The sequence below is a fragment of the Stylophora pistillata genome, chromosome 9 (assembly GCF_964205215.1).
Source record: "Stylophora pistillata chromosome 9, jaStyPist1.2, whole genome shotgun sequence".
NCBI classification, from domain to species: domain Eukaryota; kingdom Metazoa; phylum Cnidaria; class Anthozoa; order Scleractinia; family Pocilloporidae; genus Stylophora; species Stylophora pistillata.
Window position 1 is genome coordinate 5,619,011 of NC_142527.1, and position 72,089 is coordinate 5,691,099.

The 72,089-nt window shown below is 39.5% G+C and overlaps 3 protein-coding genes across 4 annotated transcripts in view; 1 reads left to right on the forward strand and 2 right to left on the reverse strand.

Annotated features, from left to right (window-relative positions):
- The first annotated feature begins 9,340 nt into the window (after positions 1–9,340).
- Positions 9,341–16,475, forward strand: LOC111336487 (zinc metalloproteinase nas-13). Its single transcript, XM_022942590.2, has 8 exons — positions 9,341–9,498; positions 9,826–9,975; positions 10,411–10,534; positions 11,771–11,862; positions 12,893–12,976; positions 13,051–13,187; positions 14,126–14,247; positions 16,390–16,475. Exons 1-7 carry the CDS (start codon positions 9,369–9,371, stop codon positions 14,213–14,215), a joined length of 807 nt encoding a protein of 268 aa, XP_022798325.2. The 5' UTR covers positions 9,341–9,368; the 3' UTR covers positions 14,216–14,247; positions 16,390–16,475.
- A 4,525-nt stretch (positions 16,476–21,000) lies between these two features.
- Positions 21,001–59,942, reverse strand: LOC111336472 (protein furry homolog-like). Of its 2 annotated transcripts, none has more exons than XM_088732966.1 (61): positions 59,593–59,942; positions 59,058–59,239; positions 56,304–56,357; positions 55,730–55,810; positions 55,127–55,194; positions 54,931–55,000; positions 54,447–54,497; positions 53,018–53,287; positions 51,183–51,227; positions 50,733–50,924; positions 50,007–50,108; positions 49,707–49,762; positions 49,401–49,448; positions 49,090–49,198; positions 48,361–48,441; positions 48,193–48,249; positions 47,377–47,516; positions 47,082–47,192; positions 46,898–46,966; positions 45,822–45,905; positions 44,666–44,733; positions 44,446–44,576; positions 43,641–43,756; positions 43,042–43,126; positions 42,847–42,939; positions 42,328–42,569; positions 41,905–42,075; positions 41,588–41,627; positions 41,112–41,236; positions 40,964–41,021; positions 40,433–40,524; positions 39,909–39,974; positions 39,372–39,472; positions 38,999–39,104; positions 38,818–38,872; positions 38,560–38,670; positions 37,844–37,998; positions 37,480–37,590; positions 37,209–37,336; positions 36,355–36,611; positions 35,762–35,899; positions 35,236–35,310; positions 34,417–34,720; positions 33,915–34,137; positions 33,625–33,725; positions 32,885–33,188; positions 32,214–32,321; positions 31,545–31,854; positions 30,692–31,008; positions 29,923–30,073; positions 29,354–29,464; positions 28,937–29,036; positions 28,710–28,807; positions 28,171–28,335; positions 27,716–27,856; positions 27,242–27,556; positions 26,829–27,035; positions 25,330–25,542; positions 24,598–24,761; positions 23,118–23,772; positions 21,001–22,483 (listed from the first exon to the last, which is right to left on the reverse strand). In XM_088732966.1, exons 1-61 carry the CDS (start codon positions 59,612–59,614, stop codon positions 22,076–22,078), a joined length of 8,811 nt encoding a protein of 2,936 aa, XP_088589092.1. In that variant the 5' UTR covers positions 59,615–59,942; the 3' UTR covers positions 21,001–22,075. The 2 variants fall into 2 exon arrangements, with proteins under 2 accessions (XP_088589092.1, XP_022798309.2); XM_022942574.2 differs by having other exon boundaries at positions 59,058–59,242.
- Positions 59,943–70,940: 10,998 nt separating this feature from the next.
- LOC111336478 (uncharacterized) overlaps positions 70,941–72,089 on the reverse strand; it is a 5,297-nt gene continuing 4,148 nt past the window's right edge. Inside the window, exon 3 of the mRNA XM_088733787.1 lies at positions 70,941–72,089. This exon is cut by the window's right edge and continues 2,534 nt beyond it. The gene's annotated coding sequence lies outside the window, so the exon portion shown is untranslated.

A 72,089-nucleotide genomic window follows, 5' to 3' on the forward strand; every position in this document is an offset into this window, starting at 1 on the left:
GTGGTCAAATTTTTCACCTAACGGCAAAATGTTTTGCCTGTTTTACGACTTAAGGTTAACCTCATTGGAATCCTCTTTTAACTCAGTACTAGTCATATTTACACTCTAATCCAATTGATTATTTTATGATAATCATTACAATCACTGAAACACTCGTAAAATACTATTTAAAAAGGAAATTCATTCGTGTTTAGTGCTCGTTAAGGATAGACAATCTAGTTTTCTTTATCAGCAAAGAAAACGAACAATGATTTATTGCCTAAAGAAAGGTGCAGCGGTGGAAAAACACAGCTTTGAGAGTGAGTGCGGCTTACATAATCATCCAACGGTCCTCTGTTAATTTGTTTTTTTCTTTATAGAACGAGCTATTTGAATATTGTAATTACAACCAATACCATGTCAACTCATCCATAGCCAGAAAATACCTATTGATCGATGATACAGAGACAATCTAAGCATACATACCACGGCCGAAGATGGGACGCGCCTGGCAACAAATTCAGTAAGGCTACAGTCAAAGAACTTCATGGTTAAAAAATTATTGGTAATTGCCCTTTCTTCCTTCTAAGTTCATCGGTTTCTACAAAATGTTCATTGAGAGAGAGAGCCATCCGTGTTTTATGTTACTTTCCAATTGATCTTTCAAAGAGTGATTTTATTAGCAGAGCACATTCTTATTATATAATTGACATAATAGACATTGAAATGTTCATTAGTGATAATCTAAATAGAATATTAAATCTCTCGAGATTCATGGTCATGACACTGAAACGAAGCAAGATAATTAAATCACCCAAAGACCGCCTAATCGCAAAAGATTCCATTTTATTCGCATCTATTTATTCAATCATTCCAGTGGAAATACTATATTGTAATATTTATCAATTGAGTGAAATCCCCACATCAGCTGTACAGCAAATATTTTGAATAGCTCCTAATTAGATAATACAAATGACACACACGGACCATTGAAAACACTGGCCATCATGGCATTGGAATTGCTTCTAATTGTCTCATAGAAGCGAATTTTAGTGATCAAGAATAATTTGGATGCGTTCAGGGTTTCATTTCCTTGCTTCTTTAGAGAACGTTAAGTAGGCTCTACCCAGGAGCAAGGAAGCACACTTAACCGCCTCCAGGTTAGCTCAAGAGCGCTGGATTATTGTGCGGAAGGTCGAGGGTTCGAGACCCGGCCAGATTAACACTCAAGGTCTTAAAATAGTTGGGAAGAATATGCTACCTTTCTATAACATCAAGAAATGGTTGGATATTCCAGTCATCTCTGATAGGGACGAATAAATGGAAGTCCTGTCACCTGCAAGGTTAGGGGTAGGAGACGTTAATTTCCCACGCACGAGATTACTGTGTGATGGATGTCCTCCCCTGGGGTGGCATGGGCGGGTTTGGTGGGTTGGGGTTGCGGTTGGTTTAGGTGGGTGAACCTAGTAGGGGACTACGTGTTCTATTGTTCTCTCGCCTGTACACTGTACGAATCTATAAATACAAATACAATACAAGTGTCATCAATAGTGTTTATCTTACCAAAATTTCCCTAAAGAACTAGTTTAGGCTCGTTTTAAGAAAAAGTTATTTTTAGAAACTCCTACAGGTTTTTTTTTTTTTTAATTTTCAAAGCAAGAGTTTTTGCCCGGCAGGATGTGACATCAAGACTTAAAGTAAAGGCTCTCCACATTTCTTAAGTTTTAAGATTTCTCCGCCTCACTTATCGCGCACTTTGTTTATGGTTCCTAAAGTAACACTCGTCTACTTCCAATACTTGGCAGACTAGAGACTCATTCTAAAACTCATAAAAGATGAAGTTCCTCTACATTCTGTTCCTGTGTGGGGGGGGCTAGTCGAACCACCTGATGGTGAGCTTTTTCCCAAGTAGCATCCACCTCAAATTTCCCAGATGGCTTAGGGTTTAATCAGGGCTTTTAAATGAAGTATTCAACACCTCATAGTGATCTCCCCTTACTCCGATAATCTATTAAGATGGGTAATACTGGACAGAGCTTTTCTAACCACTAGAATCTGATAGTTTTGAAATCAAGGGTTTTTTATAAACCAAGAGAAGTTCATATGCGGAGTGTTTTAGGGCTATGGATTTCTCTATTAAAATATGAATCGTGTTTGCGACGTTTTTGGCACAAGCGTAATTGTCCAACGAGTTTATCTTACAGATATACGACTATCAAAAGTTCTCGTTCACTTCTTTTTTTTTTGTTGACGATTGAAAATGTACTGGTTCAGCAAAAAAATGCATGCTTAAGTTTTGACTCATCATCTTTTGTTCACAAAGCATGGAGGCGGGGGAAACCCCGATAGTTTTGAGGGAGACATGTTGCTCTCTAAAGGACAAATCATGGTCGCTAGACTTGGAGTTGGTGTAGATGGACAAATGGCGACAGCTGGAGCCATGAAAAACAAACGTTGACCGGGAAGTGTTCTGGTTTGCACTATTAAAGAAAGTCTTGGTAAGTATTTAGCCTCAAAGAAGAGTATCAATTTTAATTATAAATTGTAATTGTTGTTTTAAGCCCAATGTTTAAAAAATAGTGAAGAGCCCAGGAAACAAATATTATTATTTGTCTTTGAAGATGTGAGCCACGCCTATTTTATGCCGTCTTGTGCTCTGTAATCAGGCAAATAGAGAGAGCATCGGCAGGCCATGCCTTATATTTGGCTCAAATATACCGATTTTGCACGCTCGATCGTAACGAAGGAACATATTACTTGAGTGCTGTTTGTTTGTTTCAAAGTAATTCTAGTTTTTCGCAAATTAAGCCCATATTGGGGAACCAAGAAACAGAAGAGCTTTCATGTCTTTGCGACACGAGTTAGTTTAGCCTATTCAAAATTAGTTTTTTTTTAGCAGTTAGCTTAGTATTTTGCTCAAGTTATGCTCACGAGGACTAGTAATTAGAACGCCATTGATTTATGTCAGTTGCCAGTCGGTCGATTTGCTGCTATGTCCAGCCTCTGTCCATCAATTCCCTTTAATACCATTCCGTTGTCCAAAGGTAACCTGTATATTTGAGCACAAAACCCCAAGATGAGCTTAACTGTCTGCATCCGCACATTTTACATTAGGGACTTTAAGCAGTCAGGACGGCAGCGGCACGGAAGACGTCGATTAAAAGATGAGTTTCTATTTTTAGTTAGAATTTCGAAAGTGGCTGCATGTGTTTGCCGTCTCATAGGGCGCCAGACCTCAAACTCAACATAACGCACAAAAGTAGCGTTAAGTTCCAAATGTAAATTAAAATAATTTGCCGCCGGGTTTCGGTTCGCAGACGACGCAAATTTGGGTGATTTCACGTTGTTGTTTTGCAAAGGACGGCTTAGAAATGTACAAAGTTTTAAACGCAAATGTTGGGCTATTGTTCTGTCAATTAGATGTATTGTTTTTCCACGTTCTCGTTGCCGTAGCCGTCGTGGTTTGCGTAAAGTCCCCATTAACCAGCTCTGAATGGAATTTCATTCCCTTTTAGAAGTTTCATCTTTTATGTCAGAAAGTTTTTTTATTCTTCAATCGGCGTTTAATATGCCAGAAGTAAGAGTGTAGCTAATGAATCCTGCCTCGTCTAGGTAGAATTTTAAGCCATCCATTCCGGCTGAAAGCGGTACTCTCAGAATGCATTGAGCTTGAGTAGTTGCTATAAGCTCAATCATTGGTTATATATTTCCCCTAAACAGGCGTCGAGGTACTTTGAAAACCTTAATTAGTAAGCGTATTTAGGTACGATCCTCGCTGTAAAGAGCACTATTTTAAGCAATAGTGAAAATCAGACCTGAAAAATTCAGGCTTGTACGGAATTCGAACCACTGACCTCGGCGATACTAGTGTAGCGCTCTACCTATTGAGCTAACAAGCCAACTGGGAGCTTGTCACCAAATTAATTTGATATAAACCCGTAAGATTATAAATCAAACACAACGAATATATGAGATCCATTTGTCTGAACTGCGGTTATAGAAGCGTATTTGTGCACGATCCTCACAGAGTAGAGTAGTATTTAAGCAATAGTGAAAATCAGACCTGAAAAAATTCAGGCCTGTACGGGTTCGAACCTCTGACCCGTCTGAGATACTAGTGCAGCGCTCTACCAATTGAGCTACAAGCCAACTGGGAGCAAGTAAGTATGACCTAGAGCAATCTGTGTTTACTGCTTGACAGAAAGGTATACGCTTCTCTTTTGTTTTGAAATTTTTAATTATTTTTTTTGAACTGATCCATACAAATATCTAACAATTATTAGATTCGGTTTTCGCGAGATAGCGATAGTCATCAAGGCCAAAATTTGTGTTACCTGGCGACGCCGAAGGCTAAGGCGGATAACACAAACTGAGGCCTTGATAATTATCGCTATCATGCCAAAACCGAATCCAATAACTGTTTTATTATGCATAATCCTGAGCTGCACTTGTAAAGACAAGAGCGCTCACAACTATTTTCTGAGGGTATGACGTAAGAGAATTTATAATAATACTACTTCAGTGTCATCAGTAGTGACTTACCGTCAAGGCCACGAGTACTACTTTCCCTCCATTCCGGACTACAAAACGGCAGAAAATTCAAAGAGGGAGAGTTTTATTCAGCCTGAGAATTACATTGGTATATTGCTGAAAATCTATGTCGATCGAATCGCTGTAATGTTTCATAGAAACCCTAACTTTACACAAACCTGTGGTCTATTGACCCAGTGCATTTCAGCTTAATTTACTCAAATTTCAGTTCAGGCGTATTCCCACTTATCACTTCGGATGTTCTGCCAATATGTAATGACTTAGGCATCCCTATCAGGACGAAATTGTTCATGCCATAAACTTAAATCGTGCGGCCTAAAGGATTGAAGGATTAGTGGAAGTTTCACGCAATTTCTTATTGTTTACAGCTACGACTAGTGTTTAGCTATGAGGACCCTGTTAGGTAGTGCCACAATCTTTATCTTGTGATTTATTTCCGAATAAAAAGACAAGAAAAGTCAATAATTGTCACTCTGCTCTCTTTACGTCCTTTTGGTGACAAGAAAAGTCCCTAAAAATGTAACTTTGAAGCACGTGGGCGAATAAATCTAATGGATGTTTTGTTTCTTTCCATCACTCTATCCTTTTTATTTTTTTTTGCAGTTGATTATGAATATATTTGCTGATTCTTTGCAGAAATACTACAACAGAAGAATTGCAACAGACAATCTGAGCTCAATCGCAGTTTAAATGAATCAAGCTATGGACTCCTTCAAAACACAACGATATTCACTGCTCTTTAAGAACCACCATCGCTAAGAGCGGTCCTCTCGACTTCCCGTCCAAAAAGAATTTTCCTTAATTTTTTTGCTATGAAAAGGGTTTAGGACACATATTTAAAAAATAGTTTGGTTGTTTTCCAGTTCTATTTTTGCCTCGCCACAAGCGAAAATTGACTTTTGGCTAGACCAACCGTTAGGACAACGATCGAAAGTGTAAATTCTTGCATAACTTGTCTTGTAAATAAAACCGTAACGTACATGTATTTTAACTTGTTTGTGTGTCCTTTAAAGCCACACAGTATGTCTGCAATGACCATAATGCTAAATTGGTTTCTTTAATTTTGATATTCTCCACTCTGTACATGGCTCTTGATCTGATTTAAGGAAAATTATCGAGGAAGCGCCTTCGATCGCCTTTGTTTACTTTGTAAGTCATGCAAGCGTTACGACTGATCATGTTCATGCAACGTTTTAGGACAACTAACAATTTATTTTCTATCCAATTGTCATGAAAATCTAAAATACTTTACGAAGAATATAAACAAACGAAGTTTGAACGGTTAAAGACATATCTTAGTCATTTTTTAGAATTATGCAAATGAGCTTTGACACATGCATGATTAAGAGATGATGGTGGATGAAAGCTAGAGAGATACCCGCACTTTTGAGGCAATCGGTGACCTCACTGGTGTATAAACTATCCTCCGATATGTCGTTTTTTAGCCTGATTTACGCCTGCATTTTGAGAATTATTTCTTTTAAATTGGTTAATTTTTGATTTGCAAACTATGGTCGAAGGGAAGGATGTCTGATCACGCTGATATGAATAGGATTTCAAGTGAAGTTTCCATATTTTGTCTGTGAACTGACTGAATATAGTTTGTAACTGAAATTTTCTTCTAGAGCCACAAAATACCGAACAATTTCATGAGTCAAGTTCCCCTGCTCCAGCAGCCATGATGAAGGATGATGTCTTGACGTCGGCCGGTCCTTCTAAAATTAGATAAACATCAGAAAAAAAAAATAACAACAACAGCATTAACAGAAACAAGGCTCATGTTATGTGTAGCTACTTGAAATTTAGTTCTGGTGTATTAAGTCACATCACAAGACGTTGGCAATGATCAATTTGTTTTCTTAGAACAGCAAAGCTTAGCCGAATAATATAGAGATAGAAAACACTCCAAAGCTTCACCCGTTTAGAAATTCAAGTTCCCATTGGTCTACCTCCTCCCACCGGCTCAAAAAGCGTTTGGGATCCTGCTGTGACTTCGTTTAATGTACATACCACCTATCTCCATAACAAACGCTAGGGAAACCAGTGACCCACTGTAGCTATATAGGAGAGATTACGGTATTGAATTCGCAAATGAAGCATTTCAGAACGTTTGCACCTGGTAAAGACTAAGATAACTGTTCTTACTCTCCACCATGTCGAAAGTATACGTAAGCCCTTTCATTCCACCTTCGAGGCTGAAACGGACGGAAGTTCTGCTATTCTACTGATGCATTCCATCATATGTGACATTTCTTGCACGAGAATTATAATCGTTAACCCCAACAAAGATAAAAAGATTATTTTTTATTGATAGCTAAGAATCCGAAAAAGTCCAGTTGGAGAAAAAAACATCACTTTTGATCGGATGTTTAACGATTTACCCCGCGCGCACAGCTTCAAGCTAATATAAGCATAATTATTTTCTCACAAATTCCTGTAACTCAACTACAGATATTGCTTATTGCTATCATGTACTCGATATGTTACATATGTGCACTTACAGAGAACCAGAACGATCAATGGGGCATATACCACAGTAACTCCCATCCATCTTCCGAATACACTCGCAGCTCTTCTCAGAAGGATTGTTTAGATCACGACCCATCTTGACTACTTTCAGCTGATTTTGTAAAAAGAATGTCTCCGAAAATTTTCAGGTCGTCAAGAATCCGAGCTTTCCCTAATTGAAAACGACATTTGAATTTTTTTCCAACTTTATTATAATCGACAATTTCTTGATATCCTAGCTGAGCATGAATTATGATAAAATTGTATTCCCATATCTCAATTGCAAGTCTTCCTGGTGTACGTGAGTTGTTTCAATGACAATTTTTTACCTGGAAAGTAGTATCGCTTCTCAATCATGACTCAAACTTTGAGTTTCTTAGGCTTATTTGAGGTGAAAAGAATCGAGTAAATCACCTTTTTCAAATTGAAGTTCTCGAGTCTCTTTTTATGAGTACATTTAAGCATAGCCCTTACTCTTTAAATTTCCACATCTTCTTTAACTGGAAAAACCTTTCTGGAATATGACGAATAAGTTCCGATTATCTTTTCTTCGAAGGCAGTGGTAACTCTATCAATCGATGCCAATGCAATTTTGCATCAAAGTGAACAATTCGGGAACGCAAATTACCTTGACCTGTAATTTCATAATTTGAGAGAAATCGGAGAACTCTACGAATATCTCACCAGTAACTTTCACACTACCCGGCTTTGGACTCTTGCCAAGCACGATTCCGAAAAAAAGCAAGAACGTATAATAACTTCATAATTCTTAGCTTTGGTGCATCAGGCGAGTCGACGAAGTACAGCCAAAGCAGCTAACATTTATTGAAATTTGTGTCATTTTATCTGTTGGGAGCACTCTCTCTTCAATAAAAGTAGAACTTCTTTTTCCTTTTTTTTCTCTTTATTCCCGTGGTAACGCATTCGATAAGATAAGCCCTTGCTTTGACTACCTTGACTTCAATGAACAATTATGGCAAGAAGAAAGCCCGTTTCACAGACGCCAATCTCTTTCTAGGCTGGCGATGCACGCCCACTTTTTGCTTGTTATTAGTTACACGTCCCTGCTCAAGTCAAGATTGATAAACATTAAAAAATCAAAAATACCCAACTGAACAGCTTTTTCTACAAACTTTGTTTAATAAAAGGTGTATTTCCGAAAATGCATCGGGTGGGAGTTTGGGAAGAAAATTTTCTAAAGAATATTTAGACATTTTCTTGCCAAAGCTTTCGCTAATAGACATAAAGGGTGGAAAGAATTAATTTCCTATGATTTAAGTTTTTGATTTGAAAAACTCCAGACCACCATAAGAACAGTTTATAGAGCATAAACAAGCAAACTGACTGGACGCCTCTCCTCTTCATCTGCAGCATTTGTGTTTGGTCAAATTTTAAAATAACCTCACGCTAACCAAACTCTAATCAACTGTGCTCAAAATACGTCAAAGAAATGGAGCATTGGCCTACCAGGTGATCTTGTAAACTGACTAGACGCCTCTCCTCTCTATTTGCAGCATTTTTGTTTGGTCAAATTTTCAAATAACCCCACGCTAACCAAACTCAAATCAACTGCATTCAAAATAGTCAAACAAATGGAGTATTGGCTAAGCAGGTGATCTTGAAAACTAATTGCACGCCTCTCTTCTCCGTCTGCAGCATTTGTGTTTTGTCAGATTTTTAAATAACCCCACGCTAACCAAACACTGACTAACTGCACTCAAAATACGTCAAAAAAATGGAGTATTGGCTGAGCAGGTGATCTTGCAAACTGACTGGACGCCTCTCCTCTCTGTCTGCGGCATTTGTGTTTGGTCAAATTTTTAAATAGCCCCAATCTAACCAAACTCTAATTAACTGCACTCAAAATACGTCAAACAAATGGAGTTTTAGCTGAGCAGGTGATCTTGCAAACTGACTGGACGCCTCTCCTCTCTGTCTGCGGCATTTGTGTTTGGTTAATTTTTTTTAAATAACTCCATGCTAACCAAACTATTATAAACAGCACTCAAAATACGTCAAACAAATGGAGTATTGGCTGGGCAGGTGATCTTGCAAACTGACTGGATGCCTCTCCTCTCCGTCTACAGTATTTGTGTTCGGTCAAATCTTTTAAATAACCCCATGCTAACCAAACTCTATTAAATAGCGCTCAAAATACGTCAAACAAATGGAGTATTGGCTGAGAAAGTTTATCTTGCAAAGTGACAGGACTCTCCATCTGTAGCATTTGTGTTAGGTCAATTTTTTAAATAACCCGACGAAAACCAAACTCTAATAAACAGCACCCAAAATACGTCAAACAAATGGAGTATCGACTGAGCAGGTGATCCATGTTAGAGATCAATAAATTCCAACCTGTTTCTACTCCTTCACCAGACTGTTGTAGTCTACAAGGAAGCGTAATGATCTGCCTCTACGTTCTTATTCTGTGCGGAGCAGCGTTGGCTAAAAGTCCCGAAGGTAAAATTTCTCGAGAATCAAGTGAAGTTTCTTAAAGTGAGGTTGATTCATATTTTAATCAGGATCTTTTGACGAGCTTGTTTTTTTTTTTTTTTTCTTTTTACTGTCTCCATATAGAATGTTGATCATTTTGATAGCGTGTAAGAGGCTTTTCTCGTATTGAGTTCTCAGTAAATTACTCTGGCAAGGAACTAAAATTAGAACAAATCCGGGTTCGAAAACATTAAGGGAATCCAAGGTTTTTGTGTTCCACTCTCCTGACATATGTTTGAAATATTTATTTATCTAATAGTTAATGTTTTATTGATTGTTTTTTTTTTTGGACAGAGAATAAAGGTCTAAACCTGTTTCAAGGAGACTTGAAACTATCACCTGGTCAAGTAGTGGCCTTGAGATCAGGACCTAACTCAAGGGGTGCAGGAACTGAAAGAAAATGGATAAAAGGCATCATTCCGTTTACCATTGATAAGAGCCTTAGTAAGTCCTTAAAAACAAATCAAGCATTTTCATTTATTCTTTGTTGGTACACGAACGGTAGTTAGCGTTGAAGAGTAGCTTCTGGGATTAACCTCTGAGCAGCATTTACTTGTTATTTGATGTTGTTTTCCGAATGCCACTAACACTACCACACTCCGAACATCCTTTGCTATTCACTTCCATGCAATTCGCCCAGAATTTTCGCCCAAAAATTTTGTCATCGTTGTAGGAATGAATGAGTTAAAATCATGTTTTTGTGCTATATTATCTCACTGTTATAGAATATAATGTTTGGCGCAAAGTCTTTACTTTCTATAGTTCAAAAGTTATCACACAGTGTTTCCTTGGACTCATTTTGACCGATTGAGGAAACTCGTACGCTTTCAAGGTAAAGAAGAAAAACTCATAAGCCTCTATGGCATTAATTTGTAATAGGAAAAAGTGGAGGCATGCGAGCGTTTTGGCAAGGAAAAAAAGACTGGGAGGACAGAACCTGTATCAGGCTCAGAAGAAAAGGGAAAAAAGATAAAGACTATGTGAACTTTATAAAAGGTGATGGGTAAGTATGGAGCTTTTTAGAAGCTTTGATGTCGCCTTGCTATGCAACATAAAATGAACTGTTTTCGATATTGCCTTTTATTATCCAACTACACCTAGACGAGTACAAATAACGCCATAGACGAGTACAAATATCACGCGGTATTTGTACTCATCTATCGTAGAGTACCGGTTAAACAGGTTTTCTCGCATCGCGCAAGCGAAGAATTGGATTGTAGTTGAAAAAAAAAAAACAAATGGCCAACAATTTGAATCATATTTCCGACGACGAAGAGTCAGAATGGCTGGCAAATATAGATCTAAGCTCATTAGATGAATCGAACGAAGAAAAACAGCTTGACGACCAGAAAATTTCTTCATTTAATGAAGAGATTAGAAACAGCAACACAACAACGTGCCAATTCCGTTCCGCTTCGCATACTTCTGTCACGCACTCTCCGTAAATAAAAATCCGCGAAATTCCGCACTGAAATAACAGTTTGGCGTGTTGGATAATAAAAAACGTATTAGACGTTTTGTTGTGTAGTATTGCTGAGTATGTTAACTCGTTGTTTGTATTTTGACTCGCCCTACGGGCTCGTCAAATTCCGGCACAACTCGTAAAAATACTCAGCGATACTACACAACAAAACGTCTAATAAGATATATATATCCTGAAATACACTCCAATATATTAAACATACAAAATAGACTACTACGTGTCGCAGAGGAAAAGGAACAAGGGTTTAATCAAGGAATTTTCTCTCCTTTAGCCGCATGATTTCAAGGAAATTAAGGTGTCAATTTTTGAAACTACAGCACTAGAAGGCGCGTGTAAGCAAAGCCAAATTGAAGGACGATCTCCCGAGTAAAGCTGTTTGCTTCGAGAAGATCGCTAGGGAGCACACGGGCCACCTTGATAATTGATAAACTTTGCTACAAAAATAAATTTCTCTCTAATTTCTTAGAGATTAAAACATTGAGGAATTACCCTTATATCATTTTTTGCTTTCATTTTTTGTTTTCATTTTTTCTAATGTATTTTTCGCATAAGCCTTTGTCAATTTCTAGTCAGCTTCATTTTTTATTTACATTTTCATCGATCTACGACAAAATCGTTACAAATACGAGTAGTTAATATCTGTAATTCTAAATATCCTAAAAACCTTTTCTAATTACTGTTTAAGGATTGAAAAAAGGCTTTCTTTAACATCGATCCTCAGTTGTTGTTTTGTTTGTTTTCTTCTAACCTTTAAAGTTGTTGGTCGTATGTTGGGAGAAGGGGAGGCAAGCAAGACCTCAGCCTTGGTCAAGGATGTTGGATAAAGGGAATAGTTTCTCATGAGATTGGTCAGTTATGTTGAGTTTATTATACTTTACCAGATATAAGCCAACATTAAAGAAATGAGGTCACTTTATTCCAATAAAAATTTCCCCCTGGAAATTTTAGCCTTAAGACCGCACGCAGAGTGTAGCTGTTTTCTTTTACCTTCTGTTATTCCTGGTATATATTTGAATCTTTTCAATTGTTTGAAAATCGAAATTTTTAGATAGTCCATTTCAAACCGATCTTCACATTCGTGTAATAATGTCGGCTTCTGATGCTGCTGCCAATGAATCTACTTGAAACTACGCATGATATTTTCGTCAAACTTCAAAACAAGGATTGCGAAATGAGGACATTCGTACCTGCTGTGAGCGAGAGATTAACTCAGTGAATTCGATCCTTGCTGCCTCTAATTTAGGATTGTAGATTAAGTTAGCAAATCAAGTTAATTTTTTTCCCGTATTTTGTTTCCGCGAACTTGATGTTTATCCAAAGATAGATGAACTCTCCCTTTTAAAACGCCGTCCAAAGGTTTTTTCTTTTTTTAATTTACCGCTCACCAAATTTTGCGTTTCTAAAGAGCAACCTTAAAGTTCGAAAAATGTGTTCAGCTTTTTTCAACAATCCCAATATGGGCACCATTATTTTACAAAATAACTGAGTGATCTGGCTGCTCAATCAAAACCTTAAAGCGTGGTTCGATAAGCAGTTACTGCATCTGTAATCAAAGAAAAAAAACATAATTTGAGTGAAAATGCCTTTTTACGAAGCTTCTAGGGGTTAAAAGAGATCAACTGAGAGTTAAGTCGAAAGAGGCTGGGATGACTTAATTTCGTCACGGGTATGCAGCTGGGTTGCAAAGGAACATTTAAAATGGCGTCAAACGTGGACTACATTTTGTGCACATTTGATGAAAACTTTTTAAGGGGTTTGGTCATTCACTTCAATCTTAGAACGCCGTCAGAGTCGAAACTTCATGTCATGTTCATGAGAGCAAAATTATAGGATTTTTGGCGCGTCTAAAACATTTATGTTGGCTTAATTATCTTCCAGGTCACGCTGTGGGCTTCTGGCATGAGCAGTCTCGACCAAACAGAGATAAATTTGTTCAAATTTTGTGGAAAAATATCGAAAAAGGTAAGTAAAGCCAACGAAACTCTCTATAGAGTAAATTTCAGAGAGCAACACAAAACGTTTGATTGTATTTTCAGGTAAGGCGAGCAACTTCAAGATAATCAAAAGCATTAAGTCCCTCAACGTTCCCTATGACTATGGAAGCGTGATGCATTATGGAGAAAAGTTTTTCTCCAAGAACGGAAAACCTACCATCAAACCTAAGAAGAAAGGGGTATGTTTCCATGTTTGCAAAACATAGTTTTAAGAAAATGTTTGCAAATTTTAGATATGATAGCATAAAGAATTTCAATTTATAAAAGGGAACAAAGAGGAGTCGTGGCTATTGCCTCTGTGACTATGATACAAAAAAGACGCCAGATATCAAAACAAAGGTATTTCTATGAAATTCGAGATGCCATGCGCGCACTTTTAAGCTATAGGCACTATAACCAATACATCAGCAATAATTTTGGGACGTAAAGAAGTTTAATTCTGGACGAATCTTAATTATAAATGTCATTGCTAGTAGTTTCTAAAAGGTATGTTACAAACATTGTTCATTAAGAACCGAACAACTAATTACTACTTTGAAAACAACATGAGAAATGCGAATAACATAGGAAATACGAGACAAAATATGAATGTGGACCTTTACCGGACAATTTGGGAATACGAAGGAACAGCATTAAGAACGTAACGTCACGTGTGATAATTTGTGAACTCGAGCGAACGCTTTGTCATCTGCGGCGTAATCCGCGTTACGGTGAAGGTCACGGTAATTAAGGATTGCCGCGCGGGGCCGGGACAAGGCGGGGGATTCGTTTCTACGGGCACTAGGTCCGTAAATCTGCTGATCAAAAACCAATTTGAATAGTACCGAAACATATTGCGTTGAATTAACCAGGCGTTGATATCGGGATATTTATTTTCTGCGTTTGAAGTCCACAGCCAAGTTTCTCGAAGCTCTTCCCAGTTTCTCCCTGATTTTGAAGTTGGGGGCGAGACTTATCACACGATGGGTCTAAGAGTTTTATTTCTTTAACACGCAACAAAGTGATGATTTTTTTTCTTTTAAAAGAGACTATAGAATTGTACAGTTACAATTTCCCGATATCGTCCTACTTACTTTATTTTCTGCAACAATCTTGCATCTTTCCAAACTTTTGAAAGTCGAAAATTGGCCAAAGGAGAGGTCTTAGCAAACTTGATGTGAAGCAAGCCAATAAGCTCTACAGCGGAGAGTGTAAAAAAAGTGGATAATACAAGATGAATGAACAAAAAAGGAAACAGAGGTAGGAATAAATAATTACGTCTGATATGAGGGATATATATATATATATATATCATATATAGAAAGTTTAAAAAATTGCGAGGATGGACAACTTCTGACGTAAAATATACAAAAAATTTTAATAAAAAACGTTTCGGTCAGAGACCTTCTTCAGTTATTTACAACTTTTGAAATAAAAAAAGAGCATTAAATAGGATCGAAGTGCTAATGATTACGTAATTACAGATAACGACTGATGAACTGGTGCTAATAAACAAAAAACCTAATTACAAAGAAAGAAATGGGCAAAATACAAGAGAAAAACCCTAAAAACTAAGAGATAAGAATACTAAATATGTTAATATGAGTGGCGTAATCAATTGCAAAGAAGCAATGCGGCGAGCATTAAAAAAGGGAAGGCCCACTTTTTATTACAACTGTAAACCGTAACAAAATCCCAAAACAAGGCCTTTGGAGCCCGAGAGGGCAAATTAGCAACAAAATCCCTGGAGGGGCCCTTAAATGATACTAATCATAACAAGATCCCTTGGCAGGGCCTCTGAGTCCAATCCACACCTAAAGGGTCGACAAAATCCAAGAAAAGGGCCTTTGAACGATCAATTAGTAGCGCCTAATATAAGATGGAAAATTAATTATAGCAAATTCTATTTTTCGAATGAAATTCCTTTCTTTTATTCAAACCAAGGGGTGCCAAAGAGAACAACTGAGCACTCCAATAAGCCTCTTTTGTGATTAAAAGCCTATCGATATCTGCAGAGCCACTAGGGGCCTGTACCTGATCAATGCATTGGAACGAAAAATCGTCCAGGGTGTATGGGGTTTTGTTGAAGTGTATCGCTACTTCACAAGTTGTTTTGTTTGTGAGCATAGTAGATCTGTGACTTCGGAATCTCACTTTAAAGTCGGTGGTGGTAGATCCCACGTATTGCAGGCGACATTTCTTACAGGAAGCCAAGTAAATCACATTTTTAGAGTTACAGGAAAGTCTAGAGTGAATGGTGTAATTTATATGTATACATATATATGATACCAGAAATGTGGAATCACGTGGGATGGCTTTATAACTTCACCTCCATCCTAGAGTCGGCACGGCACTGATAAAGCTCAGAATACCGAAGCAGTACTGTCTGCAGTTAGTTATGTGTGTGTCCGTGTGTGTCTGTATGTCTGTGTGTGTGTGTGTGTGTGTGTGTCTGTGTGTGTGTGTTGAGTTAGAAAAATATAAAGACTATACTTTTATCCCTACAAGCACGAAACATGCTTGTAGGGATGAAAGTGTAGTCTTTGTAAAACTGAAGTTGTTGACAGAAAAAAAAATAGATGACAAAATGAAAGCACTATACCTGGTGTCAAAATGTCCAAAGTCTGTTTCAACCTTTGCGCCAAAACAAAAGAGGTATTGCTCTTGCGATGTGAAATTTACATGCGTCGTTCATAAATAAATAGCCATTGAAGTTGAATAAATATTGTTGTTGAATGAAAATAATTTTGGTTGGATATGAAAAGAAAATGCGTGTCGTTGAACATAAATATATAATGTTGAATATAACTGTAAACTGTTGAATAAAAATATATTTTGTTGAGCATAAATATAAGTTATTGAATATAAATATGAAAGTTGTTGAATTTCGCAACATTTGGCTAACCATAGTTCATCACCTTTTTTATCAGGAAATAAAGGTGGATATATTCCACGTCATGACATCAACCAACCTCCAGCGTGCATCCATAACTCAATAGTGTACGCTGTGGTGTTTACCATTTTCATGTCTTTACCGAATTATTTTTCGGTGGGAAGCCCTTAAGATGTACTTGTTTTCAGGACTTCATCTCCGAATCGTTAGGAAGAAAAGCTCGCCTTGTCATAGGAAGTATATCAGAGCCTAATACAATCATTTCTCAGTTAAATACGAACTCTGTCGTGAACGGTCTCGCGACAAATAATCTCAGTCGAACAGTCGATAGTACGATCACAGGTTTTATTCTTACTTATTCCTCTCTGTCTCCGGATAGATATCTAAAACTAAAAGATTGATTGCGTAATTTAGGGTTAACCTTGGTCTCTGATGTCGAGGGATGTGGGTGGTGTCAGTTTGCAGTTTTTGTTCTTCGTAAACTAACTAAGTTTTTTTTTTCCCCGCAGGATCTCCTACCTGGAAGTAAACCGCTTGACTTTTGTAGAATAGAGTGAAACAAATGGATGGGAGAATAAAGATTGTAAAAGCATAACCGTTGTTTCATCTCTTGCAATGTACGTGTATGCAATTACAAGTAAAGCAATGAAAGATTACACCCAAAAGAAATTTTAATCGATTTTACGGGACGTAAAGACGTTTCATATTTGAGTGTCTGGTTATGAGTGACGCTGTATATATTTTAGGATTAAAGCTACAGTTTTCTTTATGACCTGGTGCTTCACTAACCGGCTTATTTCTGTTTAGGGTCCGATAAAATTGTTAGGTAGGTTAATTCATTTTCGGCAACTTAAATATCAACTGATATTCTTTAGTTTTAGCCGAGGCATGGCACGTCTCTTGACGCTTCAAAAACAAACGCGTGTAAGTGAACATTTCTGATGGAATGAGCTGGGAGAAATCAGATCATGTGGGGCGTTCAAACCAATAGCGTGCTGTGGAAAATATATTGACGGATGACGAAAGAAGTTATTTACCTCGCTCTGGTAATGCATTACACTCATTATAATATGAAGCTGCGCTGAACGAGTTTCATAGAAAAGAAGGTTGGGTGATGGCGGCTAGAGACAAAAAATTCCTGAATTTCCCCAGAGATCAGCCATTTTAAAGACCTCTTACAGACAAAGTTCGTGGTCTGTTTTTTCCGCTCGGATCTATGGCCCAAGGGAGAAGCGGGCGAACCATTAATATGAGAGGGTATTCTATGCCAGCACCCTCTATCCAGAGTTATATCCTGACGACCCTCTGTTCTTCCAACGTATGATAAGCCCTTAATAAAAGATTTGATGACGGAAAAATTTTTCAGAACTTTTCAGATGAAGGTGTTTCAAGTAAATATTATATTTAAATTTGGTACATATTGAAACTCTCATTGTGAATTAAGGATAGACCATTGAAAACGTGACTGCAGGGTGCGGCCAAAAAAAATTGAAAAAAAGGATAAATAAGTTCAAAGCTCACTGTAAATTATTCTGAAAATGTATGCCGACAAATTAATGCGAAATAGCTTCCCATAGAAAATGAAATGTTCCCATTTCAGTTTCCAAAAATAATTTGAATCTCCTGCAATCCTTATCACCTACCCCTCCCCCCTTATAACTTTTAATCGGTGCTTTCATAAAATTGGGTTCAGACCAAATCAACTGAATATGAAGTCACACTGAATTACAATACCGCTTCTATGGCAGCCTTAATGCTGCACATAAATCACTTGGCAATCCCGTGCGCGGCCGCCCGTTAAAACTAATGCAAGGACGTTGCAGCGAATTGGTTCGCCTTTAATAGCCAGTTTCTTTCTCTTAATTAAGCTGCGCGATGGCAAAGCTATTTTTTCTTGTTTGTGAGTCTAACACGACACAGCTTAAGCAAAAATGGCTCATAGGTCAACAAAATTCCGTACCCTCTGCCCTTTGTGAAACATTCATAATATAATACTGTTCTTCTCTTGAACCGGATACATGGTAGCCATGATGGCCGCCATAGCTTGAGAATCTCCAGCTTCGAAAAAAGGAAAGAAAAACATACACACATTGGACGAATAAAAAAACTGCGAACATTTGAAATGCGGAGTCAGTATTTTCTTTTTCTAAGGGGAGGTGTCTAATCCTGCCATTTTCTTTTCAACTATGCGGAAGCAGTCTCTGTCATAAACCTCTGCTCATCTTTTATTAACAAAGATTCAAGATTTTGCCATTATTTGATATATGAATGAGATTTCAGGAAGGCGGAGGAAGAAGCAATTTCGTGCCTCTAAATATTAATACCTTGTTTAGTTCTTACTCGTGCCCTAAGCACTCGATGGAATTGTTCTTGAATACGCAATCTATGGAAATGCATGTTTCCCCCCACCCCCTCCCCCCATGCTCCTTCACAGCAAAGTATATCTCGCTTCTTGCACAATGGTAATATTTAAAACCGAAGTGGAAGTGGCAAGTAGTGGATATCAAAGCGTGCCTTTAACGCTCTCCAATGTTTTAGTGCATAGTATTGTTATCAATTTGAAAACAAGGTCAGATCCAAATACTTACAGAGACTGGGGTCGATCTCATAAAACATTACGCCATTGGGCCACAGTCTAGTTTAGATCGAACCTCTATCAGAAGGATTGTCTACATACAGCAGTTTCTCAGCTACCATACGCCGCTCTGACGTGAGTATCATGTCTCCCCCCAAAAAAGGTGCGTTTCGTCGACATCAACATTTTCTAAATATAAGTGAAGAGATAAAAATTGATAAAACATGGGTACTGCAGGCTGGCAGTTTTTTTTTTTTTTTCTTCAAATAGAACTGGGCGACAAAGACCAGTAATATTACCTTGAAATGACTCTAATATTCAAAATCCATTTTAGAAATGTCTTGTCTTTTTTCCAGTTGTATTACACATGAACTTTCGACCGCCTTTCTTGAGTGATAAAATTGATTTTTGAAGGAAGATGCCCAGACCTATATGTCACAATCTTTCCGATTTGTTAATTATTTCTATGAAATTGTTCGAATAGGACGGTATTTTTTATTCTTATTTAACAAAAAATCCCTCACGGTGGAAATAGTTTAAATTGTTGAAACAAACGGAAAAAAAATATACACGGGTTCTTTTTTTTGTTGGCTGTTTAGGCAATAGTAGGAGTATCGAATGGTCTTTGCGAGCACTTGTGAGCATGCGAGCAGTGTGTTTATTTTTGCGAGCACGAGCACTGTGTTTATTTTTGCGAGCACGAGCAGTTCTCAAATTTTTCTTGCGAGCATCGAGCGCTTTAGAAGATACAGATGGCGAGCAGCGAGCACTCTAGTAAAATACAGATGGCAAGCAGCGAGCACTTCGAATACTTCGTAAATTTTCTGCAAGCCAGAATCTCTCTTTTATTAAGCGTTGTTTAGCGCCAAGTAATAGCTAATAATTTGGCTGATACCTCCAAAACAGAACAAAAGGTGCAAAGCTAGGGCCGTTCAACCATTCCCAGCATCTTACAGCCAACTGTACCCTGCTTGATGCCAAATTACGTCACGTAGCTTCGCGTGAGTCAGCCAGGGTGGATGCTCAAGGAACTTCAAGAGCTCTCTAGGAGGTGTACTAGATCCAAAGCCCGCGATCTAAAGTTTTCCATCTCTTTCTAACCCGACGCTAAAATGGAAGGTATGTTTTTCTTTTTGGTCATATAGTTCTTATGAAATGTAAATAACGTGACATTCGGTCTAACATGCATTTTGCGCTTCGGTCACGGTTTCGATGATCGGCAAACTGGGTTTCCCGCTGATTGACTGAAAAAAACTTCAACGAAATGAAGCTTTATTTATTTGGAGGCTTCTAGAATCTAACCAATTACGGCCTTACAGATCTAACAAGCTCTAGTAGTAGCTCTGAATGTCAAACAGTACTGATAATAGTATTTCTCTAGATCACTTTCTACCTTCGGGCATGCCTTTCGAGAATTCTTACATTTTGTGTTTCCGCGCGACATGGAGACAGTTTCTAAACATGTCTCCTCTTTTGGCCAGGCATTTATTTTTTTAATCAAAATAATTAAAGCAACATTCCATTTAAGATTTTCCCTGAGCCGATGAAGCCCAAATGACCAAGGGTTTTTAATGTTGTTTTGTTTAATCGGGTTTCATATGCTACCGTTTAGCATCAGATTATAATAGTTATTATTATTAGTGGCCAGGAAGCTTCCAAGGTTGAAAAAAACCGCTACAAAATGTGATCTGAGCACACTGTTTCAAAATATTTTGACTCCTTCCATTTTATTTTCCCATCGCCCACTGGAGAAACCATCATATCTACAAACCCTGATAATTTGCTCAAATAAATGGGACTTTAGATCATAAAAGGTTCGCAAGTAAAGTAGTCTCCGTAGGAGATGATTAAGTCACTTCCCGTCATGTCAAGCTTCCTCTTAACTATATCAGAATTTCCGGAAAATAGATCGTGTTACAGTCATGTTTTCTTGTTCAAGCGAAGGAAGGTTTAAATCATTGGGTAAAATACCCGGGAAACTGGTAAAAAAAGCAACAATTGTAAGGCTAGCTTCAAGCAAGTAAAGCGAATCTACTGAGGGAAAAGGCAAAACCAGTATTAGCTAGTCACAGAAATTAAATCCCTCCGTCAATTTTCTTGTATTTCCTCGTTTAGAATTTTTTTTGCATTTGAATTTTCCCGTAGAACTTCTAACCGCTGCGACGCCATCTTGTAAAATGTTCGGTATGTTAAAACTCCCAACGGATGCGCTGGGCACTGCGCGTGCGTGGGCTCAACATGTTCAGCGTTGCTGTACAAATGCACTCGACTTTGTTGAGCCACGCATGGATGACCGCGAAACAAAGGAAATGTTGAGCCGTGTTGAGCGAAAAGTTTGACCAGTTTCAAATTTGATTCAACAAGACTCAACACCTCTCAACAGGGTGTTCAAATGCGCTCAACTTGTTGAGCTCAACATGTTGAGAGCGTGTACATTGGACAAATCCAGTGCATTTGCACGGGGCTTTAGAAGCTTACAAAGTCACTATGTTCTAACGAAGGTAAGTTTCATCAAAACCGCAATTTTCAAGACAGCTCAACAGCATTTTGTATCATTTATACCTTCAATTTATTTTTCTTCAAAGATCCCAAACTCGCTCTAATAAAATAACGACCATATTAATTTAAAATAATTTAAATACATTTTCTACTTGGAAATAATCAAAGCAGTCATCTTTAAGGCTAACAAATTGTCCGTGAAGAAATCCGTAACTGAGAGCAAACATCACAGCTAAATTAGAGTAAATTCTGGAGTGGGGTGCACACAAACATTAAAACCAGATTCTCACAATAAAAACTTTGAAAGACCTTACAAAGGTAAGAACAACTTCGATACCGATCTACTAGCTCACTGATTATCAAGGCTTTGGCAAAGTTTACCGGATTTTTAGCTGCTTCAACGGAGAACTACAAATTCAATTCTATTGGGATACAAAATTTAATTTAAACCTGACCTTCTCAAATAACTTTAATGTCCGGGCTTTATAAATATACAATCGAAGTATTTATCCAAAAAAAAAAAAAGAATTAATTGAAACGTCCTCCACTATCACCTTGCCTTGTCTCTAGGAACGTAATTCTTGTTTTTTCGCTCAATTAAGCAAATTATTTCGGAAAAATGCTTATTGGATTGAGACCGGCCATCATACTAAATTATCTCATGTGTATCTTCTTTCTTTTCACTTAGTTCATCATTTTTTCCAACGTATATCCTTTCTTTACCCCTCATCCTACTCAGAAAAGAAAGCAAAAAGGAAACAACCCATGAGTAATTTCCCTATTGTATAAGAAATAAAAGCTAAACGAGAATTAAAATCGTTGAAGCTCACGGGGTCAAAATCAAAGGATAAGAGGCATGCCAAGATCTACCGTTTGCATGTTACATCACCGCTGGAAACCCAAAGGATTTCTTAATGATCTTGTGCAATAGCCACTTCAATAAATCCCAAAAGCTCTGCCCAGGAAAAAGGGGTTCCGTTAAAAAGCTACTCAGCAATAAGACTTCTCTAAAACTTGAACTTGGATTCTCTGAACTGTGCGTGTCGTTAAGTGTTCAAACTGTGCGTGTCGTTAAGTGTTCAAACTGTGCGTGTCGTTAAGTGTTCAGACTGTGCGTGACGTTAAGTGTTCAGATCCTCGACAGCAGCAAGAATGGCAACATTCACTTCCATTAGGTTCCTGCACAACGCTGCAAAGTTCTGGATTGGGCCTGACATGACAAGGGACCCCACGTTTTTCTCTGCTACATGTTTGCAATAGAAAGACACCAGACTGTCTAAGTTGTCCTCATCCGAAACGCCAAACGCTTCTCCCCCAAACTTCTCCCTGAACGCTCGCAGAAGATGAATGGAACGATCTATGTCTCTGCTAGAAAGTTGTTGCACGAGAGCCTGTACAGCGGAGTCTCTTGTCAGGGATTCACCTTCCAAGTAGTCCTTCACAAACGTGGTGTCTTCAGAGAGAGGGTGCTCGAGGACCGAGGACACCTCTCGGCGAATCTCGGTTACTTCCTGAGTTAGATCGTTTACCTAGAGATAGCGGGCATTTCAAGAGGGTAAATAAAAAGAAGAAAGAAAACAATAAAAACGGCAGCAACAACTAGAAAAACAGACTGAGGAAACTTGAACTACTTGCGCCGAGCGTTTCCTACACGCTACGTTATTGTAAATATATCCTGGCGAAGAATCCGAGCACGAAAGCGGGTATTGAGGAGTAATATATGGTGATTTGTATTAGAAACTTGGAGTAGAACCAATAGAAAGGGAAATGAGGAACTGAGGCTGGAAAAGTGGGAAACTTATCGAAAGAAATCGATGGTGATCTCTGGGTAAAGTTTTGTGCGGATAGACGCACAAAGAAGACTAACTTGGTCGGTCTTCGGATAAGGATTACATTTACTTATCACGAACGTGGCATGAAAGTAAAAAACCAGGGTCTCCCACAAGGAATCGAACGTCAGACATTTGGGTTTAAGGACTCGAAGCTCTAACAAAAAACAGGGTATTCACAGTCGAGCAAGGCAGAATTCCCAGTTTATAAGTGATACAACATACTGGAAAAGCAATGCGGAAAGAGTTGTGTACTTTAAATATCCTTATTCCGACATCTCTACAAAAATTCTCTTTATTAACTTTATCAATAGTTTCCCGTCACCGCACTTACCTCAGCCTGACGAGCGGCTTGCACCAGTGACTCCAGCAGCCGTACATAGGTGCTACAGAAGAGTAAAAACTGGAAGTGTGCTTTGTACAAGGAACGACACAACTGCACCTGTCTCACCTCCTGACTCTCCGGGTCAGGAGACAGGCGAGCTTCCGACTCCTCGTGATGCGAGCCAACAGATGACCGCTTCACCGCCAGCTTTACATCATCAAGACACTCGAGCGTGCGTTCGCTCTTTTGCATGTAGCTAGAAAAATGCGAATGCAGTTCCAACACGGCGAACTTATGCCTCTCCAGTAACTTGGTTCGATTCAGAGTTTCCGTATCGACGAAAACGAACGGACAGTCTCCACGCGACACTAGGAACTCCAAACAGTTTTGGAAGTGATGGGTTACATCTCGAAACTTGTCCTCGACCAGATAATTGCAGCACTCTTGTGTTAAACTGTAGAATTTTCGGCGTGTGCTTTTGTACAAGCAACAGAACAAGGAGAAAGTGTTGACGGCGGTAACCCCTAGATTGTCCTTTATAATGGAGCCCACGTGGGATGTCCACAACTTCTCCGGCTCTTCACGTGAGTCCCACGTGATCTCAGTCACGGCGAACAGTTTGTAAGAGTAGCTGGTTTCTGAAGCGCCAGGTAATGAATCCGAACTACAAAGAAACAGGAATAACTTCATTGTTCAAGAGAAAGTGTCATAAGATACAATTTTATAATTATTCTATCTTCAAATCCAAGAATTAAAATTATACTGAACAGTTTAAAAGGGCTTTTTCTTTTTCTCGACGAGATAAACTCTACAAATCGTTTCAATTTCATTCGACTATAAGTCATTGTTTCCTCGTTGGTCCGCTTTATTACCGATCAGCTGATATCCTCTTTGATAGTAGGCATCCATGCTAAATTATACAGAACATAAGCTATTTAACCCTTACAACCCCAAGAGTGGCTGGTTTCTACACTCCTATTACAGCATCAACCTTCATTCAAAAGTAAAGGTTATAAAAATTAAGGAAATAACCACTATTAGTATATACTAAAACAGTGGATATCGTTGAATACGCGCTCTGATTGGCTAGCCAAACTCCGAATATCCTTTGCTGTTTACCTCCGAGTAACTCGGGAAAAAATGGCGTCCCGATTTGCATCCTTGACTAGCGAAGAAATCACTCATATCAATTTTTGGTGGTGTATATTATCTCACTGTTTTAGTATATACTAAAACAACTATTCACCTCAGTGGAAGTTGTTAGCGGTGGATATTTACCTCGCCGCTTCGCGGGTCGGTAAATATCCACCACTAACCATCTCCACTTCGGTGAATAGTTGTTAAATATAGAGTGTTTCTGATTGTGAAACAAATTCTCCTTGTCAGCACCAGAGGAAATGTAAAGAAAACAGCTTGGAGACTATGCATGTCAGTCAAAGGGTGTAAAAGGTTAAGTGGTACAGCTCCTACATGAGCACGTCGTATTTACCTTTCTACAGATGGACTGCGGCTGTGTGTCCCTGGTTCAGGAGTCTTGGCGTCGTTGTCTATGACAACGACAGTGACATTGGCACATGACTCAGACGAGCTTTCTAAGACTGTCGAGTTGTCGGTTACTGCGGTCAGCGTACTACAAACTAACGAGCGACTCAACTAGAAAGAAAAAAGAAAGAAAAGATCGATCATAAGTGAATGGAAGAGAACTCTTACCTTGGTACTCTTTTACTTGGACAACTAAATTATTTGAGACTCGTGTGTAGGTAACTGGTTTATTGCAAACCGAGTAAAAATAAAAGTGAAATAAGCAGGAAAATAAAATATATTCAAAGACAAAAATTTTGGATTATTGGCACCTTTTAATTTATAATCGCACAAGGTGCTATCCAACCAGACGCTAGTTTAACGGAAGTGATGTAAATTTGCAGAAACAAGAAATACTTAATTTTGTCATTTGACGGATAACATCAGTTCCGTTCACTTAAAATTTGAGAGCCACTATTTATTCCATGTTATTTTTTCAATTCTTGATAAAAAGGAAATTATAAAAAAAAACAAAAAAAAAAAAAACAAAAAAAAAAAAAAAAAACAGACCACAAAACAAAACCAAAGAGCCAAAAGGTGCTATATATCTTGATCTTCATAGTTGATTAAACCTGAGAGCGACTCTGTAACGTAAATATTTCAGCGCATAAAATGTGCCCATCCCCTCCCCACAAAGTACCTCGTCCTCATCATCAGAGGAGTCGTGAGGGGTGAGATCCTGCTCACTTCCCGATAGACACTCTAGCGTCTGTAAATTGGACTTTAAGTCTCGATCCAGACTTCCGGTGTCCAAGCTGCAATACGACAAACGACGATCCTCGTAATCAGGGCCCCACATGACGTCTTCGGCCTCGTCGTCATACAGGAAGTCGAAATTCGTCAGAACGTTTATCTGAAAATAATCATGCGAACAATGTTAACAACAAATCCTCAATCATTTACCCTTCTAACAGCATATTCAACTACTAGTGAGGATGTGAACTTGCGTCTAAACAAATTCTTGGCATCAATACGTTCAGAGGCTTTTCAGATTTTACTTCCAAACGTTTAAGTAGATCAAAGTAAAGCCTGCCTTGAGCACTTCCCTACTCTTCTTTCTTTTCGCTTACCAAATACTCACGTTATCGACTTGTGACAAATTCAGGATTTAACTTCAAAAAACATAGAAACCAAAAAGCAAATCACTAATAAAAATGGAGGGAAACGTAATGGTCATATGGTTAGCGAAGCCCGAGTTAAAACTAAGAACAAGTCAGTGAATTTTTTGGCAAGATTGTAAGATTTTTTTCTCCTCACAGTATCTCTCTGCATCCCAAAGAATATATATCTTATTAACCAAGCGCGAGGGCCGTACTGGGAGAATATAGGCTCGAGTTCTTGACAGTACGGACCGAGCGAAGCGAGGTCCGTACAAAAAAGACCGAGGGCCGATATTCTTCCAGTACGGTCCCGAGCAAGCTTGGTTAATAGGAGATTTATTCTACGACTAAAGTTCGAAGGGACAGCAGTGCGTTATCATTCGGGACCACTCGGGACAGTGCCCGGTCCAATACTTAGAAAATATTGACCGTCAATAGAGCATTTTGGTTGGTTGATTTTAGTTATTGGCCCTCTGACTGCCCGAGTCGTGTAATAAAAATGGGTACCGATGAATTTTCAAGGAATATCTTTCATAAATGGCTGCCGGATTGATATTCTTTTGTTTAAATTCAAGTTAGCCTCACTAGCCTCGCTTGACATAATGCATTCTTTTGAATTTTGAACAAGAGAACGAGGCCAGAAAGGCTAATTTAAAATTTAAACAAAAGACAGGCAGCCATTTATAAAAGTGGTCAATAACGTAGTGCTGCTGCCAACTACAACTAATTAGCATTCCTTCAAGTAGGGGTGTAAGAACTTCTTGTAGTTTCATGTTACTGGAACCGAGAGTGGGCCTCTTGTGCTGGCTGTATCTTTTCTTATTAAACCATTATTGAACCATTATTAAACCATTATTGACCATCATTATTAAACCTTTTCTTATTAAACCATTATTGAACCATTATTAAACCATTATTTATTGTAGTTTCTTGTAGTAGGGGTGTAAGAAATTCTTGTAGTTTCATGTTACTGGAACCGAGAGTAGGCCTCTTGTACTGGCTGTATCTTTTCTTATTAAACCAAATATTGATCACGTACCTGTTGTGGTTCCAGTTCGTCCTTAGCTGTTTCATTAGTCAGACCTTCCACCAGGGAAGCCTCCTCAGATGACGGCTGCTGACCAGCCCCTTGTTTCTCCACAGCAAGATCACTGCTCGAACTGAATACAACTGATGGGCTTTGCTTTAATCCTACCGTGTGACCACAGGTCGTCAGCACGTTCACGAGCCGTTCACGTGTACGCCGCTACAATGATTTAAGACATAACAACGAGAACGTCACTCACTTAAAAGCTGTTCACGAGACGAGTAACTGCACAAGCAACTTCGTTCCTTTTCGATCCTCCATCTAGAGATGAGCGCCTCTCGAGCATAATAATTTTCAACATTCGTCACAAGCATATTTTTCAGCAGATTAACATCACAACCTCATTCAACCATTCGATTACCAACCTGAGAAAGATGCGGCTTTCTCCACACAGACATATCGACTGTTGCCACTGGCGAAAGGACCTTGTTCTCCTTACTAGAATCCACTTGGGGCTCTGGGGTACTCCGCCTTCCTATCACTGGTGTAGTAGAGAGGTCAAATGTAAAGTCCAGAGTCCTCCCTGGGAGGTCTTTTTTGATCATCATGGCCTCCGCTGACCAGGAGCTGTCATATGCGGTCCACACCGAGCTTGCGGGACGTAGAGGTGGTGTGTCAAGGTGGGAAGAGCGCGACACTGCCATCTTAAGAATGTCAAGAGATTCTTTCCACAAGTAACCCTACAGTGAAACGTAATCGCCAAAAAAATGGTCATAAAAGTTGAAAGCAGCTTTCTCAATTTTCAAGCTATTGCACTGTTTACTTCATAATACAACGGTGAAGACCTTGTGGCTGTTCATTTGTTGTTCCAGTCTTTTTCCACCAATAAGGACATTTACCTTAAGATACTTGGCTATTGTCTTGAGCGCATCATTCTGAAAGTGCCTCATGGATGGAGATGAGAAGTCCGCTAGTCGCATCACTGAACACAGCATGCCCAACACAACTTGATTGTAAGCTGGGGGACCACGCTCTAAGACCTGGTGAGAGACGGCGCGCGAATGACGGTATGAATTTCCAAAAGCATTTGTTTAAAAGAAGACAGAACGTTTTGGAATTTTTCAGGCAACTGTTTATGTACAACACTAACTGAATTTGCTTGAGCCATGCTCAAAGACCTGGTGAGAAAGAGCGCGAGAACGACGGTATGAATTTCTTGAGGTATTTGTTTCAGAGAGGAAAGAATGTTTTGGAATTTGTGAGGCAACTGTATATGGGGCAAAAACACAACACTAACTGAATTTGCTTGAGCCCCCAAAACCCATCGTGTACTGCTAAAAATTCCTATACAAACCTCTAGGAGAAAGGTGACGTGGGACCTAGTGAGGTGTCCATAGGAATCGTTGATGTATCTATAAACTGAATCCAGCCATGTAGATCGTGGTCTGTGGTAAGATTTCCCTATATACATCTCGAACAGTTTTCCTAAATGGGCGAGATTGCTCGAATTACCGCACACCTGAAAAATCAGTATATCTAATGAGCGACGAAGTTTCCTCTCGAAAGGATAGTCGTTATTTATCTTTGTGAACAGTATAATAATAATGAGGTGTGTACTCATATCATGGTCACAACTGATAACACTCCATTGCTAATTTCTTTTAGACTTCGTGAACTGACAGTGGTTTAATTTTCTTGAACAAAGACCGAAGTTACAGGCAGAAATACAGTCAACCTTTGCTTTTCTAGCACCCCCTTTCAAAGACACGCTGTCAACACAATGAACCGGACGATTAAAAAATCTTACTGCCTTCAGATCTATTTTTGTGAATGTAATTGAATAGTTTTCATAGCCATAGATTTACCCCTACAATTTTATCAAAATCAATTTACCTGTACTATATTTTGGGCGCATGTCTTGCTAAATTCATCGGGTTCGTCAAAATGTTCCAACATGTGTGGTAACAAAGCTAACACGTTAAGAGCAAAACCTGTGAAGAGACATAGTTTAAAGTTCACCCCTCACACGGAACGACCCTAAGAGTTTCACCTTGTCTCAAGTAGAAAAGCAGATATTATAAACATAACATTTTATTATTTATGAAACGAGTTTATCTCACCAGCAGCTTGGGACGGATCCACGAGACCCACGTTTGAGAAAACAGTAAGCTTAGCCAGCAGATGAAGAGAAGGTTCTGAAGTGGCTGCATTTGTTAGACCCTGAAATTAAATTTACGCAATAAGTAATACGCCATCCAATATTCTATCAGTATCTATCTTAAAATCAAACGAAGGGACAGAGAGAGACAATCCAGGCATTGGCTAGGATTTGTCGGTCACATCTATTTACTAGGGGAAAAATAATATCAAAACAAATCAAATGAAATCGAATGGAAAAATTAAAGTTGGCCATTTAGCATGGAACAGCATAATTCTTATCATGGTAGAATTTCATTCAAAGAGCGTGTATGAGGGATATCCTCAAAACATTATTTACTGAAAACTCCAATTGCTTCGAGATTATTAGTACAAGTTACCTTCAGCAGCAGTGCTTGCAGTCCTGGAAAATCGTTCCACTTAAGTCTGTGCAAAACTTTGTCGAGTTTGTCGCGAGAGTCGTGAAGACTTAAGTCCAGAATAGACAGCACCTGCAGAGTCACAAACAAAGAGAATGTAATGTAAAAGACTACATACACTAATTTTCAAACGCTGGTGAGTTTTGAAACTACGACAAAAAAACCTTCGCCTTCACTATGCCACCACAAGTCTTAACACAAAACTAGCGAGACACTTCGTTTTATCAAAACTCCATTTTTCTCACGCAAATAGTTGGATAATGCCATAAACTCCCTCAGGTTCAATCAACGATGAACGTCTTCCGACATGGTTTTACGCAGGGGGGAGGTGAGGGGTAGAAAAGGCAAGGCCAGGGGGCCATTTAACGTTCTCGGCCATACTGGTACATTAACAAAAAAACATCTCATAGCTCAGAACTGCTTGGCTAAATAAGTCAATTATGAAACATAATCACTTCACCGCGGAGTTTTGGACGAACAGTGCCACAAGCTACGTAGTGTGTGAATTGTTTCCTTTCTAATAGACTGACCTTGTTAAGTAAATGAATGGCCATTAGGAATTCATGTTCATAATCTGACTCCAGTAAAGAGACAGCGATCCAAAACACACGCGTAACCATGTCTGCCTGGCTCTGTGGATTGATAGCCTCTGATGGCGTCTTCAGACATTGTACACTAACACTAAATTAAACACGGAAAGAAATGGAAAACTGATATATCGGATAGGCGAGGAAAGGAACCCACAAAGCGTAAAATTATATCTTTTCGGTCGCTAAATCGCACATACATTGTATTTACACGGGAAGTTGTCAGAGTCAGGGGTTTCATTAAGGGGCCTGGGCCCCGGGCAAATTGACCGGTTGTGAGGACGGTTTTGCCCACCTGATTTGACGGTCTGGAGGAAAGTTTATCTTACAAAGAAGTTCAGTTCAAAGAGTTTTTCCCGCCTGTGAAAACCAGTTGCCCTCCTGCAGAAAACATTAATGAAGCCCCTGCAGAGTGTCTTTAAAAAACTGATCGTAACCTTTATCGGTTTACCAGCGTAATAAGCTTGGCCCAGATTTTGGGAGACTACAAGAGAGGATGTTCATCACAAACCAAAGGGAAAAAAAAAAAGAAGCTTTTGCGAGTGTTTTTCCAACATTTTAAGTTGGCTTTGGGTCGAATTAAACCGATACAACTGCCGCCAATCTCTTTTTTGAAGAAATAAAGAATTCGATTTAGTGTTTAAACCCCGTTATTCAGTGCTTCTGAGGACTAAAACATAATGAGTGTAAACGGTAAGATTAAGATTTTTACCTTCTCGCCCGAATGAGATTAGGGTCATCTCTACTGCCGTTACGACGTCCAAACTGACTGAACAAGGACGAATATCTCTTGAACTCACAACCGCTACTCAAGGAACGAATGTGCCCGCCATATCTAATACTAGTCAGCGGACTGATTGAACCGACGCTTGCACTTATTATATGAAGATTGTTTTCATCGACGCTATCTTCTTTTTCGTCTTCAAAGTGGAACCCAAGCCCTTGCTCCAGGTTACTTCTGTTCGAGTGATCTGTCATGGCCCAATCAGAAGCTGTTTCAAGGGTCAATAGGATCTCCATGACATAACCCTAAGAAGGTAGGTAAAAAGGGAAACAGTAACTTTGACTCACCCTTGATACGGCAGCTTCAGAAACTAATTCTTTCGGTGTCCCATTTACATTATCAACTCATTAGATAAAACCAAATGATCTTGTAATACCTCCTCAGGATGCTGCCCAACAGTTTGGTTAGAAACTCACGCCCCTTACTGTAATGTCTTCGCGTTGCGTTACGTTGTGTTGCATCACGAAGTGTTGCGTTACATTGTGTTGAGTTACGCAACGCTACGTTACGTTACGTTGCATTGCACTGTGTTGAGTTGTATGTGGTTCTTTACCAAGATAGTGCCCGTGACTCTGCAGTACTAATGGATACCGAACTGTCAGAGCAGCTTGACGAATTGCTCGGAGTAATCCACAATGGACCAAAGCCCCAACGAGGGAAAAACAAAATATACCAAGCTGCTTCATACCATGACAACCAGAATAAGCGCCGGAGGTAATAGGCTCTTTCTGCGCTCATAAGGCACTACTAATGTTAACGCAAAACAGTCAAATCCACAAACCTGAACGTCTTCACTGCCGTCACCAACAGACTCGACCAGCCTGGATAGGACATCAGAGAGCATGGACCAGGAGAGAGGGACCTTGAGAGCTCGGAACACCTGGAAGGACCTGCCAGCATAGTGCCTTGATGAGCAGGATGTGGCCCAGTGAAGGGCCACCTTGGCCATCGATTCCTGCACTTTGCTGCACAAGTCAGACGCCTGGAAAACTTGGACAACTGATGCAACAAATAATTCCAGTTGCTCAGCGCTTTTGATTTTGTATGATCGAGGAGTGATCTCTTCAAATGCCCAGAGAGGCTTACAGTCACTATCAAATGAAAGGAAATCAATTAGTAAGTCTGTAAGTGCGAGGATCGTTTTGTAGTAGTTAACTGGGGTTAAGAAGAAAGATGTTGAACAGTTGTCAACGGCACAAAAAAAAAGCTAATCAATCCACAATGAGGAAACGAACCCAAGAAAGTGCCGATTCCGTCCTCATATTTCTACCATTACGGCAACAGAGAACTAGACCCACAAATTGCTAGCATTTGCCACGTCGAAATGTTGTGTAAGGAGAGAGTAACAAATATGTTAAACGCATATGCACGGAGACACGATATTCTTTGAAGAAATTACAAGGAGCTCTTTCAGAAGTTAGAAACAGTTGCGGTATAAAGCTGTTCCCACCTGTTTGCTAGAAATTCAATGAGTTCTTGGATCTGCTCGACAAGTCTGTTGGCACTGTTTTCCTCGGGAGGTAATGTTATGTTCAGAGAGCTGCCGCCAGCAGCAGACCTATTTTGATACATACGTAAAATGGTAAACAAAATCCTCATTAAATCTGTACGCATTACTGCGAAAAGCGAGATAAAAATGAAGATGTTGGGGATGTGGACTAGGTTAAACTTCTATAGAGCAGAAAAGGGACAACAATTCCCAACCTGTCCTTGTATCTGACTAACACAACTTCGGCGCTCTCGTGAAATCAGTGAATCTTAAGCCAAACATTCCAATTCCAAATAAATTAATGCCGCTGTTCCAGGAATGCGGAACGTTCAATGGACCCGCCTTCAAACCGGCAGTGAGGACAGCCACAGATCGCATCGTAAGATTAGGGTGAAAGTTATACAGGTATTTGACAAATACAATTTCAATTTTCCGGTTGAAACTAACATCTGGATCAGCTGGCAGGAACCTTGTAAGACTACAGATTACCAAAGAAAGGGTCTTCCTTGGGGGTAGCCATTAATCTCCTGTGTAGTTCAACATTTACTGGCTTTATCTTCATCCCCCATTTTGAACGAGGGTCTAGACCACGAGAGCCCATCGCCCCATAACAGTTATTGCACGAAACTTACTCATAGAGGCTAGTGCCTGCACTAGCTGCATTACTCTGCACCGAAGAAACACCTTGCGTGTCACACTCTGCACCAGTCCCAGCGCCCGCACCAGGACCAGGCACACCCACAAAGTTACCAACATCCAGCGTCCACGAGGACTTCAACAAACCATGTTTACCAAGACCTTGTTCAGAAATGGTGACGAAGTTGAAGAGTGATTGCGCTAAAGAGACATGGTCGCCCCGGCACACTAGCACTATAATGAGATTAACCAGTAACCTCTTGCTGTGTTCGTAAACCAAGGCCTTGCCGTGATCCAAAGCTGTGGAAACACAAATGTTGGAAGTTTAAAAACATTGGTTCAGCAAATCAGTGTAACCCAACAAATGTAACAACAACCAAGAGGGGAAAACGATGCCTAGGGTTAGGGGAGATAAAAACCAATTATAATTGACGAACTTGAACTATAATTTTATAGGCTTACATTTTCAGGTTGCTCGACGGTTTGCTCGAAATGAGAGATTTTAGGCGCAACTTAATATCTATGGCCTAAAATTCAAATACCGTCTAGCCGATAAATATTCCAGTTTTCAATAAAAGTTTCTAGAACGTGATGAAATTGAGGGCAGGATTAACAAGTTTCTCCCTATAAGAACTTATGTTGCAGGGTTGACCAGTACGTATAGGTTCGATCGGTAAACTGGCCATCTGGAAAACTACAAGGTACAAGGTAGTTCTATAAAATCGCCAAGACTCACCAAGAAAAATGACATGCAACATAAGAGGCAGATGTTCTTCCCAATCAACAGAAGCTTGGTCAAGAACTAACTCAGCAAGTAACGTGAGAGCAAAGTTACATCTGAAAACAAGATGAAATAGTATGACTACGGTAAGACTAAATAAGATAATCATTGTTGATGAAACCAAATTATGCCCCTCACAGACGCTGTACGACGGTTTCTTCGGAAACTTATTCCTTTTATTCATTTTGAAAAAAGTCGGGCTTCAAGAATAGTTTCGACACAGACGTTGTAAAACCGAAACGTACCTGTACAGCGAAGCCACGAAAGATGCAAACGGCAGAATGTCAGGAAGAGGAGCAAAGAATTTCTCTCCTTCAGGGACTGGTAACGAAAGAGTCAAACCAGAATTAACAAGCCTGTGCGCCATAATCATCCACTCTTGTGCCCAGGCTCCCTCAGGTTTATCTTCCTCTTCGATCTGATCAACTTCTTCGGGCTCCGCCAGTGGTACATTCGAGTCCAGTGCATCTGGTGCAAGAGTGTTAAACGATTAATAGAAAAACATTTTGTGACTACTTTGTGAAAACTGATAGTGCGCTCAATTCCGAATGGACAATGGTCGTGGTAAGGCATAAGAGGGAGACGAAAGAACTGATGATCTTAACGAGAGCTCTGACATAAAATACGTAAAAACGGGAGATTCAAAGGAGACTTTTACCTAGTTTAATATATATGTAAATATATAGGCTTCTAGTCTTAAAAACCTCATAACAAGAATTAACCAAGGTAATGTTATCATAAACCCACCATTCTCCAAACTCCTAGGTAGAGAATCGCCTTTTTCTTTCTTTTCTTCCTTCCCATTGTGTCTCTCTTCTTTCGACTCCTTTCTCTCGTCTCTAGACACTTTTCTGGACTGTTCATCGTCTGTTTTTGTTTCTTCTTTTACAACTTTCGCTTGCGGCTTCGTTTCTTTCTGCGCCAGTGACCCACTCTCCTCTCCTGACGGACCCTCGATGACTGAGTCCCGACTACATGACGTCTTTTGCAGAGGACGGAAAAATGGCGCATCTTCGCATCGCTCAAACTGTGAGGCCACCGTTTCAGTGAGCTGCGAATAAGAAATGTGTTCTGTCAAGTTCTTGTTCAAAAGGTGCCAGGAATCATCATATCAAATTAGCAACGAGACGATAAACACTTTGTAGCTGGTAAAGCCCAACAGTTCTCTGATTCACGTCGAAAAGGAAAGTGGCGTTTTTTTTTTTTAGGAGGAAGAAAACCGGAGAACTCAGTGAAAAACCTGTGCAACAAGGAGATAATCAACCACCCATAAGAAATGGCAGGTATGGTGACCAAAACTGGGACACAGAGGTGGCATGGGAGCGCTGTCACAACCCTTGAACATGGCTCTCCTACCAGTAACCTTATGGGTTTGTTTTTATAGGCTATGGATATAATGGACCACGGATACAAAAGAAATTCTTTGTGTGCTATGTTTAGAAGGAACACTGCAGTTTGAATGAGCCTCGTTAGAGCACGAAAATGTATTGAGTCACCGTTTTGGACTCAACTAAGAATGCACCTACACAATTCAAACTTATTTCGTGAATAAGTTGATTATCAAACCTTGAGTTCCTCCATAAGTTCCTCGATAGTTTTCTGTTTGTTTGCACGTGCCACATACACTGCAAGCTTCTTTGCCTAAAAAAAAAAAGTTACACAAATTCAAAGAAAACATTAAACCAGATGATTCAACACCCTTAAACTGCGCAAAAGCCTCGAAATTAACTGTTTTAAAGTGTATTTTCATCTTGCGACTAAAATCAAAACCTTTGTTATCAAAACGACCACTTGCAAATGGAACAAAGGTAAAGATCACGAGGGGCCAGTGGGAAATCAAAGTGATAACAAGCAAACTACAAGGTCTGAGGTTCCATTTCGTAAGAGACCTCAGGTTTTTTTCCTTTCTCCTATGCTCATGTCAAGACAGGAAAAAAAACTCTCTTTGGCTTAAGATTTCATTTTTTTGTGTCCAAGATGAGATTCTTCGGATTAGTCTATAATTTTTTACTGTTTCAGTTCTGCCTTCGGATTGTTTTTCAAAGCTTGAGTGGCCATGGTTACCGTGGATGCAATGTAAATGATCACTCACGTGAATAAGAACTTCTGAGCTTCCAATAATACCAGCCAGAGCTATAAGATAACCCAGGATCTCGTGGATGTTATTCACCCATCGGCTGCACAGACTGCCCCAGGCCTCTTCGATCTCTTTAGAGAATACCTCATCATACTATTGAGGTAAAGCAAAGTGATGTAAGACAGTGTGAATTTAAACCCGACTAGGTCTGACTCAACTTGAGGTACTTAAAAGAAATCTTGCTTATTCTCTCACGTTTCTTTCTGAAACGAGGCTGCCAAAAACAAACGTGACTGACTCAGTAGCGGTGGAAATAAAGGGAGGATGCCCTAATTAGCCACGCGAGGGGCACCTATCTTATTCTCACGGGTTTACCCCTTATGCTCCACGAAAAACGCACAAAGCTCGCATTGTGCAAAGTAATAGATCCTCTGTTGAAATAGAGGGAAGGACTCACTACCTCGATCTTATTTTACGACGGAATTAAATTGTGCCAAGGTCCATGAAAGGAAAAACAACTTAATATTTATGCAAGCTCACTAGAATATCATAAATTTGCGTGTAAAGCCTCTTTTGCGCTGAGAAAAGCTACAAGCAGTAGCACTCACCTTAACAGTGATGTAAAACAGATTGTTAAGTACCAGCTGAGTAGCCTCGACTGACCCCCACCCCTCCCCCTCTAGTTTAACAGGCGACATCGCATCAGTTTGTTGTTCTTCTTCTTCCGTCTCTATGTTCAACTCAGGAGGAGTGGGAGAGGAGTTTGATAAGTCTACCAACTCGACATTCGCTAACCAAGGGAGCATGTACTGCATTATACACCGCTGACCTATTGAGGATGTCATCTCGAATCGCGCAGTCATCTCTGTCAAGAGGAAAAAGATCAACAAAAGTCTCTCATATGAACTTGTATTAACAACAAGCAGTATATTTGGAATTTTGGGGGTATATTTCTAAAGAAACTGTGGTACTGCGTCGGTGGGAGTTGATAAAGTAAATTGGCCACCGTAAAGAGTTACAAAGCTGACGTTTCGAGCGTTTCCTCTTCGTCAGAGCGAAAGACGAAGGGCAAACACTCGAAACGTCAGCTTTGTTACTCATCCTGAATTTTGACGATTATAGCGGAGCGTGAAGTGCGCAGCGCAGGAAAAAATAGAAAGGTTTATGCTTCGGCACCCTCATCGTAACGTTTACAGCAAACGGCAAAAGATTAACCTTCTTGCCGTCCTCTTTCAGTAGTTTAACCAATGGTTGTGAAGAAGAGATTTTTGGCTACGTTCCTACTGGGTCCACGTCCACGTTTCAAGAACGTCTGTGCTTTAGTTCCTGAAATGGATTGTCATTCTAGCGATGCTGCATTTAGTATTTATTAAAAGTCACTCCCATCCCTCATACTATAGTCACAACCAATCAAATAGAGGAAATAAAAAGAGAAAGATAACATAAGGTCCGATGAACATACCTTCAAACATATGGATTGTGATTTCCGGGTGAGCTGCGGCTAGCGCTTGAGACAATGTTCTCTGGCATTGTGAGTAGGAGCAGCGGAACGCGCATGATAAACTCGGTGTTGTAAACGGAAAGAAACGTCTAAGAGATAACGACCAAAGTCATTTCAATTCACGAAAAGAAAAAGTTAATTAAAAATTCTGAAGCTGCTATCTACATTACTTCTGCGTCATCGCTCAGCACGAGAGTTCTAATTGCACAATTACACTGCAATGGGGCTTTACCTTTCTAGAAGCTGAAGAAGTTGAGCCGCCTTTTCTCGAATGTCTAACGAAGAATCAGCAGTTTTGAACAAAACCACGTTCAGAATGGGAATCATTTCACAGGGATATTCACTGTTAAGAAACGGAGACAAAAAAAAATCATTAAAAAATAGGGACTGAAGTATAATCCACTGCGAAAGCAAGCGAAAAGAAATGAACTATCGAAACTCTAAAACGCTTTTGAAAGTACCTCTAGTCGGAAAATTTTAGCACATTTTTCAAATGAATGTCAAGAGAAGTACATAGTGCGTTTTGCTTTCCTTATAAGCATCACACTCCCAAACACGCTTTCACGTTTGCGAAAAGAGGAAAACAGGCCAGTCACCTCTTTGTAAACACAGAAACAAGTGCCCTGAAGCAACCGCTGACAACCAGGCTGGAGCCCATGTAACACTTGTCTATCACCCAGTAAAGGAGGGAAGGAATGTTGGCATTGTTCTCAAGCAGGCTAACCAGTGTACCATGCCCCAACTGATGGATCTGAAGAGAAAATTAAATTTCTGTAATGCAGTGGAAAACGGTCAATCTGCCTGAGCAAGAATCTGGAATAATTAATGATGGTACTCTAATGCATTGCAGTGCCTACCTTCGCCCTCTTAATGACTTCCAAGTTTTAAAGAATACAAATTTGATTTTATGCGACTACTTGGGCGAAAGTAACCTTTTTAAAAGTGTTCAACAAAACCAAGGGCTGTCCAGCCACTAGTGGTGAAACCCACCCTCTCCTCTCGGGCATCTCCGCTCCGAACCTCACTGCAAATTTTCGCGGCTACTTCATAATCTAAATACATGTAAAATGCGGCATCACTCGGCAGATATCTTAACTATTATTGCCTTCCTATTCCTGTTCGTTTTCTCGAACCAAAACTCGAAAGCGCAAACTGCAAACTCGAAAAGAGAATTCGACAGACAAACAGAACTTGTTTTCCGTTTTAAACAGCGAGCAACGAACACAAATGTATCACGCGGTGAGGTAAAATCAACACTGCAAACCCAAGCAAAGTAAACCAGCCGCCATCTAGGCGTTCCCGAAATACTAACCCTCTCTTTTGGAGAATTCAGCACAGTTTGTAACCAGTGGTAAAGATAACCACCAGTGGCAAGGCCATTAGGATCAAACGCGGGACCGCACTGTAACAAGCCACACATGGCCTAAGAGATACAAGAAGAAAGAGAAAAGGAAATTACGTTTCATAGTCTCCCTTGCAGTCTTCTTTGAATACGAAGATGTAACGATTAGAGAGTAAAAATCTACATATAGAGTAACTATTAACAACCAAAAAGTACTGTAACTCTTACATGAAGAGAAGCCAGCTCCAAATCATTGCTTTGTGCGCTTGAAATGAGCGGAGTTCTACGAAAGCAGTTGAAACAAACCCAGTTAATAACAAACTTCAAAAAAAAAAAAAAACCCGGAAAGGAAAGTCGAGCCGGAACAAAATATGGCAAACTAGATTTGAAATCACTGAAACTTCTTTACTTTTCAAGTCCTTGAACCTTGATGCCAAAATGGGCACACCAACTGCTAAACAGGAAAAACAGGTTACAGCGCAGGTCATCTGGCAGAAGATTCCTTCGAAGCGAGGCTGTCAAAGCAATAAAACGGGTTACCGTAAGGTGCGGAAGAAAAAAAATGAAAACTCTTTAACTTTCCTGTGTTGAGGAGCAAATGGTGAAGTAGACACAAGAAAAAGTAAGCTTTTCATTTAGCAAGATAACATGTATGTTAGATAGACATATATGCCTCCGGCGCTATATACAAAAGATTAATCGCAGTTTGTTCAAGTAACGCTACACTGCTACAGGATTTTCATGGAGAGCAGATAAAAGGATCGGGGAACGGTTTTACTCACCAGGCACGGAAGTGATCATTTTATAAATAAAGTTGGCAAAGTGAAGTCGAAGCTGCATAATGGCGGGCATGTCTTTGTCACTTTCAGTCTCGAGGTAAGACCTGATGACGATAAACACGAATTTACATTTCAAAAATCTGAAACATCGAAAGATCTTTTAAGAGTTTAATACTTAGCACAAAGTAATAAGTTCGGTATAGCCATACAGCCATACATTTAAAATGATCTTTGCAGAAAATGCATCCCCAGGATTTTTTAGTCATCCTAAAATTCCTCCAAAAATTATTTGTTTTCTTTGCGTCGCTTGGTGACAGGCCTGGAAAATTCGCACTATCTAAACTTGATCCCCAGCTTATTCCCATGCTACAAGCTATCTGCAGGTTTCAAATTTTTACTTTCATTCTCATTGATTCTTTGTAACACTCCCCTTTGTTCTGAATGGCTGTTGAGGCTATTTTGATTACGGCTTCAGGGTAATCAAACGACAGGCGCTCCTGCACTTACAGCTTGTTCACCTTGTTCGGGTGGGTGACCTACCTTGTTCCTTCGATATACTCAGTGAAAATTGCACTGAGTCCATCTTCCGTCACCAGCTCACTTGCACTAAACAACACGAACAGAATAAATGGACTCACATTGCTAACAAGTCCTTAATATAGCACCTACTAAAGGAGCCAGTTTTAAATTTAAGGTTCATGTAAAAGAAACACCTGTATTCCCAGTACAAAAGTGATTCGCATGCGTTAATTTTCGTCAAGAACACCAATAGGTTGATTATTTACGAAAGGCACTCTCCACTCATGAAAGATTTCCTCATGACATCAAAGTTTTCACTGCATTTAAAGATTAGCCCGTTAAATCACAGACGCGATTATCACGAATGTTTCGTTACAAAACAAACATATCGTTCCGCAATCAGATCAAGACAGACGCTAAGCATTATCGATGGATGCAATTTTGATACCACACCATGTTGCCAGTGGATATTTTTGGAAATTAAAGGTTAAATGGAAAAAAACAAAAGCTTCTCTGAAAGTAGGGAGATGGATGTGGTAACAAACCTGTCCTGGAAACAACCATGTTCAGCATTGAGCTCAAATATCCTGACCAGGTATGCTCGCAGTACATCTCGCTTTCTTCTCCGTCTTACACTCTATGATGATAAAATCGTGACTGTAATTAAATCTACAAGTACCACTGATCTTGCCCAGTGTCAAGGATTGCTTCAATCCACTTCAGTAATGTTTAACTAGGACATTTAAAAAAGCCGACGCTATTCTATATTGCTTGCAATAGGAAGACGACATAGAAATTATCAAATCAAGCTAAGGATGGAGACGATTCTTATTCAGCCAAACTAAAGACACAAAACCCTTTCCACCCTAACATCAGTATGCATATTCTCTATACTGTTCTCTATACATTTCCTAAGGCGCTGACATGGAGAATTTGTTTAACAATCAAGAGCTTCTTCACTTGGTGATCATTTCCTCGAATCTCGTGACCTCAATACGGGGAATGATATTGTATGGAGAAATTAGATGCTGGTCACTCTAGGGGATTACTGGATTAACATTTAAAGAAACACTCACCTCTGCTCTACGGTCCAGTGCTTCCCTCAGAAGAAACTGAAGTTCCTCAAGTAACTCTCTACAAAACACAAAAATTGAGAAATCACGTATAGAAACATATTAGATGGTGATCTTTGAGATAAAATTCTCTCTTTATCTTGAATTTTACCTGAAAGAACTTGGACTTGTCCTTCCAAGGCCAATAATGACAGCCTCTCTGATATCAGAGCAATCGCTCTTCAGTAAAGGTACAGCAAATCGGAACAAACTGTCAACCATATTTGGAGATGGAGGCTGAAAAGGAGCGAAACAAAAACTGAGAAACTACACGCTCGTTCTGTGGGCTAACCAATTTATCTTCATCTAAAAGCCGTGCTTAGAATTTAGCATCTTTCCAACCTCATTTACGAGCAGAACCGTGACACAGGACACTTTTGCGCACCCCCCCCTCCCCTCCCTATCTTTCAACATGTAAGACTTTTGTTGCATAAGAACCCACCACGGATTTGGTTAATTCGCCAAAGAGTCTTAGTAGCTCAGTTAGTCGAGCATCGGCCCACTAAACATGATAATAATTTGCTTTCTTTTAAACAACGGTTATCATAACCCCGTCAATTGTAGATTCACGACACCAGGGCAACTTACTCTGGAATCACCTCTCGTTTCTGAGCCCTCTGATGAAGTTCTGCAGTAGACAGTATAAAATACAATTTAGTTTCATGCCATCAAGCTCCTAAATGCATTCATTAACTTTCTCCAGTTCACACTGTCGTGAAAAGTCTACGAACGTTGGAACAACTTCAGATCTAAATTACCGTGGCCAAAAACCTAAAGAGTACCGGAAAAGGGGCAAATTGCTCGCTCGAGAACTTCATAACTTCGAAAGAACGCAGAGGCGGCGCTTTCTTTATCAGGAAAAGCGCTCCCTCAAGTTATTACGGTAAAGTTACAGTCAAACTAACCCTGCATCGTGCTCTGGCGAGTCGCTCCTTAGGGAAAGGGACCGTAGATAGGCACAACAAGCGAATATAAGGTAATTTCTGAAGAGGCAAACATGGCTGGTATTCAGGGTTTTTTTTGGTCCTCTGCTGTACACGGATGACAAACTGGTAATGGAATCTATCCCTGATGCCCTAAAAACAATACAAAGATGACATCAATTGAAAATGTCGTTAGAAAAGGCCCCTCACATAATTAGCAAAGATCTCATTTGGCCTGACTGACTGACTGACAGAGGACATCAAAGAGAAGCCAGGCATTACTTTCCTTTTCTTCGCTCATAACCAGCTTCCAGTGATTTCCTCTTTGGAACTTTTCACTTCTTGAAAAAGAGAAACTGCGCGCCATGTTGGACGAAACACAGAAAATAATCTTTGTATTCTTACCCTGAGTCAATTAGCGAATACACAGTGAGAAGTCGATTGAATATGTTTGGCCAACAGAACTGCAGAGCAGAAGGACACAGTTCAGGGAGGTACCACTTGTTCAGAAGACCTGCCATAAGGGATGACCAGAAGAAACTGTGCAGTGCAATGTTCAGCTGTTCTCCAGTCTCTTTGTCCATGTTTCCCGACAACCGCTCATTCACAACCGTGATGTCCATATTGGCAATTGGCCCTGTGAAAAGCTAAAAAAAAAAAAAAAAACACATACCAGATATAACTATCTATTCCCAGAAGCGATGTGAACGTAACTTTCCTCGCAGTATCAGCACATTACATCAAAGATGGGTACGAAGCTCAGAGTTCACTTGCTTGAAAACTAGGAAAGGAATCTGATAGGTGCTTCGGCCAAAAAGAAATGCCGCTTCATACTAACCAAATATATTGAATCGACTTAAAAGTTAGACACTGATGATGCTGAAATCCGAATTAAATGCGATAGGAGTTAAATGAGCATGGTACCTTCTCACTTTGTGGTATGGAATGCAGAACTTTCTCGAGTACGGTTGGAAACACTTGGTCTATTACATTGAGAACAAGTTTGTCAGATTTTTCCTAGAAGAAAGTAAAAATTGAAGTCAGTCAAACTATCCTTCTTAGTTGTTTAATTATTGAATAAATAGTTATTTGAGAAACACAAAGATTGCACTACATTACCTTTTCAGTGAGGTCCATCAAACTGCTTAACGTCCGTACTTCTTTCAGAACAAGAAAGGCGAGTCTCCGTATAGTGGGGTGTATACTATACACAGATACGAATACAATAAGGAAAAGAGTTAATAGTATTTCAAGGCCACAACGGAAATAAAGCAAAATGAAAAATTAGCACATTATGCGCCGATCAATTCGAAGCCCCGGGAAATTGAACTTTTGAAGATTGGTTTGTTCAAATTCCCGTCCCCAGTAAGCAAACACTGAGTGAAAATGTCCCAAGCAATTTAGAAAAGGAAAAATCAACGACCATTAGCTTTAGCCTAATAGACCTTTTCTTCTGGGCCATCCGCTCGCGAAAGTGAACTATTTACCTTAAACACCTCCATATTTGAAGATATACCACTTGTATTTTGATGGAAAGACCTAACATTTTTTACATTACGGTTCAAATTCCCCACCCGAGCCAGGAAAGATTCAAATTACCGCCCCCCCCCCCCCCCGTAAGGACGTCAAATGTCCGTAGGCTGCCCGGGGAAGGGGGGAGTTTGGGAGATGTTGAGGATTCGAATCGATCAACAAGGTTCATCTACTGCGTAACAAACCTGCAAAGCATGACGAGAGCAAACCCCTCGACGTTGTGAAGTACAGTTACTCTGTCAACTTCTTTGTCACATGGCAAACTGTGAGCAGATAATTCCAGCTGAACTTCCTGTGCAGACTAACAGAAAAAATGCATGTTACCAGTCTCGAGTGCATACCCTGTGATTTCTAGTATGGTCATCGCAAACGCTTAACATGAAGTTACCGACGTGACAGCCAACAGTCGGCAGCCCACAGTCGGCAGCCCACAGTCGGCAGCCCACAGTCGGCAGCCCACAGTCGGCAGCCCACAGTCGGCAGCCCACAGTCGGCAGCCCACAGTCGGCAGCCCACAGTCGGCAGCCCACAGTCGGCAGCCCACAGTCGGCAGCCCACAGTCGGCAGCCCACAGTCGGCAGCCCACAGTCGGCAGCCAACAGTCGGCAGCCAACAGTCAGTTAACTTTTGCCTGCACCACACGCGTAGATTTCTTGCACTTTCAGTCGAGGGTACACACGCAGACCCACGTGAGAAGCAAAACGCGAGAGGCGAGAAATTCAAATCGCCCTGCTTTACTTTTGTTTTGCTTGAATTGGCAATGTAGTTGGCCTAGAGAGCCAGCGCCTCTCATCCACTTGGGTTCAGAACACCTGGTCACTTGTATTTTCCCGCGCGTCACAAAATTGGCTTGTTTTAACTTTGAGTTCTCACTGGCTTCCTGTGATATTTTCTGTTTGCTGATTGGTCAAGGTGATTATTTCAATTTTGGTTCATGAAATTCAATCATTATGCACTGCGGGGAGTTAAAATGGGGACATTGCAACCCACCTTAGAATCCTCTGGACCAGCAGAGACTAAAGTCTTCCAGTGAGCGAGCAGCTGTAACAACATACGCACTGCACTGTCCAGCAGTGAAGGCAAGTTGTCTTGGATCTCGCGTAGAATAAATTTAATAAACCCTAAAACATGAAAAAGTAGCTCAAGTCAAAACTACATTTTAACTAAAATTCATTTTGAGTATCACAACAGTATTTATCTATCACCTTACCAAGAACGGTAATTTCTTTCCAGTCTGCAAAGTCAAGCATAAGGGATTGAAGAGAAGAAAGGGCCAGCCTGAATATAGACAAATGCATTGATCAGAACCGTTTCAGTCAAGCTCATGATAACTGACGGGTGACTGACTTTGTGTACCAATTCACCAGACAGCTGCCAGGTTCGCATGCATCATTATTAAGCTGTAAGCTTGCTTACTTAAATGGAGCCCTTTCGATTGAGTGTCATGAAACAAAAACCAAGGTAGTTACTACAGCCAATCAGAAGAAAGGAAACGCATTTAACAGCCAATAGAAACTCAACCTAAAGTGCAGGAAAACGCGGGCGATCAAGTGGTGATTGGTTTTAAATCACAGAGCGGAGTAGGGTATAACCAATGCAACCTCGGATTATTTTCGACACTCAATTCCAAATTGCTCTCTATATATTCCACTGTGAAGAGTACTACCTTTACAGTAAAAAATTATTACTTTGAAAAGCTGGTTTCCAACCTTAGAATAGACTCCTCTCACAGACGCCATGAACTACCACCATCCAACAAACAACTGATTCAAGAGGAAAACATAACCGAAAACCTGAACCAAGATTTACCCAAATTTCAACTAATGAGCGCCATCTATGTAAATATCAATGTAAAACTGCCGGATTACTCTTAATTGTCCCGTGGCTCAGACGCGGAAAACTTTCCGACGGGTAATCCAAACGTCATTGGCCATCACAGACAGACAGACATCTATATTTATACAGGATAGCCCCTTCAGTGTAGTAAATACTGGTATCAACGGGGTCCTGGTAACCACCCATCCCACCCCAGGGGAGGACATCCACCGCACAGTAATCTCGTGCGTGGGAAATTAACGTCTCCTGCCTCTAACCCAGCAGGAGACGGGACCTCCATTTATTCGTCCCTATCCGAGAAGACTAGAATATCTAACCATTTCTTGATGTTATAGAAAGGTAGCATATTCTTCTCAATTATTTTAAGACACTGGGCGTTGGTCCGGCCGGGGCTCGAACCCTCGACCTCCCGCACAACAGTCCAGCGCTCTATCCATTGAGCTAACCAGGAGGCGGTTTCACTGTCAGCAGTCCATTGCAAAACCACTATGTACCGTGTACATGTACACCATCCTCTCTTCCTCGCTTACCCTCTCAATTCTTCATCCATGTGAACAGTGAGACGTGAGAGGAGATCTACCAGCTCCATTTTGGTCCTACCTTCTGGAATACACCTGCAGGTTTAAAAATTAATATCACCATCATTCTCACTTGCACTTTTGGGACGGTTATCGCGACAAAGGTTAAGCCGTTGTTTCGCCGAAAAACAAAAAAAAAAAGGTTCTAAACTATCTTAAATTTAGCCAGACGTTGCACCGACATAACACGTTATTTGTTTTTGAACTGAGCCCTCCCCCCCCCCCTCGAAAAAAGGCTATTGCCTTATTCTTGGAAAACATATCTCTTTAGATCACATACCACCCGTTTGTTGGGATTGCTTGCGGTTCAACGATTGTCTAAAATTGCCACCTTTGTAAGACACTGCTTTTTTTCCCCCTTAGATTAACACCAGATAAAGAGCAACAGAAATTATCCTCTCATTGTAATCAATTGTTTTCACAGTAATCGATGTAAAACTGGAACCTATACATTTAAATATTTGAGTGATGAATGCCTCTTATAGAGAATTTGGGGTCTGTACGATATGTAACCGACCCAAGGTTTCACCCGAGCGTCACCCAAGCGACGAAGGTTTTCACCCGAGCTTCACCCGACCGACGAAGGTTTTCACCCGAGCGCAAAGCGTGCAAGCCATAAATTGAAGGAAAAAAGAGTATCCCATCTCTCGATGTGCGGACTGAGAAGACGAGTTTATTGAAATATTTACCGTATCGCTAATTTGTATCTGACGGGTTCGTACATTGTTACTATGGCTGACGTGCTTTCTAAGCAAAACGAGTTCATTCGGAATCGCTGTTCAGTCGTTGCCACAAAAAAATGTATATTTTTTATCAGCCTTAACAGGTCAGAGCAATCACCATAGCAAATAATTTTGGCGGCAAAACATCTCCCAATTTAGGAAGGTTCTATAGAAGAGTCCTGCCCGTTGCACTGACCAATCGCAAAGAGTAACATTGTTTTTGTTTTTTTTTTCTGTATATTTGGTTCATCAATAACCCAGAGCTAGTAGAGGGATGGCACGGAAATAACTTTTCATTGCAGATACCTTGGAATGGCAGCAATACAAGTCCTGAACAGCTCAATTTTAGGATCAACCTTCGGTTTCCGTTCTCCTCTTTACAAGACAACAATGAAAATTAGCAAATAAGTCAAGAAGGGATACAGAAGGAAAATCAAACGAAAGTTAACGTAAAGAAATTGTTCGTATAATAATGAACTTAAGTACTAACGTGGCAATATCTTCTGGCTCCTTGTGAGAACAATGTGGATTTGTCATCATCAATGGCCTACCGATCTGTGAATCTAAGGATCTTATGATACTATCTAGAGTCTTACGGATGCTGGAAAGAAAGAAATTTAGTTATTTCAAATGTTTATTCATTCATCTATTAGTTGTTCTAGTTAATAAAAAGTAAAGTCTTCACAATACACTACTTTTCCAAACTTTAAACACAATCTTTGCTGTTAGTTCAAAGTCACCCGGAGTAGAACACGGGGCACTATGGTACATAGCCAACTAGGTACCTGTGGTAATAGTTTGCCAGTCCAATACTGCTGGCTTGACTTTCCGTCAGATTTTTCATGGAGGCTACTCTCCGCACCCTAGCAGTGTTACCAGATGGAAAAGGAGCAGTGGATGTTGGCATTGCTGGCGCCTCTGTGCCCTTTCAAAGAAGAAAATAGTTTCAACTTCTTCAGGTCTTACATTTTTCTCGAGTGGCTACTGCACAATGATAGAAAAGGTACAAAATAATAAGCTTAGGATATGCTCTTTTCAAATTCTCTAGACCTTTGTAGCATATTCTTCCATGAATAGCTACACTAATAGCAGGCGTAAATTTGGCGAGCGAGTGCTTAGCGAAAATTATGGCCGCCATCTTAGATTTAAACGGATCCGGAAGGCTGGAGAGGGAAAGAAATTTGTACCAAGGGGGTGAGTGACAGCGAAAAAATGGGGAGGGGGTTGAAGGTGAAGGAGTGAATATTTTCACCCCTTCTCGCCCCCTTCCCCTACCTTACATTACTCAGACTACGAAATAGCGCGCGTAAGTCTGTGACGTCATATTATCCCCAAAATATTCGCGCAATCTTAAATCAGGCGTTCGTAGTTTTGAGAACTGGACGAAGATTGCCGTACTTGAGAAGATTTAGGAGAGTTTAAACATCGTTTTAAGGCAGAAAATGTCACCCCCTATAGTTGCCACGTTGGTGCCCCAATGAGACACCTAAACCAAAGGCTACACCAACCTTTAACAAAGATACCCTTTACACTAAATAGTTTTAGTTCCTGAGTTCAATCTCTTCTTTTTCTACACTACCTTTACAAACAATAACCCTTACCTTTTTTTGTAGACTATCAGCAATGACAAAAAATGCACGAAGACCAATGTTCATTCTCTGGAAAAAACGAAGTCAAAAATCTGCTTTAGCCTTTACCATCACTGATAGCTAAACGCAAGCATAAGATTGCACACTGAATACTGTTCGTACACTGACTTAAAACAATACCTCAGGACTAATTTGCCGGGATGTTCTGTTCACACTCAGCAAATCAAATACTATGTCATTCATGGCGAAGTCGAGCTTTTCCTAATGGATAAAAAGATAAAAAATCAGAGGTAAACCTCTCTTGTAAAGCTTCATTTGATAAAAGTAGTAGCTTTGAGTGCAGTACGCTGTATGAATAATGAGTTTAAAACTCCTCTACACCTCACATAACTAAAACTAGTAACAATCGTGGAATAGTGAAGTGCGCTTGATCTAGCATAGAAAGGATATTTTTGACTCGGCGAAACAAAATCCAGCGTATATTTAACCTACGAACGTCGTGGCTCACAACTCTGAATTTTAGTAACTCATTTCCTCCGATCAAATGGTTGCAGTTTATTTAAATTTCTTCTAATTGCCATCCACACCAAGGTGGTCAGCCTGCAGAACTTCACTCTGCCGGCGGGATTCAAAGCTCTCGCCTCAAATCGAGGCGAAAGGACAGCCAATCCAAGTTGGTGCCTAAACACAGAAATCGCACAGCATCTACGAAGAAACGACCTGACTAGAATGCGTTTTCCTTACGTTGAACTAGTGAATTGTCACAGACCTTCGTCAACTGAACAAGAAATGAATGGAATGAACCTGTTAAAAACTGTTGTGGCACGAAATTGGTGGGTAAACATAATACAGAAACAGCCAATGATAACTGCTATTTATCCTCTAGTAATTCTCCGCTGACTGTATCACCTGAGCTATGAACTGTATGATCTTCACAAAGTAGTTCATGGGAGCTTCTCTTGGCACAACAGCACGGGAACCACGAGGAAAGAGCACATCTGTGATACTTCGCAGTCGGCTAATGAAAATAAACGCAGAGCTTAGATTGGGCGGTATACCTTGGCCTAATATCACAGGTAACCGGACCTTTACGCTTATTTTCATAATAATGGCAAGTGCACTTAGAGGAACCAATCATCTCACTCATAAGGTCACAAAAAAATGCTACAACATTTGAAAAATAACCAAAAGAACTAATAACAAAAGGAATGTAAATGTACCTTACGGTTGCTGTGTTACTCTCCCCCTTGATTCTGATCATGTAGACCCTACAAAACAAGAATTCAGTCCATGGCGGAATGTCTTAAAAATTCCACAGTACAGAAACATTGTGTTTCTCACTTAGCCACAAAATGTAAGCTGCGCCACTCCTTTTGAATGAGCAACGTACATACTGTAAAATCTAGGCACTTACTAATTATCATTCATTTTCACTGGTACAATAGTGATTAAATTATTTAAATCTTACATCTCTACGGATGACCTTTCATAAAGAAAAGGTTTCAAGGTATATATAATGTACTCACCAAACCAATCTGTACAAGCATTCCATCGCTACTTTCTGCATCTTTACGTCTCTCTGCTGCAAATCAGAGGAAAACAAAAGGATGAATGCAAAAACGAAATGGATGATGCAAACCCTTTTGACACCAAAGTAATTCTTCTGTTTGCATTTTTCACTATGGGAAAAAATTACCCCTGACTGACTTGTCCATCAATCCCTATGCTATCTTGCCAATACTTAAAATGTCTGTACGATAGAGTACACTTCCTAAAAAAAAATTACAGAAAGTGTTCTAGAGCCAAACAGTACAATGATAAAATACCTTCAGAGTTCCCAGGCACATGCTAAGGAAGCTCGGCCAGCTACTGAGAAAGAAAGCTTTTTGACTGACACAAAGTAAAACTGTGACAAGTGGATATATAGCCTGAAACAAACCAACAAACAAAAAAAAGGGTCATGGAAAATTGTTATCCACAGCTTCCTCAAAGGAAAAATATTAATCAGCAATTCTCTCAAGAGGGGGTGGGGAGGGGGGACTGGGAAGGGGGGGGAGAAGAGGAGGAAATGTGCTCACCTAAGCAGGAAGTCTGTGAGGTGGTGACACCCGGAATACAAGGTTTCTATTGGAATTCTTAACTTAGGTCAACTGGTCATAAATTCTAAATTCCTTTTTCTGTGGTACTAAGTATGAAAATGCTCTAGAGTAGAACCCTGCAATGTGGAGGCGAGGTGGCCTCATGGTTAGTGCGCTTGACTCCGGATCGAGTGGTCCGGGTTCGAGCCCCGGCTGGGACATTGTGTTGTGTTCTTTGGCAAGACACTTTACCCTCACAATGCCTCTCTTCAACCAGGTGTATAAATGGGTACCGGCAATTTAATGCTGGGAGTAACCCTGTGATGGACTGGCATCCCATCCAGGTGGGAGTAGAAATACTCCTAGTCGCTTCATGCTACAGAAACCAGAGTTAAGCACCGGCCTAATGGGCCACTAGGCTCGTAAACAGACTTTACTTTACATATTAGAACCCTGCAATGGTTGTCGACTCACTTGGCTGTGCCTTGTTTTTTTGGTGAGATCAAAAGCATGATGATACATGGTGTCTACAAAGCTCTTCAAGGCTGGAACATTCAACTCTCTGTTGGCCCCTGCTGCAACAGGAAGAAGGATTTCCACAAACATGAATGCAAATGCATGTTTCACTTCTTTGTCCCTGGAATCCACAAACAATGCTGCACAATCCTAAAAACATGTTACAAAAAAAAAGAAAAAAAAAATCAAGTTTAACATACCTTCCTTGCAAGATTAATCAGCATAAAACACTTAGTCCATGAAAAAAACTCAACCACATAGACCTTGGAAATTTCATAACAGATAATTGGAATATAAATCACCAGTTACCCACCATGCAATTATCAATTACATGATTCCAAAAAGAAGAAAAAAATCAGTTCTAATCATTGGTTCTAATTCATTCTTGAAGTGGCTGAGCATACTTACCCTCATAAAATTAAAAGACTCTTCTAACTCCTCAACTGGATATAACTAAGGGAAAAAAATCAGACTTGTTGGTTAATTGCCTAAAACTCATTTTTTCCTAATTTTCCATTTGGCAAACCTACCTGTACTTTGGTTATATCAACTAAGTTGAAATTGTAAATTGGTCACCCTAAAGACTGTTAAAAAGATGACGTTTTGAGCATTAGCTCTTCATCGCTCTAAATGTCAGCTTTTTAACTCTTTACAGCGGCCAATTTACAATTTCAACTTATAATATGAAAATATATGAACTTCATATATTTTCATTGTATATTTATCACTTTCACGGGTTCATTACGAATCAACTCAACGGCCTGCTCCCAGTTGGCTTGTTAGCTCAATTGATAGAGCGCTGCACTAGTATTGCAGAGTTCAGTGGTTGGAATCCCATACAGGACTGATTTTTTTCAGGTCTGATTTTCGCTATTGCTTAAATAGCGCTATCTACTGTGAGGATCGTGCATCATATGTATCTAATACCGCAGTTCAAAATATATGAACTTCATATATTTTCATTGTATATTTATCACTTTCACGGGTTTATTACGAATCAACTCAACAGCCTGCTCCCAGTTGGCTTGTTAGCTCAATTGGTAGAGCGCTGCACTAGTATCGCAGAGGTCAGTGGTTCGAATCCCGTACAGGCCTGATTCTTTTTCAGGTCTGATTTTTGCTATTGCTTAAATAGCGCTATCTACTGCGAGGATCGTGCATCATGTGTATCTAATACCGCAGTTCAAAATATATGAACTTCATATATTTTCATTGTATATTTATCACTTTCACAGGTTTATTATGAATCAACTCAACGGCCTGCTCCCAGTTGGCTTGTTAGCTCAATTGGTAGGGCGCTGCACTAGTATCGCAGAGGTCAGTGGTTCGAATCCCGTACAGGCCTGATTTTTTTCAGTTCTGATTTTCGCTATTGCTTAAATAGCGCTATCTACTGCGAGGATCGTGCATCATATGTATCTAATACCGCAGTTCAAAATATATGAACTTCATATATTTTCATTGTATAAATTTCAACTTAGTTGATAAAACCAAATTACCTTGTTACCCCCACCAACACAGCACCACAGTTTTTTTATAGAAATTTACCCCCTTTACTACCTGTCCTTCCACATGTAGTATCACCACAGAATCAAAATTTTAGACACCAGGAAAAAATAAACTTGGTGCAATACTGTCCTTGAAATAAATGGAATGCCAGGCAGTTTAAAAAATCAGCATGTAATTTTTCCATACTCTTCTCCATGCATTTGCAAGGTGCTGCTGACAAGGAGAATTTGGTTGACAACCAAGAACTACTTTAGTTGGTGATCATTTCCTTTATTCTCCTGACCTTAATCTGTGATTCAGGGGTGATATTGCGAGAAATTAGATGCTGGTCACAGTTGGGAGTTAAATGGTTACACCAAGAAAATTTTCTCTCAATCACAGCTTGGTGCACCTATATACAAGTCATGCGCACTCTGCTGTGAGCCAGTGTAAACTAAACAAACCCACAACAACTATGGTATTTGGACATTAATTTCTATCAAAAACCTGAAGTTACACAAGAAAATGACATTGACTTTCAGCTAAATGATAAAGCTATTTGGGCACACTGGAGCGAATTTAAGGATCCCTTATTTGGCATTGCAAGATACGAGTGGTGCATTTGGGACTCACCACCAAAACCAAATGGGTCTGGTCCATGTGCATGCCTATACATGGATGTTCATATCATTTAAAGACTAAAGCCAGTCGCTTTTACAACTTGACTCTTATACATGGAAAGAAACTGTACTAACCTTAATTCTTAAATACTTCATTCCATAAATAATATTCACAAAAACTGAGGGATTGTTCTGGTGCTCCTTGAACTCTGTAACAAATCTCTTCTTCACTGACAAAAAGCAGGCTTGTGCCAACACACCAAGCACCTCGGCATACAGAGCAGCGATAATTTCTCCATTAGCAGCTGTTGGGGAGGTGGAGTAGCTGTCTCTTTGTTTGAAATGTCTGAATGCCAATGATAAAATGTACTGCACATACCCATCATTCACTGGGTGGACTGGCAACTGGAGCAAAAACGTTTTGGACAAAACTGTTATCAAATTTGTAGTTGTTAGTATTATCATTACTTTTTAGCCATACTGTGTCTATGGGATGTGTGGGGGGGAGGGGGGGATTTTAACCTCAGATGGACTGCAATCTTATCCATAGCACATATGAATTACTCCTGGTTGCTTTATACAGGGAAACGGGTCCTGTAATAACCTCACTGTACACAAACTACCTGCATTTATTATCCAACTACACTTAGACGAGTACAAATAATGCCATAGACGAGTACAAATATCACGCGGTATTTGTATTCATCTATTGTAGAGTACCGGTTAAACAGGTTTTCTCGCATCGCGCAAGCGAAGAATTGGATCGTAGTTACGAAAAAAAAAAAAGTGGCGGACAATTTGAATCATATTTCCAACGAAGAAGAGTCAGAATGGCTGGCAAATATAGATCCAAGTTTATTAGATAAATGGAACAAAGAAAAACAGCTTGACAACCAGAAAATTTCTTCATTTAATGAAGAAAATAGAAACAGCAACACAATGCGCCAATTCTGTTCCGCCTCACATACTTCTGTCACACACTCCGCGAAATTCGCCCACACTGAAATACAAGTTTGGCGTGTTGGATAATAAATAACTTATTAGACGTTTTGTTGTGTAGTATCGCTGAGTATTTTTACTCGTTATATTTGTATTTTGACTCACCCTATGGGCCCGTCAAAATACGGCACAACTCGTAAAAATACTCAGCGATACTAGACAACAAAACATCTAATAAGTTATTTATTACACTTAATACGTTACTCCCCACATTAATCACATTGTTTAAAGTATAGTTAACAACTTTTCACCGAAGTGGAGGTGGTTAGCGGTGGATATTTACCGAGCCGCGAAGCGGTGAGGTAAATATCCACCACTAACCACCGACACTGAGGTGAATAGTTGTTTTAGTATATACTAAAACAGTGAGATAATATACACCACCGTTGTTAATTTGAGTGATTTCTTCACTTCTCACGGATGCAAACCGGGGTGCCATTTTTTCACGAGTTGCTCGGAGGTAAATAGCAAAGGTTATTCGGAGTTTGACAAGCCAATCAGAGCGCGCCTTCAACGCTATCCACTGTTTTAGTATATACTAAACTTCTGTTATTCATCCACTCACTTGTTTTAGGACCTCAATTAGAACTAAACAAAACAAGAAGTCCACTGCAAGCTGGAAAGTAATAATACAACAGGTTAGGACACATTCTATAAAGTAAACCTAGAATGCACCCATTGCATGTCCTTCTTTTGTCTAAGCCAGGTAATTCCTCTGATAATTATGTTTAGAAGTCTATCATCTAAATATATTCCACAGACTCTAATTACATGGCGGCATTAAAGTACATACTGCACTGCTAAACAAACAAATTTGGAATACGGAACATCATCAAAGGGGTGAGGAAATAGAGTTGGAATGGCCATACCCTTAGAAACAAAAGAAGCAAAGTGGTAACTTGGACCTTGCACAATGACACCCACAAAGGAGGAACAAAATGGGCTTCCCAAGCCCAAATGGAGATATTACGTGCTGCAGAGGATGGAAGGCCTGTGGTACATTAATATATTTTTAGTTCATTAATGCTCCTTTAGTACTGTGCACTTACATCTCTTCTCTCTGTGAGGTGATCTTTATTGACATGGAATTTGCTCTGAAGCTTTGGTGATTCACTGCCACTAATTCAACAAAACAAACCATCAGATGAACAGCAATCAATTTTAGCTGAGTGTATAAAGTCATGTAAATGTAAGTATACTCATGCAATGACAACTGAAAAATCATTTTTATAATTAATACTTTACCCCTTAGGTTTGGAGACATTGCCCTTGCCTTTGTATCCATCAGTTTCTGACTCACCAGTCTTGTTTTGCTAAAAAAGAAAATGTACTCCATGTTATAAAAATTTAATTACATAAAAAGCTGAACTATACATGGATTTTGACTGATTCTTAAATGAGATCTAGAACAGGACAGAGGCATTAATGACGTCACCATACACAATAACTTGCTTACTTCCTTCAGTATACAAAGCAAATAGATCCTATGTTGCCATAGATCTAATTTGCAACAGATCATTAAAGCTAGTCATCAAAATACAGTAAGAACATCAATGACACATTCAACTGCTGCCCATATGCCACTTTTTGTCCCCACCACATTTTGACCTCATCTTTAATCAAACATTGTACAGATGCATAGAATCTGTTTGTTAAATTGACATTGATAGTCGGTATCAATAGACCCATTAATTCCCGCCAAGCTCTTAGAAAGCCTAGCTGACTCAATTTTTTTTGTCACTCAGTGCTGGAGCATTGCAGCATTGCAGCAAGATATCCAAAGGTCTATGGACTTTTTCCCTTGTGGTATAATCATCAGGAAAAAAAAATATTTGTTTAATTTCTCACCTGCTTCTCATACCACTTAAACAGTGTTGTCAAGAGAGAAGGGAGACTATATTCTGCTACACTGTTAAGAGAGTTCAGCAGCTGAAAGAACAAAGACAGTCTTAGTCAAATCAGTATAATTTTAATTTTGAATAGTGCAATATCAACTCCATAGGGTAGAATTTCAAAATCTCTCAGTTTCTCAGAACTACTACAGTAACTGCAGCCATATTTGTTTGATTAAGTGCCCTGGGGCCCATTTCTCAAATGTCCAGGTACATGTAACTGGATAGGCCCAAAGCCACAATTCAAAACAAAATTTAAAAGAATAGAGAGGCATCCTCACCAGTCAACTTTGTTTCTTAGTTTTAGTTTAGTTTAGTTTATTTAGCTTCGCCAACCAGCAGGGACACTGCAACAGCTTGCGCCAATTACTGTGGGCCCAGTCAACCCACCCATCCCACCCCAGGGAGGACATCCATCACACAGTAATCTCGTGCGTGGGAAATTAACGTCTCCTTCTTTAGCATGTGAGTAGGGGGGAGGGGAGGGTAAACCTGTCAGAGGTGAGCTTTTGGAGGTTTAGCTGTTATACCTGGTCAAATTGAGCATCTTCCCCTCTTTGAAGAGACTTTGACAGTGGTCTCTCCTGTAAGTGCAAAAAAAACTACATAAGTCAGTTATAAATTCATTTTTCCACTTCTATACAGCCATATCAGTATGTACAGTTCAGACAGGCAAGGCCCCATGCCTTCTTTTCACTAAAACATAACAACCAATCATGCAAGAAAGTTTAGTTAGGAGAGACATGCAAATATTACAAAAAAATATTTCATAACTTTGAGCCAAGGTTCTAGATACACTATTACATCTTGCAGTTAAAACATACACTATGATTGGTCAATTTAGTGGGCTGTATTTCACTGTATGACCTGCCACATTCAAAACCGCTAGCTTTGTTTCTGGGTCCGCATGGTATATTATGGAACCTTGTTTTCTCTGCTCTAGTTCATAGCCTGAAAATTTGGTCCATAACTTACAGTATGCACCCCTAATGATAGTTCCTAAGTGATCTTTATAACACCATAATATCAAAAGATGGCTGATTAAAAGACCTCCTACAGTCAAAAAAATTGGCATGAGGCATCAAACAAAGAACTTTGTACAAAAAGAATCAGACAAGTTTGCACATAAAAGTTAAGATCTTTGTTTGACCCTTCAATTTAACACATCTGTCTCCATGTTACCTTAAAATAAAAATCTCTTCATAACAATATCATAATCACACCACATTTTCAAGATCTAAAGAATTTAAAAAATACCACATGAAATAAGCAAATAACTTGCTTCAAAGTAAAACACAATGAAAAAACACTTATTACTGACTGACAAATGGTAAACAAACTAAGCAATAAAGACAGGCCAGAGCCAATGGAAAAATCAGACAGAAGTAATGAGAACTACACTTTGAGACCAACTTGACACTGCATGGCAAAACAAATGTCATGACATTATCACTTTTTTTCACCAGGAATTACCTTAACCTTTTTAATTCTAAACATCTATTTTGTGATTCTTCCTTCTTGCTATCACAAATTTCTTTGTGACAACTTGGCATAGCTTTATTAAGAGTCATGAACTGCTGAATTATAGTGCTGTATGCTATCAATTCTGATAACTGAACCAATTTCTGGCTGGATTGTACATTGATATAGTAAAGAGAAGATGTTTATATGTAAAATAGTATAAATACTCTATTTTACTGCTTCCTCAATTCTGTAAGAAATCACATAACAATTTTTTCTGTCTACAAAGATTTATAAGCTCATAGTTAATATTTGACAATTCAATTTTACAGAGAGGCAAAGAAGGTGAGGTTTAAAGTTTCTTTTTTATTTCAAATTTGAGACAATGAAATACTGTCTAAAGTACAAGTAACACATGAAGTTTTCTAAAATTTGTATATGGAACCAGATTATAACTCCCTCCCCTTTTTGGGTACCAGCTTCTAAAAGGTAGAGTTGTGAAGCATTGTCTTGCCCATGAGTGTAAACTCTTTCTCTTTGTAAACTTCAACATGGCTAATTGACACTAAAACCAACAACACTTGATCAAGAGACAGAATGATTATCACCATGGTAACCACTTGTTTACATAAAAAATCTTGAGATAATCATCAAATGGCCATTAACAAGTTCAATTTGCTGCATTAAGGTTCATTTGCAGGTAAACGACTTCCCATGAATTAAGAGATGGTGATTTCACCATAAAAATGACTCATAAATATGCACATTATTGAGTTTCACCCTATAGGTCTAATATCGGTTGCTTAACAGCCCTCTTTAAAAGCCCCAGACAAGACATGCTTGAATAAAGAGTAAAAGTGTAAATCATGTGAAAGGGTGGAAGAAAAAAAATTTCAATAAAGAAGTCTTTTGCCAAAGGGTTACCCAAGCATGCAAAATGCAGACATGTAATGCATTTTTAAAGATCATACCACCCCAAGACACAATAAGCTCAATAAACAGTTCAAACAATAACTACTTTCTCAGCTCATGTCAGGAGACCACAACATGTGATCTTAGTAATGTTGCAAGAAAATGACTGGGGTTGCATTCCAGAAGTAGTGAGTGACGGAAAGGGATTTAGAAGGAAAGAAGTCTCTTTGAGGCAGTGATTGATGACAACTGAGAGTTTTAATGATCATATTCTCTCGTCCCATATAAGCTTTGGTAATAACTCCAATGAATATTTCAAAATTGGACGAATTCCCAAGCGTGTGGTCCGTAATGACGAATCGTTCTACACCAGTAGACTGTGTACACAATCCTACACAAACAAATTGTAGTTTACATCGAAATCACGGAATAAAAGCATTTTTGCAGAGAAATCGTAGATAATACGTTTGAAAGCGTACAAGCTTACTGCAAAAATACCGCCTCCAGTTATATAAATAACTCTCGCGCAATGATACTTTTCACCTTCAAATTACCCGAAAATAAACAGTTCGTTTTAATCGTCTGATGATGGAAATTGAGCATTGTTTCTCGCGGTAGGCATTTTGTCGTCACCGTAAGGTACTAAATAAATCAACATTTTTGGCTTACAAAGAAACCACATTTCTTATAAAAAGTGTTCCTTCATTAACGGGTAAATTGAAATCCATCAATTATTCCAAAATCGGACTCAAGATAAGGTCAAAAATTGTAAACAAACCTCGCGAGTAGGAGGTAAAAATATTTTTATCCTCTACATCATTTAGGAAATCACTACTGCTCGCTAATCTTTCCCTAAGCCCGCACCCGCTGAAAAAATGGATCGAAAAATCAATGTTTATTCAAAGGCTTACCAAAGGTTCGGTCAGAATAGTTTCGATCTTTTTCTCGGCAAGATCAGTGAAGTCTCTGAATAGATGTCTCAAGACAAATTCCCCGGGGGTGACATCAGATGCTGCAGCGGTGGTTTGCCGTTCTGGCGGCTGTCCCCAAGGTAGAACAAGCCCATTTTCTAGAGCGTTGGAAGCTTTGACATCTTCTAAAACATAGGAATTATAACTTAAGCTTGGTATTAATCGGGGATATTCAACGAGTTGAGGCAAAACTTTTAGGTCAGACGGCGATGTCGACAATATCGCTGAGACCGGTCGTTCATCGTTGTGTGAAAATTGAGACAAAATCTTAAGTAAAATTATCACGATTAAGTAAAAACTATGGAAAAACTCGAGTGTAATTTTGGCCAGTGAGAAAATTGTGACATGCCATAGCCTCAGCAGTTATATTTCAAACTGAACAACACTTATAAGCGAGTTCACAAAAGTGATATTTTCCTCCATAAATAATCACAAAAAAAATCTGCTGTCCGTGAAACAACAAATCCGAGCTTACCTCGATTATTGGTTTCAGCCATTATGTTTAGGAGTCCATTTTCTCTTCATGGCGTTTCTTGGATCGATGTCTTCTGAAACATACAGCCACCAGTTTAACAAACATTGGCTGAGCAAAGTTCGATGACGGTTTCCGTAGAATATCGAAGGACCAGTCCACAGGCCTAGGTGCGACAGATTCTCCGTGATAAATTAACCAAACGTTTCCATTCACTCAGTATCTAGCAATATACAGAATATTCCTTCAGTGTCTCGACGCAATAACAAAATGCAACAGCAAAGATTCGAAGACCATACAAAAACTTCTTACACATATAGAAAAATATAAAATTTTGACTACAAGAGGAAGCTTCAAACTATGACGCATGCGTTCAAGGCATAAACTGTGGAGTGACTCTGTCTCCACCAATCACATGCTAGACCGCGAAAACACGTTTGCTTCCTTTTCATTCTATTTCTGGTTAAGTTAATTTGCAACAGAAGAGTGCTTTACACACTTCAAGTGCCATTATGTTTGTGCAGCAGTGTCTTAGCGATTTTTTGAATCGAAAAACAAGTATTCTAGCCTAAAACACGACTGAACGAATATAGCTTCAAAAGAATCGGTACACCACATGCCCTTCACTGTTTTTCAAGCGTAAAGCACTTTGAATGACCTTATGTAATCTCCATTTTAAGTCTTGTTCCCGCTTGTCGTCAATTTTGCGGTCACGTTTGAACAGTCGGAGGTTAAATTACGGCTTAAAGTTTTATTTTAACATGAATTGCAACGAAAATAAGCTGAAGTTCAGTGTAAAATATTGCCAATTCATCCAAGCGTTTCTATCTTTTGTGTTTTCAAATCTTTTGAGTTTGATGAACATGGCATACTCGCGTGATTTTAGCATTTTGATTAACCCCCCAGACACGCGCCCAGCAGTGAATTAATTTGTTTTCTATTTGTATACGGCCTTTAGGAAGCAGATACGACGATTAAACAATCGCTAAAATTAGCATAACATGTATTTCTTGACGACCACCTCTTAATTAGTTACCATAGCATGAAAAATATTTTGCACGGACATTATCGACAAGTGACAACCTTGTCGTAGCTTTCTAGAGCGTGCCAAGTTTGCTTTCTTGCTTTTACTTGTCTTCTTTGATTACAAGCGGTGCCAATTGTAAACAACAGTAAAACTTCCTTGTTAAAAAAAAATTGTATCATCACCTGAAAAAAGCTTTAAAATTGTAAAGATAATAATAAGTAAGTCACATAGTCGAAAATTGAACTGTCCGTATTACTTTTTTGCACTTGTGACAATACTTTCATTTGACGTCAGCAAATCGGCGATTTCAAATATTGCACGGCGGTCCATAACCGTTGCAGTGTAAAGCTACAGTCACGAATAAAGGTTAACATACACAATCGAAAAGGTTTGCCTCTGCAGACTTGACAAGTCACATCAAGTTTTATGCATGCCGACAAGTTCACGATTTCGTCCCGTCAATGGGGAGACTTAGATGGATCAAATTTATTGTTAAAAGTTTTAAACAATAGGAAACCTACAGCTGCCTTGAAATACCGAATTCAGGCTAAAGTTGTAATGCGGTATACATACCATGTTTCTCTTAATATGATTCTTTCAGTCAGGGGTTTCAGTCAGGGGTTTCTACTAAGGGAAGAAAAGGGGCATTTAATCAAAATGATATTCTTCTCTTGGCCGGTTTCGGTTTGATTTTATTTATTTTCATTTGTTTTTGTTCCCATGCGATATTTTTCTCTGTTTTACCCCTGACAAACATAAATCATGCCAACGTTCGACAAGGGCATTTTAGACGATTTGATTTGTTCGTAAATGGTATTTCCGTCCAAACTTGTACGTTATCCGATTAACATGACCTTATGTGGGAATGTTTGTTACCCAAACAAACCGCTGCTAATGGCAAGTGACGTCGTTCGAGGAAAAATTACATCAGGGGCCAAAACAGGAAGGATATTCACTGTATTGAACAGCAACTGAGAAACACATTTTAATGAGATAGAACAGGAAAAGGCGGAAGGAACTCCAACAGTTATTTACGTGATTTTATTAGTATTGTACTAAAATAACTTGTACGACAAAAATTGGGTAGGAAAATACGGCCAGTACAGGTAGGATCGATCTGTAAAAGATCTGAACAACCTTTGAATATAGAGTCCCAAATGTATTAGCTTCAGTGGTCTTTTCACCGGTTAGTTTTTTCCTCTTTTCTGGTCAACCAACTCATAATGAACCAATTGTTAGCAAACTAACTTTTTGCAAAAAAAACAAAATAAATAAAATGCGTCTTCAAACACAACAAGGCGATTTCTCATTTTTTCAAAAAGGAAAATAAAAATGTGTTTGGTGGAATTCTTTCTCAGTTTTGTGGCTAATCAAGATCTGGCCAGATCTTCAGTCCTGGTCGGGCTTACTAAATTGTATTCCTGACCGATTCGCTACAATCCTTGGTTTTTTTCCTGTAGAAAAGGGTTAAATTGTATTCCTGACCAGTTCGCTACAATCCTTGTTTTTTTTTCCTGTAGAAAAAATTCAATTTCAATTTCAATTAATTTATTTCCCCTCCCAACTAGGGAAACAAATCAGGGAAGGGAGTTGGGGATTACAATGGGTTAAAGTACGATGACCCCCAACATCTCCCCCATCGTTTCTAAACACTACTCTGTTCAGTTTTGTACATGGACACTGTTAGGATTAAAAAGAGGTTTGCTTGCTCTTAAGCCGAACGGGCATCCAATTAAAGGACACTTTTTCGAAGACTTGAGGAGGTTCATCGGCGTGGTAATAATTTTCAAACTTCAAGCACTTTGGCCGGTGAACTTTACATAATGTCCATTTTTAGTCTAATTCCTACTCGTGAGCGCGGCGCTACAGGTGGGGCAGGTGGGGCAGGTGGGGCAGGGGGGCAGGTGGGGCATCAGCTGGGCATTAGTCCCCCCCCAACTTTCAACAATTAAAAATTGCGCAGGCTGAGATATACTTTAGTGTGCCAGGCAAGCCGAGATTCTCGGACCAGATGATCATACACTGTATGAGGCGATTTAATGTCATATAATTCCGTGATTTTAGAAATGCATCATAATTCTAAAATATTTTGAAACGTGACTTTAGAACTGGATCACGGTATTTTCTTGCGTGATCTGAACAGAAAGGGCCAGAATTGGTTTGTGCCGGCGGAAAATTCGAGCTTTAACTGGCGGCTGCGAAAAAGGAATGTGTTCAGCAGAAACTAGCTGGACAGCTTCTTGAGATCTATCTATTTACCTCGAAGCGCGAGATCTCGTAATTAATTTCAAACTCGACAGATTCGTTCAACCCGGATACAAATTGTATCATTCCCGCTTAATAATGTCAGTTTTGGTGAACGCAGTTAACGAAAATGATTTTCTCCCAGGCCCCCAAGTTTCGCGTGCCTTCGGCACTCGTTATTGACGCTGTCGCACCAATATTACATATTTTCCCACTTTATGCCCCAGCAAGGAAAAAATTCTCAGCGCAGCCGATGTCTTGTAATCTACATTGCTGTTACGAGATGCCCCTCCCTGCGCTTAACAACACTCTACTGACTACGTAAGTATAAGTCACGATTTCAGGAAGGGTTGCTCTTCAACGAAAAAAAACACCCACAAGTTATATTCATGCTAGAACTCACTCTGTTGATTAAAAAAACAAACAAAAACAAAACACGCACACAAACACACACACACACACACACACACACACAAACTATACATACGCGTTCCACTAAAACATTCGAGCGCTCGTGCTAAGACTTGCCTGGGAAAACAAACATGGCATATGAGGCAACCTGGTGCGAGTGATTTTCAGCCAATGAGCGCCCTCGTAAGGAAAAAGAAATCGAAACGAAGTACTCGAACCACGGTACTCCAGAACAAGATATTTGTCGCTGATTCGTGGACGAATAAAACCAGGGTTTTCGTTCGGCTGCACGCAGGCTATCCCACCAATAGCGTACTGCACTTTCTGCATACAAACACACACACAACCCACAATTCCTCCATTCGCTCTGACGAGGGGCTAATGTTCGAAACGTCAGCTTTCTTAACTCTTTACGGTGGCCAATTTACAATTTCAATTTAGTTGGTGAAACCAGATTTCCTTTATAGATAACAGACAATGATAGACTCATTATAGTAAGAGAGACCAACAAACACACCTATTTCATAATGATCGCCCTGGTAATCTTTTGTACATTTGCAGTCATACTTCTCATCCCCTAAATCTTCGCATGTTCCTCCATCCCTGCAAGGATTTTTCTTGCAGCCCCCTAAAAAATTGACAAGATCTCAGAAAGTTACAATAAATAATGTTCATTCAATTAGAAATCAGTTGGTCAAAAAGCCAGCATATTGATCAATTGACAAAGCTCACTTGGAATGCGTGCTGCTTCCTGTTCTTCAAATCCTTCAGGACAGGTCTTGATACATCCTCCAGTATCAATCCGTTCAAGATACAAACATGAGTTGCAATCCGTTGGCAATGGCTCCCCACTAGAGGTACTCCTACAACCTAAGGAAAAAAGACAAACGTCTTTTCCATTCGAGAACAATCCTGCTATCTGGTTTAGCATCAGAATTAGGGAAGATCGTTTACATCCGTATTGGAGAAGTGCTGCAGTGAAACACATTGCTTACACAGTAAGGAAGATATCTCAGCTCAGTAACGTTTCATCGGCTAAAAATCAAAAGCTGATCATGATGGTGATATAATTTGAATGTATCAACAAAGTTGAAATGGTAAATTGGCCACCGTTAAAGTTACGATTGTAAAAGCTGACGTTTCGAGCGTTAGCCCTTCGTCGGAGCGAATAGAGGAATTGTGGGTTGTGTGTCCTTTTAAAGGCAGAAAATGGAGCTAAGTTATTGGTGGGAACATGACAACGAGAAAAACACTAATAAATTAGTGGAATGAAAAGCTTTCGTTGATACCTGTGGGGTTTAGACTGCCGGTTTGACTGCCTTTCTTGAACAAAAGCTCATCTTTCAAGCCGGCAGTCTAAATCTCACAGGTATCAACGAACGCTTTTCATTCCACTAATTTATTCGTGTTTTTCTCGTTGCCATGTTCCCACCAATCACGCAGCTCCATTTTCTGCCTTTAAAAGCACACCAAACCCACAATTCCCCTATTCGCTCCGACGAAGGGCTAACGCTCGAAACTTCAGCTTTTATAATCGTAACGGTGGCCAATTTACCATTTCAACTTCGTACATCAAGTAGTTTGATTCATCCGCGGGTCAAATTAAGAAATTTTTTGTTTCAGTTAAAAGTAAGTAAATCCTTCTGAACTCACTATACATTTGGAGACTGCCCATGGAGCGTCATAACAGCGACCCCCGGGTTTATATCCACTTCCAAAGCATCCGTTCATTGTCAGTCCACCAGCTCCAAATGGAAATGTGAATCAGTGGTTGCTGTCCTTGTACTCTTCGTGCAGGTTTCGATTCTGGAATAACTTTTGCATCCATGTGGTAACCAGGCGGAATAAACATGTCATCTGTTTGCCAACCTTTGTCGCCAGTGATGTCAAGCTTTATCTTCAAGTAAAGTAATAGTAGTTGTAAAGGTCACTTCTCGGTCCATCTGTAAAAATCTTTTACAAACTCTTGAAAAAATACTTAACTTCTTGAGATAAACAAATCTCCATATACTCCATATCTCCTCAGTGCTGGTCCAGAAGGAAGTAAAAGAAGAGTCAAGAAACGATAAAGGAGTTAAAGGTGAACTAACCTCTTCCCCGAGAAATTGTTCAGCTTTATTTTGCTGCTTTTCCAGTTTTTCCATTTGCTTTCCAGCCATTTTTACTGCCCATTTCCACAGCTTTCCCAACAACCTTTGCACCCAGCTGAGCCGCAGCTGGGTTGGCTCTCTTCTCCAATACCTTTTTGTCATTTTTCTCTTGAAAAAATCAGTTAAAGATTCATTTTGTACGAGGATTAAGTATAGGCATAATCATGTTCGTCCTTTCAATGTGAGTTTTGCAAGCTCTCCCAATCGGAATTGATCGAAAATTTTCTTTTTCTCTTTTTGCTGGCTTTGATAACGAACCTGCACCTCGGCGTTCGGTATCAGGAGCTGCAGTCGATGACAGAACTTGCTCATTAACAAATGGTAAACACCACAGCGTACACTATTGAGTTATGGATGCACGCGGGAGGTTGCTAAGCACGAAAGAAGCGTAAGAGTCGCGCGAGGCGATAGCCGAGAGCGACTCTAGCTTCTTGAGTGCTTAGCAAACCTCTCAAGTGCATCCATAACTCAATAGTGTACGCTGTGGTGTTTACCATTTGTTTTATAACATAACATTGATACATTGTAGCTAAAGAGTTTCCTTTTATTTAACAAATCTTACGCGTCCAGAAAAAAAAAAAGCGCGCGCGGAAAAATAGTCTTTGCATTTGCTCACGTCAGCAGCGTACACCCATGGGCAAATGGAGGACGCTAAATTGACCAATCAGAGCGCGCTCTTTACTTTGGTTATGTTATAAATGTTGTTATCCTCGACCGCAAGAGGCAATCCATAACCTTACACAAATACACACACACATTGAAAAACCTAAAATACATTACAACAACGTTACCAATAACGGTGTTTCGATAGGTTTGATTGATTCAAATGTTATAAACATCGTTCACCTTGGACGCAGAGTCCGATTTGTTTTCTTGTTCTTTGTTCTTTATTCTACTGTCTAACTCCTTTGTCAATAAATTGACTCCGTCCTCCAACAATTTTTTTCCAAGATCTGTTCCTTTGAACTGGAGAGAGAAGTACACAAAGCAAAAGTAAATAGCTGCATGGATCTTTCACTGAGCTGATTCACTGGTATTTTATACATGATTCAGGAATGATCCGAGGACACATAATATCATAATATCACATAATAGCGTTAGCTCACATTTTTTTTTTTTTTGTAAAGATGGTGTTTTTTGATAACCATGCTCAATGTCTGAACTAAATACAAATTTCTCGACACTACAAGAACTTAGATTTCCGAACTTAAACGTTGAACAGAGATAAAAAAAGGCTAGTTTATAGGATGATACTTTAACCCAGTAATTCAAGATCAACTTCTGTGCCAGAAAGTTAGTATTCACCATGCTATTCCTCGATAAATTGTTTTCCTTCTCTCCTTCCTTTTTTCCTTCTTCAGAGTCACGCAATGTCAAAAGTTTTCTTTTTCTGTGGTTACCTTAAAAAGAAGACGAAGAAAGAACTAAGTATTGATTGATTTTGTTGGTTATGTAACTTTTTACTCTTCATGGATCATGCAAATATTCTTGCTCTTCCGTTTTTACTAGAAACCTCCGAAACAATTTCCACCCCCCCCCCCCCAGTTTTGCATCTCTTTCTATGTTGTTTTTGTTGCTTTTTCTTTGTTTGTTTGCTTATGAGTGCGTAACTGTCTTCCGAGATATGATAACATGGCTCGCCGTGCGGGTTTTGGTGCGTGCTATCGCAGTGAATTGCCTCGAATTTATGTGAGGCTTGCGTTCGTTATTACCCACATCATGCAAGAAATGGCCTGTAATCTTGTTCCTCCTCATTTTTATTTCTATTTCAAAGCGCAATGACTAAACAAAGACTAGGCAATGTAAAGTGATCGTGCAAAGGATATTTTTCAGTTGACAAAGTGTCATCAATGAATTTTGTCTCCTTCTCAGCCGTCCTTTCGCATGTCATGCGACAACACCTTCGAAAGAACCGCCGCTAATCGGAGTTGTATGACATTCTAAAGAACGCCTTGAGGGAGATTTCAATGAATGTAGAAGTCTATCGACTGACGTAATATAATAATCAGTTTAATTACTCTTTTTGTAGCTTACAGCTAAATTACAAGAGTGGTCAGGATACAAATCATATCTATACAATAACATGAAACATTTTACTAAGAATATCTATTGGTAATAAATTTGTCGAGACGGTTAGTAAAAGCCATAGCGGGATCATCTCTAAGAGAGCCTGAGCCTGGGACACAGTTGTGCGATGTGGCAGCAAGTTAGCAAGGACGCCAGTTTCCCGAACTCTCTGGATAAACTTAGTGCATGCAGCAGCACGCCAATCAGAGAGAGTGCAAAGACCACACAGGTAAGGTATCTGGTATAGACCGACACCCTCTAAGGGGATTATTACCCGAGAGGAAAGTATCGACTTACAATTTAAGGTATCGAACAAGTCAGTATCCGAAAGTTAATACAGATAGATTCAAGAACTCTTTCATTAATCGCTTAATTTTTAAATACAATTTAGCTATGTGAGTTTATAATTTAGATATATTTAGATATTTTATATACTTTTTACTCAAATATTGTAACATAAGATATGTATTTTTTATCTTGTGGAAATAAAGACTACTACTACTACTACACAGCACAAATAGTACGACGTGAGCCAGCGAGGATTACTGGTCAGCTCAGTGTGTCTTATCTCTCCGTCATTTTCACTAAACTCATCCTGGAGTTTCTTTACAGCTTTCGTTAAATGAATCTTCAAGTCTCTTTTTGAAATCCTCCTTGTTGTCCAAGTCCTCTGCCGGCACGCTTTTTATTACCTTGGCAATAACATTACTTAAAAGACAAAACGCCACACCATGTTACTACTTTATCCTAGATTGGACGCAGATACTTATTCACAAATTCCATGGCTGTTCGCAACTTGCTGTGTATTTCGACAATGTCAAGTCATCGCTTACTACTCATTCCGAACAACAAAACGAAATCACGAAACATTGTTTCTGTCCGAACTTTCCTCTGGCTGACCCAAAATCCCACGAATCACATCGGCAAGTCCTACATGTATAACATTTACGAAAATCTGGATGCGAAACGATTCTTGATTGCGCGCCGAAACATTTACAAGTTCAAGTTCATTTATTTGTTTAAGCAGGTTGATTTATTTGGCAGCTGTAATAGCTGATGTGGACCTGCTGTCCTAACCCACCCATCCCACCCCAGGGGAGGACATCCATCACACAGTAATCTCGTGTATGGGAAATTAACGTCTCCTGCCCCAACCCTGCAGGAGACGGGACCTCCATTTATTCGTCCCTATCCGAGAAGACTAGAATATCTAACCATTTCTTGATATTATAGAAAGGTAGCAAATTCTCCTCAATTATTTTAAGACCTTGAGTGTTGGTCCGGCCGGGGCTCGAACCCTCGACCTCCCGCACTACAGTCCAGCGCTCTATCCATTGAGCTAACCGGGAGGCAAAACATTTGAACGTTTTTCTGTGAGCTGTAGTGAAATCTAGGATCGAGTTTTTGCAATTTTTTTTTATTCTAATTATTTTGTTCCACCCACTTTTTGTTTTCGTGTAATCATTCCCTGCCTGCCACGTAATAATAATAAAAAAATGCAATTTTCAGCTAGCTTGCATGTAAATTAAGTTTTGTTCTCTTTGGAATCAATAAGTTCTTTTTGTCTTTATTCTTGCTCACACGTTGCTGACAAAAAGCACCCATCTTTGAAATCTTTCTATCAGTGTTAAGTTTTGGACATTATACTGTTTGTCAGAATAGAGTTTTGCCAAGCAACCTATCATAAAAATTACGGTCGAGAGATATATATGGTCGAGTCAAGACGATGTTCTTTAATTCAAGTGATATCGCCAACCGATCCTTACCTATGCATATCCCCAGAAAGAGCCAAACATAGAGAAGATATCCAAAGTACTCAGTCATCCTCTGGATACTAAAAATCTATTAATATAACAAACTTAAAAATATTAATCTCAATCCTACCAATTCGATGAGAATCACCCTCCGACCCAGCCTACGTGTAGCCGTACCCTCCCTCCCCCCCCCCCAGGAGAAATAGAACAGGGAAGGGTACAGCTACACTTAGGCTACCTCTGACCTGCCTTGTTTCATTGGTGTTTCCTAACCCAAAAGAAAATTGCTAATGAGTGTTACACCTTCAAATTAAAGTAGGCAAGGCTCATCTTAGCTTTGCTCCGTTATGACTGATTTATATCGCTTTTTCAGCCCTCTATTTAGGAAAACTCGTTTAGTGCACTGTAGAAGCATCCTCTATTCCAAGGAAATATTCCAAATCGCCAATTATGCTAACACAACAGCGTTAGTATTGAAGTGGGTATCGTGCGCACTTGTTCGGCTGTGCAAAATATCTCGACAAATTTTGACTCCACCAAATTTTGAATTTAGCAATCGTGTACGCACCTGACAACACCCAAATATTTGATAACACAAAGTGTCAATAAAATTGAAATGGAAAACCTGCTTTTAGGTTCCGTTTGTAGGTAAGCGTACGTTCATCACAGAACGAATGCCGCGCCTGAATAGATTCAATTGATTTACGTGAGTGATTGCATCGATCGGAATTTTCATTCGGATAAACGCCTCCAAATTGTGGAAAATTTCCATCTCCGAGGCTGGACGACGGTGACATTAAGATTTTTTACGGCTCGACACAAATTTTCTAGAATACTAAAAAAAACAACCAAAAGAAAGCGCGCACTTGTAGACCGAAATTAAACTAGAGACTAATATTTTTGCAAAACTAAACAAAAACTCGTGTAGTGCGTCCAAGGCCTTATTCGCCCGTTTACAGTCGGCTCAGTCGTGTTTTGTCTCATTCGAATTCATAGTTTTACTAAAAGTTTGGACTTTCGTTAAGAGTTTAGCATCTAATCTCATGCCAGAGGGGTTCATATCATAAAGAGATTTTTTTGCTGAAGATATCAATTTTATCTTTGTCGACGGAGAACAACAAGTCTCGGTGACTGGGCTCTGATGAATAAACAGTTCCCCAAAGAGTTTCAAATTATGTTCGAAAGCACAATTGTCCTCATCCGCCGACGGAATTTAGATCTGGAGGGAACTGTAATTTCGGTACACTAAAAAGAAAAATTTAGAGATCGTAGCTATGACGAAAAGGCTTATTAGATTGTAACCAATCTCTTGCTAGAAAGAAACTTCGAAAGGAGATTTATCGAGCGGAGGTCTTTCCGAAGGCATCACCAAATATCACCAGACGTACCTAATCCAATTGAAAGTAATTACTTCAAAATTTGCATGGCATTTACATTTTTTGATAAGAGTTTGGATGCACATGTTTGATTTTAAATCGAAGGGTGTTGGTAAAACGTTTCCTTCAACGAAGAGTTTGGACACGTGGCCTAATTTGAGACACATTTTGGAAATTTTCCCAATCGATTGTAGATTTGAGAGCCGATGGGACAACTCTTCTCCCGATAAATTTGAAATATAACTTAAATTGTGTAAATATATGCAAAGTTCAAGTTCAAGTTCATTTATTTGTTTAAGCAGGATGATTAATTGGCAGCTGTAATAGCTGATGTGGACCTGCTGTCCTAACCCACCCATCCCACCCCAGGGGAGGACATCCATCACACAGTAATCTTGTGTGTGGGAAATTAACGTCTCCTGCCCCAACCTGCAGGAGACGGGACCTCCATTTATTCGTCCCTATCCGAGAAGACTAGAATATGTAACCATTTCTTTATGTTATAGAAAGGTAGCAAATTCTTCTCAATTATTTTAAGGCCTTGAGTGTTTTTCCGGCCGGGGCTCGAGCCCTCGACCTCCCGCACTACAGTCCAGCGCTCTATCCATTGAGCTAACCGGGAGGCGGCAAAAGAGAATATGATCAAAAACGCGGCAAACGGACAACCGTGAATTTTCTTCTTTTTACATTTTCAAACAGCAGTAACAAAACCACCTAACTAATTATCAGTTGTAGCCGTTTAGATTACTAATGTCCTTCGTGCTTAATTACAGCGACTCGTCAGAATGAGAGAAAATAAAGTTGACTGAGGTAGTATACAACTCGAATTAACATGAATAAATGGGGTAGAGAAGTGAACATGTTCTGGACCATGCCAAACCCCCATCTCTAGGGACAATATAGACTTTTCCCTTTACAAAACCCTGTCATACATCAGTATCAAAACCAACTGAATAAAGATTCGTTGTGGAAGATGCCAGCGTTCTCTGTGCTTATTCAGAGCGACTCATAGCAATTTAACCAAGTCGGATTTTTACCCGCAACCTTCCCCGGTTGTGGGGAAGGTTGCAGGTAAAAAGGTTGCGGGTCATCTTTTCATTGCCAGATGACCCGCTTGTTCCACTCTGCTCACTGGAAGCTACAAAGAGCACAAGTTCATCTTTCGAAATACTTTCGCTAAAGATAGTTTTTTTTGGCAACTTTGTATCCCAAGATCACGAAAGCACATATCCCCAAACTATGTAAAATTATAAATTGCTGGGAAATATAGGATTCAGTTTTCCCTCTAGATTTTAACTTGCTCGAAAATAAGATGGATGTTGTAAACTAAACGCATGCAGTGACTTACCCCTAAGTCTCTAAAACTCAACAGGATAGAGCTGCTCCAAAATTTTAAATCGTTACCAACGGATGGCAATGCATGACAAACATAGAAAGGTAGTATTTCAGACTTTAAGTAAGATCTTTGTTT

What these genes read in the sequence shown, in the direction of transcription:
- LOC111336487 (XM_022942590.2), top strand. Translation starts at nt 9,369, where the DNA reads ATGTTAGAGATCAATAAATTCCAACCTGTTTCTACTCCTTCACCAGAC. An exon ending in TACCATTGATAAGAGCCTTA is followed by an intron (nt 9,976 to 10,410) that starts GTAAGTCCTTAA and finishes AATTTGTAATAG; the next exon opens with GAAAAAGTGGAGGCATGCGA. An exon ending in AACTTTATAAAAGGTGATGG is followed by an intron (nt 10,535 to 11,770) that starts GTAAGTATGGAG and finishes TAACCTTTAAAG; the next exon opens with TTGTTGGTCGTATGTTGGGA.
- LOC111336472 (XM_022942574.2), bottom strand. Translation starts at nt 59,614, where the DNA reads ATGGCTGAAACCAATAATCGAG. An exon ending in TGCAAGCACTGCTGCTGAAG is followed by an intron (nt 29,037 to 29,353) that starts GTAACTTGTACT and finishes ATTTAATTTCAG; the next exon opens with GGTCTAACAAATGCAGCCAC. An exon ending in ACGTCACCTTTCTCCTAGAG is followed by an intron (nt 27,857 to 28,170) that starts GTTTGTATAGGA and finishes GTCTCTCACCAG; the next exon opens with GTCTTAGAGCGTGGTCCCCC.